The sequence below is a fragment of the Myotis daubentonii genome, chromosome 15 (genome assembly GCF_963259705.1).
Source record: "Myotis daubentonii chromosome 15, mMyoDau2.1, whole genome shotgun sequence".
NCBI lineage: Eukaryota > Metazoa > Chordata > Mammalia > Chiroptera > Vespertilionidae > Myotis > Myotis daubentonii.
The window spans coordinates 18,316,469-18,386,552 of NC_081854.1; the positions used below are offsets into that span (position 1 = coordinate 18,316,469).

General features: G+C 55.6%; 1 protein-coding gene across 12 annotated transcripts; it reads right to left on the minus strand.

Annotated features, from left to right (window-relative positions):
- Positions 1 to 546: 546 nt before the first annotated feature.
- POU2F2 (POU class 2 homeobox 2) lies at positions 547 to 39,498 on the minus strand. Of its 12 annotated transcripts, none has more exons than XM_059666390.1 (16): positions 39,387 to 39,498; positions 30,499 to 30,564; positions 30,378 to 30,412; positions 30,179 to 30,235; positions 26,644 to 26,760; positions 26,130 to 26,408; positions 10,927 to 11,032; positions 10,750 to 10,841; positions 8,639 to 8,800; positions 8,310 to 8,451; positions 8,079 to 8,227; positions 7,827 to 8,003; positions 6,450 to 6,516; positions 4,986 to 5,187; positions 4,790 to 4,863; positions 547 to 4,539 (listed from the first exon to the last, which is right to left on the minus strand). In XM_059666390.1, the coding sequence occupies exons 1-16, from the start codon at positions 39,397 to 39,399 to the stop codon at positions 4,190 to 4,192; spliced, it is 2,088 nt and encodes a 695-aa protein (XP_059522373.1). In that variant the 5' UTR covers positions 39,400 to 39,498; the 3' UTR covers positions 547 to 4,189. The 12 variants fall into 12 exon arrangements, 11 of the variants coding, with proteins under 11 accessions (XP_059522373.1, XP_059522372.1, XP_059522377.1 ...); XM_059666389.1 differs by having other exon boundaries at positions 8,639 to 8,752; positions 26,644 to 26,826; XM_059666394.1 differs by lacking the exon at positions 26,130 to 26,408 and having other exon boundaries at positions 8,639 to 8,752.
- Between the last annotated feature and the right edge of the window lie 30,586 nt (positions 39,499 to 70,084).

Sequence of the window (70,084 nt, forward strand, 5' to 3'; positions counted from 1 at the left end):
GAGGTCAAAGTTCAAACCGCACGAAGGAACTGCGGCTTGTTCTGTGTATTTTTTTAATTTTAATTTTTTTCACTTTTTTTCCAACGTATAAAAAGGTAGCGGAGTTGTCTGTGGTTTTTTTTGTGTGTGTTTTTTTTAATGGTTAAATCTTTGGTTTGTTTCTTTTTTCTCTTGGAGGCCTTTATTTCTCGCACTTGCCTTTCCCACTCAGAGGCCAGTGGGGGGCCCGCGTGTCTCAATCTTGCTCAGTCCGTCTCACTCTCTCTCTCACTCAGTTCCCCCTACCCTGGGCTAAATGGGAGAGAGGCACCTGGGATCTGGGTGGGTGAGGAAATCTAGTCATGTCAGGAGGTCACCCGCGCTACATGGCTTGGATGTGGGGCTTGGAGACCCTCTCTCTTGGTCCTCCCCAGAGAAGTAGATCCTTCCCCTTCCTCCTGATCTTAGTCCCAGCTCATACAGGAGCCAGAGTTCCCAATCTCCACTCATCCCCACTTACACCACCCCTCACTCCCAGGAGACAACAGAGACCGGTGTTTTAGTTACTGGCATTTTTTTTTTTTTTTTTGGCACAATTCAAAGGTCCACCATCAAGGTAGACCCAGTCTCTGTCCCTTCCTCAAGCAGGAGGTCATGGTTGGGGAGAAGAGGAATTCAGAGGGTGCCCCATGCCCCATTTCTCCAATCCATTCATCTTCCTCTCTTTCTAGCCCAGACCCCTGGCCCCTCACCTCAGACATCACACCTAGCCCAGAGCCTGGTCTGGGGTCTCCCTCCCCAACCCCCATACAATGTTCCCCAACCCCCCAAATCTCTCGCTCACACAGACACACGGACACAGGCTCTGTACAGACCACAAAATAAAAACGATGAGATAGTTTTGTTTCCCGGAGTTCAGCCGGGGGACTGGAGTGGAAAGGGCAAGAGGGGAGTGGGGGGCACAAATTCCCCCATCACCTTCCCAACCCTGGCTCCCTTCTGCCCCCCAGCCCCTTGCCCTGGCCGGCCCCCAGCCAACGATATTTGGTTTCCTTTTTTTAACATTAAAGTTCTATGAGGTATTTGGTGCCTTATCTCGAGTCCTCGGGGGAGGGGGCCCAGGGGGGAGACCTGGGGCACACTTGCCCCTCCCTCCCTCCCATCCCCTTCCCAATATTTGGTTTCACAGCTGTAGTTAAAGCTTGGGATTTGGTTATTTTTCCCCCTCCCAGGAATTTTCTTTTATTGTTTTTCTTTTCCCAGTTATAGGGGTTGTATGGGGAGGGTCCCCACCACCCCCCAGCTGCATGGGGGGGTCCCTCCACCAGTGTCAGGGCATCATTGGCCCTATCCCTGCTCCCTACTTCCTCCTCTGCTGTCTGCCCCACTCCCCCCACACTGGGGTTGGGGAGAGGTCCCAGGTGGCAGGACTTGATGGGGAGGAAGCAGGATGAAGTGGGTGGTGGTGAGTCCTGGATTTTTTTTCTCTTTTTTTCCCTATTTTATTCTTTTTTTCTTTCTTTTTTCTCTTTTTTTCTTTTTTTGGTCTGAAATCATAGTTTTTGTTTGAGTCATCTCCACCATGCCTTCCATGCTGCCTGTCTTCTCGGAGGGGTTTTTGGTTGTAATTCCTTTAACTTTGCTCTGCTCAAATGTCCTTATTGTCTGCCCAGGCCCTCTCAATAGTCTCTTCTCTTCAGGAAATAAAAATGGACAAACTCAGAGGTAGGGTGAGGGCAGGGAGTCGGTTCAGCAGAGATTCTTACATTCCTGCGAGGCTGGCTGATGGCATGCCAGGCCCCATCATGGGTGCCAGGGTCCGAGGGGCAGCCACTCCACTGGTACCAGACAGGGCACCCCAAACCCCCGAAACAGCCGAGTCTCTGCCGCCTCTGTGGCCCAGCCCAACAGTTTCATTTCCCGGGTGGGAGAAGGGAGACAAGAGAAAAAGAACATGGAGGCCTCAGGGCCCAGAGTGGCATCCGACGAGGCTCTGCCTCTCCTCAGTGTCCAGCAGCACTGTCTCGGGGGTTCCCCCTCCCTCTGCTCTGCTCGGACCAGCAAGGGGCAGGGCCACGCTGACTTCCATGGCTCTCGTCCTTCACAGCAACACTTTGGTTTGAGGAGAGACACAGAAAGAATGAGATTGAGAGAGATGAGAGAAGAAGGAAGAGAGAGGGTAGTAAATGAGAGAGAGGAGAGAGAGAGAGAGAGAGAGAGAGAGAGAGAGAGAGAGAGAGAGAGAGAGAGAGAGAGAGAGAGAGAGAAGCAGAGAGAAAAGTTACAGAGGAGAGGGGACAGATGGAATAGAAAAAGAAATCAAAGGAGGAATCAAACCACCCGAAAGTGTGTTAGTTTTCCTTCATCCATTCTTTTTGTCTTCTTATTCCTTTTTTCCTGTTGTTGTTTTTTTTAAAGCTTTTTCAGTTGATTGGGGTGGGGCAGGGAGTATGGGGCTCTTCACCCCAGTCCCTGGCACCCTTTCTCAGCCCTGCCCACCCACTTCCATCTGCCCTGGCTGAGGGACAGGCCTGCCCCAGCCGCCCCCCTCCGGCTTTCCCGAAGACAACGTCCATGAGGTATTTGTGAGGAGAAAGAAGCATCTGTCCTTCCATCCGCCTTGGGGACCAAGGGCCTGGACAGGGCTTGGCTCCGCCTCTCGGCTCCTTCTTATTCTTGAAGAGCTCTCTTCTTCTTTCCCTTAAATATATATATAAATTCTTTTTTCTAGTTTTAATTTATTGTTTGTTTGGTTTTTTGTTTTTGGTTCAAAACTTCGTTGGCCTCCACAATAGCAGGGGGCAAAGTGGCTCCCAGCGGTGTCTCCTCTGTCTGTCGACGTGGAGATGTGTCCGGGGCTGAGCAAACACAGGGTCCAGCCAAGACTAGAGGGAGGTCTCATAGGAGCAGTGGCTACCACAGTGCCCTCTCAGATGGGGACCACAGGTCATGGCACTGTCCCCGCCACACGGACCCTGATAGGGATGCCATCTCAAGGAACCCCACCACTGGGGTGAGTGCGTGTCTGCATGTGTCAGGGAGAGGAAGAGGCATCTGCCAGTATCAGAGGGGCACAGGGGAGTGGGAGGGAGTGAAGTGAGTTCTCTTTTTGGTTTCTGGTCAATGTCAAAGAACGTGAAGGATTCCACGGATAGGCACTGGAATATGAATTTTTTTTTCAGGGAAACTGACAGACAAGGATGGAAAGAAAGACAACTTGGATGCCCTCACCTCATTCCCTCTTGCCTGGAACTTCCACCTCCCCATAGGCCAGGGAGGGGGGAGGTCCCAGAGCACAGGAGGGTGACCTGGTGAGGGGGGACATGTGAGAGCTAGAACTTAGCAAAAATGGCCTAGCCCACCCTTCAAAGGGAAAAGGGGGAAGTACAGGGGTGAAAAGTCATCCCAGGCCTTCCCCTGCACTCTCCACTGGCGGGGGGAGGGAGGAGGTTAAAGCGAGACCCCCTGCCTGGGTGGGGAGAGCTGGGGGGAGGGGAAAGGACGCATGGTGGGGACACATTCTGTTGAACACAACGCTAAAAATTCTGTACATCCTTTGGATGAAGCTACTGAATATTTGGTGTAAGGTTGTTCAGGCCCTTTCTCTGTCACCTTTCGGAAAAGAACATTTGGTGGTGGTGCTGAGCCCCACCCCTCTGGCCCAGGCTGTGCCGTCTTCACTGGCCCAGGGCTGGGGGCTGGGGCTAGGAGGCTGGCACGTTCTCTTTTTCCTTCTTTGGCTCCCTGCTGGGGAGGCAAGGTTGCAGGTTGGCCCCACAGCCAGGGGCTCAGGGTGAGGTCCGCCCTCAGGCTTCTAGGCCCCTGGCTGGGGTTCTTATTTGGTGTCCTAGCTGTGAGGATGAGCACACTGAGGTCTGGCTTGCAACTGGTTTTTGGTTTGTTTGGTTGGGGGGGGTGGGGGGGGGTGTTGGTCTGTTTTTGGTTTTTGTTTGTTTTTCACTCTGGTTCCTTTGGGGCAGCTGGTTTCTGTTGTGATTATTTTTGGTTTTCTTTTTTGTTGGTTTCTCTTCTTTCTTTCTTTCTTTTTTTTTTTTTTTTTTTTTTTGGTGGTTAGATTTTTTTGGTCTTTTCTCCCTTATCACTCCTGCTCCAAGGCCCTCCTACGCTCCCATCGCTGGCCTCCTCGCTGTCTTCTAGACGGGGACCGAAGTGGGGGTCAGAGGAGTAGGAGGGGAGGCGTGGTGGGCCCTCACTCGGGCTTGGACCCTGCCTCCGGCCCCCCTGGGCCTCCAGGGGTCTGTGCTGTGGCCTCACTGCAAGTGGAGGAGGAGGACGAGGAGGAGGAGGAGGAAGAGGAGGAGGAGGAGGAGGAGGAGAGACCCGGAGACTTGCTGGAGATGGAGGCTGCCACAGCTGCAGCGGCTGCAGAGACCAGGCCCACGCCAGGCGGGGCGCTGAGCAGGGGCAGCCCAGCGTGGTTCAAGAAGAGCGGTGAGGTCACCAGGCCAGGGCTCCCCGGGGCCGCACCAGCTGCCCCCAGCACCAGGTTCCCGCTGCCGTCAAGGCTGGTAAGGGGCAGGGTTCCACCAGAGGCCAGGGCTGGCAGGGAGAGAGAGAGGCTGGGCTGGGGGCACCTTCCAGCATCCTGCCCACAGTGCCCCCTGTCTTCCCATCAGCCCCAAGACCCCCATGAGCAGCCCTCACACCTTCCCCAAAGGTGAGATGGGTATGAAGAGGTGAGCAATGCAGTGAGCAGGGGCAGATGGCATGGCTGGAGCAGCAATGGAGGGGCTCGAGGCCCGTGAGGGCAGGGCTGGTGACCATGGGAGTGACATGAGGCAGCACGCACCTTGGATAGTAGCCAAAGGGTTGTTGCTCATGAGGGCTGGACTCAGCCCGGAGCTCAACCCCACCATTGTGCTTCTGCAAGAGGCAAAGCAGAGGCATTAGCAGGGGCGGGTCCCGCAGAACTGGGGCTCGGCTCCCCACCCAGGAAGCAGCAGCAACCCTGCTTCTCCCCACAGTCTCCCCAACTGCCCACTTACCCCGCGCTGGGGTTCAGGCCCGACAAGCCGATAGCCGAGTGGCTGCCTTGAGGGCTGGGATTTGTGCTGTTGGTGGTGGCCGGGGGTGGGGGAGTGACAGAAGGAATGGAATTGAGGGGGGGCGCAGCCCCGCCCCCGCCCCCACCCCCTCCGGCTGTCCGGCTGGGGTGGAGCGTCCCCACAGCTGAGGATAAGGTAGTAACTGCCAGAGAGAGACAGAGAGAGGGAGACTTCAGCTTCTGCTGGTCCTCTACCCAGGAGGCTGGGTCGCCTCCTGCCTGCCTCCTCCAGCCTCAGTCTCCCAGCATCTCCTCAATCAGAGCTGACTCAGGCCTCCTGCCCTCTCTTCCCAAGGCCATTTCTTCGTGCCCCTGCCATGGTGACAGCAATCACAGTCATCGAAGTAAGAGTAGCTGTCACTCACTGAGCCCAAGCCCAGTACCCTGCCCTGAACCTCATCCCAAGGCTCCTTTTATACAGATAAGATCTGGGGGCTCCCAGAAGCCCTAAGGATCCCTCTAGGAGCCAGGCATGCATGAGGGGTGCAGCTGGGCACCAGCTTTCGGCTCAGGAATTGGCAGGTTGAGAGGGCTCCGAGCCCACTCAGGCCAGACAGCCAGGGCAGCAGCTCCTGGCTCTGTCGTGTCTCACCTGTGCCCTTGAGCAAGCACCTTCACCTCTCTGGCCTTCAGTTCTCTCATCAGGAAAATGGGATGACAAAGTGGGTGTGAGGATGAAATGAGTCAATATTCTCTATAAAGCATTTAGAACAGTTTCAGGCACACCCTTACTACTTTTATAAACCTCCACTTATTACTTTTTAACTTGGAAAGGGGCAATATGGTGGGTTTTTTAAAATGGTACTCTTATGTATATGATGCTGTGTCCCAGGAAAGGAAGGCTTTGTACAAAAGAGTGTGTGTGGCCCGGCTGGTGTGGCTCAGTGGTTGAGCGTCGACCCATGAATCAGAAGGTCATGGTTCAATTCCCAGTCTGGGTACATGCCCGGGTTGCAGGCTCGATCCCCAGTAGGGGGTGTGCAGGAGGCAGTCTATCAGTGATTCTCTCTCATCATTAATGTCTCTAGTTCTCTCTCCTTCCTCCTTCTTCTCTAAAGTAAAAAAAAAAAGTGTGTGTGACATTTGTATGTATATATGCATGTATTATACATTCGCAATAATTTTATAAAAACTGAGGCCCAGAGAGGTAAAGTCACTTCTGGAGCTCGCACAGTTTATAAATGCCAGGAACAGAACCCAAGTACATCACCTTTCAGCAACCCCATGCTTTTCTCTGGCCAGGAGGGGGGAGTCTGCCCTCTCCCATCCGTCCCCCCTGCGCCCTCATCCCCAGGCTCAGCCTTGAGGCCCATGGACACCCTGAGCCACTTGCAACCCTTGGACTCAGGCCTGCATTGTGTTCTTCCCCCCCACCCCACCCCTACCATCTTCTGCCCTCCCTGACCTGTTGTGCTCAGACTGCTGGAAGCTTGGGACATCGGCAAGGTCCCAGCACTCCCTTGGGGTGTGACCTGGGGAGAGAGAAGAGAAGGCATAGTCAGGCCACTGTCTTCCACCAATCCCTGTGGTGCTTCTGTGGGTGTGACCCCTCCTCCTCTGCCCCCAGGATGGTGGAGGGCTCTGGGTACAACGCTCTATTGGTATTGTGCCAGGTGTTTTCCACTTTCTCCACTGGTACCCGAGGTGATCCCGAGCCACCAGCAGGAGCAAGTAATTCCCAGCTGAGGGCTCTCCCCACCCTCTGACACTATGCAGTTGCAAGGCTGAAGTGGGGGATGATGGCGGGGTTGAGGGTGTGTGTCTCTGCATCAGAGTCAAATGGCTTGATTTTCTGGGAACATCCCCCAGTCACCTTGGCTTCCCTGCCTCGTCTCCTTCCATCAGCCCCAGGAGCCTCACTTTAAATGTGACCCTGTCTCTCCTTAGCACTGCCCTGCCCAAGTTCAAGTTCAAGCTCCTCAGCATGTAACTTGGGTGTCTGGCTCCTACCTCCTCCTACCCTCCCCTACTCATCCAATACATTCCAGCTCCACACGCTAAATGTACTAGAGTTCCTCCAATTGGGCTTGGCAGTCTGGCTTCCAGGCCTTTGTGTAGCCTAGTCCCTTTGCCTGTCCTTCACGTGGCTGGCTCTCTCTTGTCCTTTATGACTGGCTCCGATGGTCCGTCTTTCCTCCACTTCATGGGGGGAGGTGCTCCTCGGCCCCTTGCTCCTCTCTGTAGTGTCACAGCCCTTTCCACACTGGATGGAACAAAGGGATGTCCTAATGCAGTGATGGCGAACCTTTTGAGCTCGGCATGTCAGCATTTTGAAAAACCCCAACTTAACTCTGGTGCCGTGTCACATATAGAAATTTTTTGATATTTGCAACCATAGCAAAACAAAGACTTATATTTTTGGTATTTATTTTATATATTTAAATGCCATTTAACAAAGAAAAATCAACCAAAAAAAATGAGTTCATGTGTCACCTCTGACACGCGTGTCACAGGTTCGCCATCACTGCCCTAATGTGTCTGATCCTGAGCGGGCCTGTGTGCACACCCAGGGCTGTAATGTCCGGCCTGTGTCTGTGTGGTTGTGAACCTGTGTGGGGAGGTGCCTGCCTCTCCTACCTGGTCTCTATCCCTGTGTGACAACGTCCTGTGATAACTGTCTGGCAATGTTGGTATGTGTGGGTGCTTGTGCCCCCCACATAAGACCACAGTTCCCTGGAAACTCTGTCCCTGTGTGACAGTGCTCCCCCCGTGGGATGCTCCACACAGGTGCCTGCTGCGGGGCAAGGAGGTGGCAGACTCTGTGCCCCCAGGGCTCTGGTACCAGATGGGGGCTGTAGCTGGCCGGCTTCCCGGGGCTGGGCAGCATGGGGGCCGCGCTGCAGGGGTTGATGCGTTTCTCCTTCTGGCGCCGGTTGCAGAACCAGACGCGGATCACTTCCTTCTCCATGTGCAGCTGCTCCGCGATCAGCAGGATCTCCTCTGAGGTAGGCTTCTGGTTCTGCGGGCAGAGGGCTCATTAGCCCGGGCCCCTCTCCCACCCGCCGCCCTCGGCGCCGCCAGGACCGGGCCTCACCGCTAGAAAACTCTTCTCTAAGGCGAAGCGGACGTTTGTCTCGATGCTGGTCCTCTTCTTGCGTCTCCGGCCTGGGAGCCCATCGAAACCCAGGCTGGGGCTGCTCAGCTGGTTGGGGCTGGGCAGGCTGGAGTCCACGGACATCGTCTCTGTGCCGGGAGGAGACGGGGGCATGAGGGGGTGCCTCCCTCCGGCCCTGCGCCTGCCGCCCGCCTGGGAGCCCCGTCCCACCTGCGTCGTTGAGCCACTTCTCCAGGAGGGGCTTGAGTTTGCACATGTTCTTGAAGCTCAGGTTGAGGGCCTCGAAGCGGGAGATAGTCGTCTGGCTGAAGTCGTTGCCGTAGAGCTTGCCCATGGCCAGGCCCACGTCACCCTGGGCCGCCGGGATGCGGGATGCGGGAGGGGACGGTCAGAGCCGGCCCCTGGTAGTGGGCTCGCCCCGCCCACCGGCTGACCACGCCCTCGCCCCGCCCTGGAGGGCGCGTCCTCGCCGCGCACCGGGGGTCCGCCCGCCCCTCACCCCCACGCCCGCCGCCGTTTCGGTTCGGGTGGCCCCAGACCTGCGTGAAGCCCAGCTTGATGCGGCGTTGCTTGAAGGTGCGGGCGAACTGCTCCAGCTCCTCCAGGTCACTGGGCTCCTCGGGGTGGGAGGGTGGCTCCAAGCATTTGGGGGGCTGCGGGTGCGAGAGGTGCGGGTCGGGCAGCGTGGGGCGGGTCACGGCCTGGTGGGGTGGGCAGGTGGGCGGGATGCAGGACGGAGGACCAGGATGGGGCTCAGCAATGGCTGCGCAGTCCTCCCTCCCTCCCTCCCTCGCTGCCGCCCAGCTTCTGCCCGCAGGTCCCCTCCACCGGCCCCACTGGGCTGTCAGTTCCCTCAGGGTGACGCCCTGCTGCCCCGCGTGGGGCCTCCCGCTGCTGGAACTCTGCCGATTCCCTCCAGCTGCAAACTCCCGGAGGAGCAGGCGGGTTCTTGCGCCTAGGGCTCTTTCCCGGGAGCTGGGGGCCATGATTCAATCTCCTCTCCCACGGGGAGTCAGGGGCTCTGCTGCGGAATTGCTGGGGGACTCAGTTTCCCCCTCCGCAGGATGGGACAAGCACACCTGCTCTGCCCACCGCATGGGCTTGTTGGGAAAACTTGGTTAAAAAAATGGTATTTCCCTAAACACAAAAGATCTGAAGCAGGCGGTGGCTGCGGGGAAGTTGGTCACACAGGTCCCTGATCCATTATCCAAAACCCTGGGGCCAGATCTGTTTTGGAATTCAGGAATTTCTCATATTTTAGAAAGCCTACATGGAGCATATATCTTAGGTGATGTGACGCCACCCATCAGGGTCCGGGCATCAGCCCCGTAATCGGACACATTAACATTCTCAGCAAGGCCCGAATCACACAGGAGGGATAGAGCAAAGTCACTCATCGCCTTGGATCAGGTCAAGACAGGTTTTGCAGCCAAATTACAAGACATGGGTGCCCACATTACAAGACAACTTGACTTTCCGAGCATTTCTGGATTTCACAATTGCACCAGGCCCTCTATTAGTCCCTAAACTTTAAGGGTTTTCTAAATAGTTCATATAATTCTTTGAAAGGACTGTTACAAAAATGGGTAGAAGGGAATTTTGAAATCTGTAACGGATTGTGAACAATTCGTTATGCAAGTCTAGAACCCAGGCAGCAAACCAAGAAAGGCCATGGGGACCAGGCAGGGGGAGACCGAGACGGCCTGGAGAGCTCGCTCCCTGTTTGAGGGGACCCCTGCTCCGGCCAGTGACCAGCGGCCAACTGCCACCAAGCCACATGGACACAGATCAGTTCTGCCAGAACTTCTGGTTTGTCCAGAGAAGCTGGGAATCTGGCATTTACTGGGAATTTTCTTGTCAGCTAATTCAATTTTTACAATATGGTGTGGGCCAAAGAATACATATCTGTGAGTCCCCGGTTTTCAATGTCTGATCTGAAAGGTGGGTGTGAATTAGTACCCAGCAGACCCTTCTTCAGAGAACCTTCCATTTGGAGTCCTGGAAGAGACCCAAGGCATTTGAACCCAAAAGCTTTCAAACCTCCCAGGTTTCCCGTGTTTGTGCACATGTGCGTTCAGGGGTAGTGGGGTCGGATCGAATCTTCCATTGACTTCTCAAAGGAGTCCATGTGCCTGAAGGGCTAAGAGCCACTGATTTGGTTGACTCCCTTCATTCCACGATTTTTAACCTTTTTCATCTCATGGCACACATAAACTAATTACTAAAATTCTGCAGTACACCAAAAAATATATTTTTACCCATCTGACAAAAAATAGGTATAATTTTTATTCATTCACCCTAGACGGCTATTGTTGTGTTGGCTGTTGTCATTTTTTAATTTGACAATCTAAGGGGAAAGAGGCCAGTGCCCCTGACTAAATAGTCAGGTATGGCACGTTTTAAAAATTCTTGCAGCACACCGGTTGAAAGTCACTGCTACAGAGGGAGATCCCGACAGCGAGAGTGACTTGCTTAAGGCTCCACAGCAAATTAGTGGTAGAACACTGCTGGGTTCCCCATCTCCCAGCTCCTGTCCTGGCCCCTGTGGCTGGGGAGTAGGCTAAATGGGGAAGAGACCCTCACTCCCACCTTACCCTCCCTTCCGCCGGTCCACTGCTGGCCCAGCCTGGCACACTCGGTGGACACTCACCTGGGTGGGCAGCCCGGCCCGGGGCTGGGAGGTCAGAAGAGCTCCCTGGGTTTGCTGAGGTAGCTGGAATAGATTTGGCGTCGGTAGCAGGCCTGGGGAGACAAGCGCGGACACACAGGGTGAGGGGGAGGGGAGTCCTGTGCGGGCAGTGGGGAGGCCACCAGGCTGGGGCCTTACCTGGCTGACTCTGCTGGGCCTGCGGCAGCAGGAACTGAGCAGGGGGCTGGAGGTGATGACCCGGCACAAGCACCAGCTGCTGGAGCTGGAGAAGCTGCTGTATGTCCTGGTGGGAGGGGGTGGACAGAAAGACAGCCTGAGTCCCCCTGCCACACCTGAGCCCCGAGGGATGCTGCACAGGGTGGCCTGGCACCGGGCAGTGAGGATGGAGCACAGGCATCGCTGAGCTAAGAGCACCTGGGAGGTTTGTCCCAACCCCAGGCTTCCGGAGTGTCCTACCTGGGCCGTCCCAGGAGGGCCCACTCTTTATTTATCTTTTCTTTCTTGATTAAATATTTACCTTGTCTCACATGCCCATGGAACAAATAGAATTGTTTAAAAATGTAAATCACGCCAAGGCCTTTTAAAGCACCCCCGAGACAAATGGTATCAAGTCCGGAATAAACTCTAAAATATTCCAGCACACAGTGGGCGGGAGACTATGTGACCACTTTGGGAAACTCTTTGGCACTGTCATGGGAACTGTGTTTCCCCCAAAAAGGGTATGTTGGAATCCCCACCCCAGACCCCCAGAGTGCGACCTTACTTAGAGATAGGTCTTTGCAGATGACCAAGTTAAAATGAGGTCACCAGGGTGGGCCCTAATCCCCTGTGACTAGTTTCCATATGAAAAGGGGGAAATTGGATGCAGAGACAGATTGCACAGAAGGGAGCCAATGTGAAGTCACAGGGAGAAGATGGCCATGACAAGCCAGGGAGAGAGGCCTGGGACAGACCCAGCCCCAGCCCAGTCCCCAGAAGGCACCGGCCCTGCCAACACCTTGATTTCAGGCTTGTAGCCTCCAGCACGGTAAGAGAATACATTTCTGTTGTGTTAGGGCCTGAGTGACTGAGTGTAGGAACCAGAACTGCCTGGCAGAGGGGAAAGCACGTGTAAAGGCCCTGTGGTAGGAGTTGAGGTCAGGAAAACTAGACACCCAACCTGTGGTTCTTCGTTACGGACGCTCTAGCAAATGAATACAGGCGCTATTTCTAACGCCGACTGCATGCCTGGGTATAAGCCACCACAAGTGCCTACACGTGTTCACCAAAAGAGGAGCTAGAATGTTCATGGCAGAACCATTTGAAGCAGCCCAAACCGGAAGACAGCCCAGGTGCCCGGAAGACGCGTGGATGGGGTACATACACTGACTCGTGGAACGCTACAGCGGTGAGAATGAGCAGCCTGCCACCTACAGGGACACACAGCGGCATAAACTTCCCAAGTGTAGTGATACGTGCAAGAAGCTGGTCAGAGGAGAGAACATCCTGTTTGATTCCTTTTATGCTCCATTTGCCTGTTAGACGTTGGGAGGCAGAGACTAGAAGGAACCCCAGGGAGCTGCCATCATCCGTTTCTAGATCTGGGTGCTAGTTAGATGGACGTGCTCAGTGAGTGAGTGCCACTGATCTGTATGCTTATGGTCTGTGCACTTTTTGGTATTTGTTAAACTTCAGTGAAAAGAATGAGGCAAGGAAAGAGGGAAAGGAAAAAAAAAAATCTAACCTCTCCACCAAAAAGTAGGAGTAAAGGTGAAGGAAGATTGGCAAGATATTGGTAGCTATTGAGCTGGGTAAAGATGTGTATGGTTCCTTATCGCTTCTCGCTGCTTTTAGGTTTGGACATTTCCAAAAGGAAAAGCAAATCCCCTCACACACAAACGGTCCAGTGGATTCTTGCAGCCCACACCACCACCAGTGAGTTCCTCCCCTGGCCTCTCCTGAGGCCTGTGCTAGTTTTCCTGACCTCAGCTCCTACCACAGGGCCTTTACACGTGCTCTCCCCTCTGCCGGGCAGTTCTAGTTCCTACACTTAGTCACTCAGGTCCTAACATAAAGTCATCTCTTCAGGGAGGCCCTCCTTGGCCACTTAATCTAAACCAGCCCAGCACTACACCTTCCTTGGTCACCTCTACTTCACCTCTCTCATAAGACTTATCATTATCTCAAGACTGAGGTCCAGGTGCACAGATTCGTGCACATCGAAAGGAAATTAATTAGAAGAAATACTTTAATATCACTATTCGCCCTTTCTCTATAATAAAAGTGTCAACCAAATTCACGATCCACAATAACAGATCGAAACACGCGTGTGCGATTGGCGCCAGTGAGAGCTTTATATGTATCACACATGTGTGAGTCAACTTAGCCTTTTATAGATATAGAATAAACTTGCTTAATTAGACCTGCTTTCTGATGTAGCTAAACTTTTTCCAGACCAGTGAAGCACCCCAACTTCTCTTCCAGGTAATTGTCAGCAACACAGCAGTAAATATCAACATGAAGCAGATTATTATTGTAGATCACACAGGGAGAACAAAGAGTAAAATATTTAACTGCAGCAGAGTTTGACTATATTCTGCGCAGTGAGAAAACCTGGAGTCATTTTCTTACTTCAGGTCAAGTCTCTAAACTTTCTAAATCTTCGTTTTCTGGCTAATGAAAAGAAAATAGGATTCCACCGAGTCTCCTATCTACCTACTCCAGGACTTCTGTGAGGATCAAATGAGACGAGGCACGGGAAAACACTTCACAGACATTTGGTTAAACTGTAAAATGTTTGCACTTGGCTATAAAGGAAGTCGGGTTCCTGGGCTGAAGAAACTCCAAGGAGGCTAGTCGCTAGGGAGAGGAAGCCAGGTGTTGCTACGTGACATCATTACCCGGCGCCCACAGTGACCGTGTCTGGGCTGGGCTGGGCTGTGGGCCGCATATTGCGCCATGGGGTCTTGGCAGCACTGGCTGCGATTTGGTGAAGTATCGCTCTGGGGTGGTGGGGGGGCCTGTGTCCCACTTGGAGGAAGCCGAGTGTTGGTTTGTTGGCTCCAGGTCCGAGGTGCTGTTTTGTTTTTGTTTTTTTAATGGCCAGTGAGCGTCATGGCAGCTCCTGCGTGGAGCGTCTGACCCCTGGTGGTCAGTGCGCATCATAGCTACTGGTTGGATGTACAGACGCTTAACCTTTTACATATATAGATATTTCTCCTGTTTACTCCCTCATGGTGCATCTTCCTCACTGGTACACCATCCCCAGGAGAGCGTGACCTTGACTGTTTTGGTCACCGCTGTAATCTCAGTACCTCAAACAGCACCTGGCGCCCAGTAGGTGCTCCACATTTCTTTGTTAAATGAACCAAGACTGAAGTTTCATAATTTACTTAGCGACTTTTATGTATAGTTGCAAGTTACAGGGTGGGACAAAAGTAGGTTTACAGTTGTGAGTATGCCAGAGTTTACTCTTGTATTATTATTTACCAATCATTGTATTATTTTCCATACACACAACTGTAAACCTACTTTTCCCCACCCTGTATATTACTTACAGTTACAATATTTTTTCCCTCTGAGAAACTGGGGGGATGACACATGCCCTCGATTCCTCCCAACTTAATGTCTCAGGAAGTGAACCACTGGGGGACATAAAAGGAACTCGAAGCTAAGTGCTTATTTCTCTAATATATGAACAGCGATTCAAAATCAGCCAAGACCGGTTTGGCTCAGTGGATAGAGCGTTGGCCTGCGGACTGAGGGGTCCCAGGTTCGATTCTGGTCAAGGGCATGTACCTGGGTTGTGGGCACATCCCCAGTGGGAGATGTGCAGGGGGCAGCTGATCAGTGTTTCTCTCTCATCGATGTTTCTAGCTCTCTATCTCTCTCCCTTCCTCTCTGTAAAAAATCAATAAAATATATTAAAAAAAATCAATAAGAAAAAAACCTAATGACCCAGCAGTAATCCGGCCAACAGACAGGTCTGGTGACTGCCCAGCAAAGCAAATACAAACAGTTCTGAATGAAAAGACATTCCAATTCACTCCCAAGAAGATAAACACAGCCACAGCCACACTGGGGCACTCTTTTTACCTATCAGATCAGCAGAGATAACAATGCCTGACATGCTCTGCTAGGGTGTGAGGGCAACACTTGCACACCGCTGGAGAGAGGTAATTTGGCAATGTCTATCAAAATTACAAATGCCTTAAAAAATTTTTAATCCTCACCTGAGGATATGTTTTTATTGATTTTAGAGAGAAAGGAAGGGAGAGGGAGAAACATCAATGTGAGAGAGAAGCATAAATCAGCCGCCTCCTGCAACCTGGGTATGTGCCCTGACAGGGAACGGAGCCCAGGACCTTTTGGTATATGGGACAATGCTCCAACTAACTGAGCTACACTGGCCAGGAGACAATTGCACATACCCTATTTTTGGTTAATTCTTACCTGAGGAAATTTTTTCCACTAATGTTTAGAGAGAGTGGAAGGGATGGGGGGAGAGGGAAAGAGAAAGAAACATCAGTGTGAAAGAGACACATCGATTGGTTGCCTCCGGTAGGTGCCCTGACCAGGAACAGGGATCGAAACTATCTGCAACCCAGGTATGTGCCCTTGACTGGGAATTGAACCCATGACCCTTTAGTGCATGGGCCAATGCTCTAACCACTGAGCACACCGGCCAGGGCCACACTCAAACTTGGGCACAATGATGTCTCTAGAAGGATATTCCCAGTAACGGGTGGCGTTTTAGCAAAAGAGTGGGAACGAGCTGAGCGTGCAGCAGTAGGGGACAAGTGAGTCCATCAGGGCGGAGCTTTACAATGAAATATTATGCTGCCATGAAAAATAACGAGGATGCCCTTTGTGCCCTGAAATGAAACCATCGCCAAGCTGTCCAGTTGAGTAGGAAGCTCAAGAGGCAGAACAGTGGGTACTGTGGACTACTGTCTGTGTTTTTAAAAAAGCATATCTAGGTATCTGCTTGGGTATGCATGGATTAGATCTAGAAAACTATTCCAGAAACTGGCAACACCATAAACCCTCTGTACCTCCTGAACATTTCTTTAGTCCAAATAAAGACATAAATATTGAAGTCACTTCTGCCCAGCATCTCTGCTTCTCCAACCATTTGTCTTGTCACATTACAACGTTCCTGTCCACCTGCCACGGCCTCTATTTCCTCCGTGTGCTTTGGAAAGTGGACGGAGTTTCCGGATGCTCCGACCTTTCACCTTTCTCACTCCTGCTGCTAATCCTCCAAGACTACAGCTTAAGGGGTGTGGAGTTCTAATGCTCTATCCTTTGAAACCGTTTCTATTCTGACTTCCCGTTCTCAACCCCCGTCTATAAACCTGCACGGCTGTCTCCCGTCTGCGTGGGCTCACCCTACATGTAAATGAGGGAAGCTGGGTTTCAGCCGCCACCCCATTTACAATGGACACTTCCAAGACCCCATACCTAATTTTGGTCTCATAATTTTGTCTTCTTTTTCTCTAAAAGGTCCTGCAAATTATGTAAGTGTCACACCCCACAAAACTGTACCCACCCTGCTCCACTAGGCATTTCTCACAATGCATTGCATTTGCTTACATATACTCTTCCTCTGCCAGAATCAAAGTCCAGAACCTGACAGGGCCTGGTAGCCCCCATTAAATGCCCATTGAATTCAATCAAATAAGAATAGGGGAGAACCAAGATGGCGGCATAGGTTAACGCCGGAGTTTGCTGCTTTGAACAACTACTTCAAAAGTTAAACTAAAAGACGGAAGGGACATCACCCAGAACCACAGGAACGCTGGCTGAGTGGAAGTCCTACAACTAGGAGGAAAGAGAAACGCATACGGACACTCAGAGGAGGCGCAGTGCTGAAGTCAAATTCTGAGGTGCGGAGTGCGTGGGGCGGGCTGGCAGCGGAGGGCGTTTTCAATCCGGAGGGAGTCGCAGACTCTGAGCTCCAGATACAGGCGAGTCTTTAGGGACCCAGACTCAAACGGGAGAATCGGGACTGTCTGGCTTCGGTCAGAGCGAGTGCAGCTTTCTCTCCCAGCTTTGCAGCGGGTGCTGGGACTCAGAGAGGCAGAGCCCCTGGGGACAGGACTGAGAGCCGCCATAACTGCTCTCTCCGGCCCACCCTGTTGATCCTGTGTGACCCGCCCTACCCAAGCCCTGCACAGAGGCATTTGCTGGATAGCCTCAGGCAAAGGCTAAATTAGCACCTCCCTAGAGGACAGAAGTTCTCTCACTGCTGACACAGCTGATTCTCATAGCCACTTGGCCTGGAGGTCAAACCCTCCCTGGGATTAGCTACAACAATCAAGGTTTAACTATAAGACTGTGAACAAAGACCACTAGGGGGTGCACCAAGGAAGCATAACAAAATGCGGAGACAAAGAAACAGGACAAAATTGTCAAAGGAAGATATAGAGTTCAGAACCACACTTTTAAGGTCTCTCAAGAACTGTTTAGAAGCTGCCGATAAACTTAATGAGATCTACAAGAAAACTAATGAGACCCTCGATGTTATATTGGGGAACCAACTAGAAATTAAGCATACACGGACTGAAATAACGAATATTATACAGACTCCCGACAGCAGACCAGAGGAGCGCAAGAATCAAGTCAATGATTTGAAATGCGAGGAAGCAAAAAACACCCAACCGGAAAAGCAAAATGAAAAAAGAATCCAAAAATGCAAGGATAGTGTAAGGAGCCTCTGGGACAGCTTCAAGCGTACCAACATCAGAATTATAGGGGTGCCAGAAGATGAGAGAGACCAAGATATTGAAAACCTATTTGAAGAAATAATGACAGAAAACTTCCCCCACCTGGTGAAAGAAATGGACTTACAGGTCCAAGAAGCGCGGAGAACCCCAAACAAAAGGAATCCAAAGAGGACCACACCAAGACACATCATAATTAAAATGCCAAGAGCAAAAGACAAAGAGAGAATCTTAAAAGCAGCAAGAGAAAGAAACCCAGTTACCTACAAGGGAATACCCATACAACTGTCAGCTGATTTCTCAACAGAAACTTTGCAGGCCAGAAGGGAATGGCAAGAAATATTCAAAGTGATGAATACCAAGAACCTACAACCAAGATTACTTTATCCAGCAAAGCTATCATTCAGAATTGAAGGTCAGATAAAGAGCTTCACAGATAAGGAAAAGCTAAAGGAGTTCATCACCACCAAACCAGGATTATATGAAATGCTGAAAGGTATCCTTTAAGAAGAGGAAGAGGAAGAAAAAGGTAAAGATACAAATTATGAACAACAAATACACATCTATCAACAAGTGAATCTAAGAATCAAGTGAATAAATAATCTGGTGAACAGAATGAACTGGTGATTATAATAGAATCAGGGACATAGAAAGGGAATGGACTGACTATTCTTGGGGGGGAAAGGGGTGTGGGAGATTCGGGAAGAGACTGGACAAAAATCGTGCACCTATGGATGAGGACAGTGGGTGGGGAGCGAGGGCGGAGGGTGGGGCGGGAACTGGGAGGAGGGGAGTTATGGGGGGGGGGGGGGAAAAGAGGAACAAATGTAATAATCTGAACAATAAAGATTTAATTTAAAAAAAAGAATAGGAATAAAGTCTTATTACTAGTATTTTCCGATTCCCTATAACCCGTAGCGTATTGATTAAAATATTTAACTTCTGTCTTTCCCAAGCTTGACACTCAGTGAAAACCCCCCTTTCTCTCCAAAAGCCTGAAAGAGCGGTGTGTACAGATTTCTTTCTGAATCAGCAGGAAGTGGAAAAGGATGGAGAAGATGAATCAAAATTTGCAGTGGGGTCTCACAGTGGAGTCCAAAGGAAGAACTTAACCACCGTTACTCAGATTTAAAGTGAAATAAATTATATTGAAGTACAGTCATCAAAAGCATTTTGAATTGTGCTAATTGTAGTCTATGGGCTTCTTTAATTGGCACACTATTATTTAAGATCAAGCAAAGGTCTGATGACTACTGTCATCTCAAAGCCATAGTGAGTGAAAACAGTATTTTAAGAGATCTGCAACAACTGTACAGAATATGGGAATAGCTGTGCATTCCATTGATGACAAAGCCCAAGTATTGTTGTGCCACTGTGGTCTGTTGCCTACATTCAAGATAGGAGGAAATACTAGGTTTTTGGTCAGAGGATAGCAAAAATCGAGACATAATTCCAAGTTCATGGACGCCTCCCCCCGCCCCAAATTCTATCCACAGACCCCTTGGGGGTGGTGTGTGGAATCCAGGTTCCTGTTCTAAAATATTAATTGAGCCAGAAAACCTCCTTTGGGTTTCATCACATTTGTAATAGAATCTAACTCCTTGTCTTGGCCCTGCATGAGCCAGCCCCCTGCTTGCCTCTCCTTCCTCACCTCCCTGACTTCCTCTCTCCCTAACTCTAATCCAGCCACACCGGTCTCCTTCCTGTTACTGAACCCAGAAAGAAGTCTCTGCCTCAGGGCCTTTGCACATACTGCTGCTTTGTACCTTCCGTTCCTTTTTGGTCTGCACATGCCTGGCCCCTCCTCCTCACTCAAGTCTCTATCAGATGCCTCCTCCTCAGGGAGGTCTCCCCTGGCCACCAATCTGGTAAGGAGTCTTCCTTTCCCTCAGTCACTCTCCAGTCCATTGCGTTCTGTTCTTTCCTTCATAGCAACTGTCAGCCTCCTGTCTGTCTCCCCAGCTAGAGAGGGTGCCAGCTCCATGGGGGCACAGACTTGTCTGCCTTGTTCCTCATTGTATCCCCAGGTAGAAAGGTGCCTAGACATGGGGGATGTTCACTAAATGTTTGTTGACTAAAGGAATTAAAGAAGGAGAAAGAGAGATGATTCTGGGTGAACAGTGAGCTGATTCAGGGCTGGGGTTGGCCAGCAGGTGGCCCCATTTCTCCACAATCCAGAGAGAGCATGCGATCCGAAGCCACTTGGGGGCGCATTACCATCGAGTCAGGTGGTAGGAAAGTTAAAGCTCAGAGATGCCAGTGGCGGGAAGGGCCCAAGCCAGGGATGTTTTGTGTATCATCTGCTCAGTCCCTAACACGGGAGAAAGACTAGCACGGAGGGCTAGCACCCCCCATCAATGCCGAGAAGGGCAGAGGTCCTTCTTATCACCCTCAGCCCAGTGCAGGCACCTAATAGGGCATCAGTGAATTTTCAGCGAATAAATGAGGTAAAACTTAGGACTGGTGGTGTTTGGGGAAGACTGTGCTTTGCGGCAGCGGGGATCATGGCCACAGACTGGAGGCAAAAAGACCGAGACACATGGCTTGTATGACACATGGGTAACCTGGAGTGTAACTGCTCATTTTCCCATCTGGCTTGGTTCCACGTGGGAGGAAGGAACTAGAGGAGGCCTGGGCCCAGAGCGGCCGCTGTACCCGGCCTGGGTGCAGCGCTTCACCTCCATGCACCGGGAAGGCACCCTCACCCCGCACTGCCATCCCTCATCTGACAAATTGTGGCCAGTTCTAAGACGTGGACGGTGTTAAGTCCAGAGTAGGAAGGACAGGAAGGGGTGGGCTCAGGAGGCTTCCTAAATTATGTTGTGATGGATTGTGTTCTAAATGAGCAGGAGCGTGTGTCGTCTGCCCAGTGGTGGAAGGGGCTGCCTGGCAAGGCAGTGAGCACCGTCCTGGGGGCCACCTGGGTGAAACTGCACCCCACCTGCCAGAACAGTGCAGAGGGTAGACTAGAGGGGTGCCAGGGTCCCTTCCGCTGAGAACCTTGGGCCCTCTTGCCTGCTTCTTGCTGTGTGACTTAGGAGAAAGCCAACTCTCTCTGGGCCGCGGCCTCCTTAAGTGTACAGGGCTGTGGTTCTCAACCTGGGCTGCACATGAGGATCACTGGGAATCTTTTTAAAATCCTGATTTCTGGGCCTCATCCTCCGGAAATTCTTTTCTTTGTTACTAATGTTGTGGCCTCACCCCATAACAAAGAAACACAATTTCTGGAGGATGAGGCCCAGAAATCAGGATTTTAAAAAGATTCCCAGGTGATTCTAATGTGCAGCCAAGGTTGAGAACCACTGGTATAGGGCGACGATGCACGGTGTCCTGGGAAGACGGCTCTGGAGACACCCAGAAACCTGACTCTGTTCCTACACACCTGGGGCGGTGGGCACCTTCCCTCTTTAAGACCCAGTTTCCTCAGGTGACGCCTCAACAATTCTGACTTCAAGGGGCGGTGGAAGGAATTAAATGAGGCTCCATGTGTAGAATGTTTAGGCTGGTCCTTGTTCACTCACGTGGTCCTCCCTAAATGGCAGTCATCATCACTGAGTCATTTCTTTCTCGGGGACTCAGTGTTCTCATCTACAGAATGGGGGTAATAATGTCTAACTCTTCACCTGCGAGTTAGACCTGTGGCCTGAGGAGTATTATTATCCACGGAGCATTTTGGAAACCTCAACACAGTCCTCCAGCATGACCATTTGCTACCCCTGCACCCTCATGTCACCCCACAAGCTCTCGAGGGCGGAAGCCCCATCTGGCCATCGATTCCACATAAATTATGTTGTGACGACTCACAACTTCCAGTGCCCACACAGACTCTCCACTGAGCTCCAGCCTCACATATCCGCCTGCCTATTGGGTGCCTCTCCCTAGATGGCTAAGACTCTTCACAGCCTACCAGGTCCAAATCGAAACTCCTGGTTCCCTGCCCCAGCCCTCCAAAACACCCAGTTCCCCCCATCTTGCCCATCTCAGAAAACCCCCGATCATCACACAGATGCTGAAGCCAAAGTCCCAGGAGTCACCCTTGACCTATCCGAACCATACCCCCTGGCCACCCACCATCACCGCATCTCCCACCTGGATGCCTGCAAGGACTGGGCTCCTCGCTTCCACTCCCGTCCTCCACAGTCCATTCTCCCCGCAGCACTCGGAGAGAGCTTTTTCAAGGGTCAGTTGGGTCATGCCACTCACCTATTTAAAAAACCCCAATAGTTTCTCATCACACTGATCATTCATTTTGAATTTCTTGATCGGGCTGGGCCCTACAAGGCCCTGAGACACCTGGTCCTGCCTGCCTCTCCGTCACCTCTTATTTGTCTTCCACTCACTCTCTTTGCTCCAGCCATACCACCTTCCTTTGTGCCGGGAACAAGTCAGGCTGGTTTCTGCCTCAGGACCTTTGCACTTGCCATTGCCTTTCCCTAAGCTCTCCCCCTGGCTTCTTGGGGCTGACTCATTCCAGCCTCTGCTCTCACAGGCCACCTTCACAGTGAAACCTTTCCTGACTGCCCTATTAAAAGTGGCTTCCTTCCTCTACGGCACCACCCAGTTTCATTACACTTACTCTAAAACAGTCTCGTTTTGCTGGTTTGTTTACTTGTTTACTGTCTGTCTCCCCCTGGAACATAAGGTCCTCACGGGCAGCCCCCTCTGCCTTGTTCACAGCTGTCCCTCTGGGCCGTGAGTGGGCACCTGGCATGCACATGGTGCTCAGTGAGTGTGAGTTGAATGAATACCAGTAAATGACTGTGATTTTTTCCAGCCACTCCACTAGGAGAAGCCACTCCACTAGTAAAAGTGGGAGGTGGGGTGGCGTGAACAGAGGTGCCTGTCTCTAGCATGGGCTCTTCTGTGCACCAATGGCCCCTGGAGGCTGGCCCTGGCACATGGAGCCCGGGAGGTGCCAGCGATTGGGACAGAGCATCACAGCACAGAGAACCACTCAACAGGAAGGAAAGCCACATGGACTGTGTGTTACGCCCCTGCTGCCTCACGCTAAAGTGCCACAGCAGATCCCGCCCCGGGAGCTGTGGAGGGGCCGGCGCGCCTCGGCCCCGCTCCTGGGGCCCTGGGCCTCTGGGTGCACTGACAACACCCTCCAGGTGGGTGGTTTGGCTGGCCTGGCACCCGCTACCCATTCTTCAAGCAATTGGACCCACCTCTTCCCTTTGGGGGCTTGCTCTGCCCCACTCCCAGGTCACACGGTCCAGGTTCGGCTAAGCCCCCATCTCAGGAGTGGGGCCACAGACTCAAAGCTGGCCACTGGGTGTGCTATCTCCCTGGGCAGGTGGCTGCCAGTCTCAGTTCTGGCACCCATTTTGCCCGCCCCAGAACCAGCAGGGAGGTCTTCCTGGGGCGGGCCTGGCGTTGCAGGCTGGGCCTTTTCGGTGACATAAGCCAAATATTCCCTTTTCTTTTCAGCTGCCTGAGTGGCCCGGCTGACACCCCCTCCCAGCTCATCCTTCACTGTCTTCCAACTCTGGCTCCCACTCCCGGCCCCGAGCCCACCCTGCTCTCTTAGAACTCCCCATTCCCACGGCCCGGAATCCCTTTCTTCAGCTCATCCACCTGGTAAACTCTATTCACCCCACCTTGGTGCAGGGACCGCCGCCACTGGCAGCGTCCCCGACTCCCACACACAGAGGTGGCCACCTTTCTCTTCCCACCACACCCAGTAGTTTTCTCTGGGAAACCTTTATTCACTAGGCCCTGCCCGCCTAAAAGATTTTTGTCATGCTCTATTTGCCACGGTCATATTACGAAAATAGGGATTTTTTTTTCCACTCTTCAAGTACAAAATGATGTTTTAACAGTTCATGTAAATTTTCAATCAGCGCCTCTGCCTACCCCAGATGTTCTGAATGACTCCCCTGGGGAGCTGTCTGCTCCACTCGATTGAAAAGCTGCAGCAGAACATCCCTCATTGATCCAGCAAACACCGTGCGGCCCCCTCGGTGGCAGGCATCGTGCCGAGCGCTGGACACACAAGTTACAAAAGTGTGTGGTAATCGTCCCCGTGTCTGTGCAAGCTAGGAGAACGCAGGGAGGACCTGCCCAGTGGTCTCACCGACATTGGAAGCTGGCCTTAGAGGGGACCTTCCCTTCGTACTTGTTATCCTTTTAAAATGGTGGGGTCACGGGTGATTTTGACTTTCCTAGTATTTTCATAACATTTCCTAGTGGTTCAACGGTGTGTGTTTCCCTACAAGATGGGAGCCCTCGGGGGCCAGGCTGGGTGTGGGTCACCCCAGGTCCGGCACCCAGGAGGCCGGAGATGTCTGTGACGTGATCACAGGACAGAGTTAAATGGCATGGAACATGGAATTGTGGGCATGAGACACAGGCTGGAGAGGGGCCAGCCGCGCGCGTGGACAGCCAGGGCAGGAGGAGCCGGTCCTCGCCACAGCCCGGGCCCAGCGTGGTGCCAGCAGGACAGGGAACAGAATACCCGTTTGTCTGTTGTGGAAAGAGGTCACGGGCGACAGAACTCCCAGAAAACGAACTTGGCCCAGCTTTGCACTAGCAGAAGACGGACAGGGGAGGGTGAGAGCTGAGGGAAGCGGGCGTGGGAGGAGCGAGAGGAAAGCGCTTGGCAGCGTGGGGTTCAGGAGGCCTTGAGAAGCGGGCCTGGTGGGATGGCAGGTGACGGGTCAGCCCACTGCGGGGTCCGCTGGGAGCCTGGGGGACGCGGTTCTAGGGGTGCATCAACACAAGGGGTGTCTGCACGAGGCTGCCCTGCCTTCCTTCCTCCTGTCGTCTTTGTTCCTTCCGTCCTGGGACACAGCCTGGCGATCAGAGGGAGAGGCCTGGGCTGTGGACCCCCGAGGAGGAGGCAAGAGACAGGAAAGCAAACGCCACTGAAAACTTCCTGGAGGTGTGGGCCCCCGAGCTGGGGCTTGAAGGAGGACGAGGAGCTGTCCAGGGAAAGGGAGGAAGCTGACTTCCAGGTGGGAAGAAGGACAAGAGCAGGGACACCAAGAGTCAAGACCTAGTGCAGAGCCCTGAGCCTCCGTGTTGCTCTGTGAGGGGCCGTGTGTGCTCCGAGGAGACGGAACGCCTGCTGCTGGGGTGTCTGGAGGTCGAGGCGGGAGCGCAAGACACATGTCCCTTGAAGGACAGCCAAAAGCAGCTGTCCTAACCCAGATCCCTGGTTAGAACCCTGGACCCCGGGCCGCTCTGCCGCCCATGCTCACGGTGCGACCTAGGGCAGGCACCTGGCTTTGCCCCTCAGAGCCTCGGCCGTGGTGATTTGTGGATTCAAGGCGGTCACATTAGCACGGTGCCTGGCACCAAGGCAGCACCGAACAGGCTCTGGTTATGGTTACCATGGCGAGCCCAGCATTGGGAGGCTACGTCTGGAAGAGCCGTTATGGAGCCGTGGCCATGGATGGCTCTGTGGGTTCCTGGGGAACCAGGCCCAGAGGCAGGAGCTCTAAGGAGGCAGACACCAGCTCAGGGTGAAGGACAGTCTCAGATGGGCGTGCTGGTCAGTAGTGGAGAGGCCCACGGGAGGCACAACCCTGTCAAGGGAACGGCCTCATGGGCACTGGACAGTGCCCTGGCGCAGCAGCACCTGCCCGGGGTTCCGTGAAGGGGTGGGGAGAGAAAGCCGTCTGCAGAGCAGTCCTCGTGGGAAGCCCGGGGCTAAGGGATTCCCTGCCTTAGACTTCTCAGGACCTCCACCACCTGGGAACACGGGCCGGAGGCTCAGATGCTTCCAGACACCCGATGTGGTCAGACAGAGCAGGCCCAGCGGGAGGGGAGTCTGCCCAGCTCCCGCTCTGCTCCCGCTGATGATCCTTAGGCAACTCTGTTGGCCACAGTCATGGGTTGAATTGTGTCCCCGAAAAAGATATGTTGGACGTCCTAACCCGTGGCCTGTAAATATGACCTTCCTTGAAAACAGGGTCTGTGCAGATGTTGTCAAGTTAAAATGAGGTCACTGGGGTGGTCCCTCGTCTAATGATTGGTGTCCTTATAAGACGGGGGACTTTGGATACAGAGAGAGACACCCACAGAAAGAAGATGGTGGAGGGAGAGATTGGAGCAACCCACCTACAAGACACCAAGGATTTCCGCAACAACCTCACCCCCCCCCCCCCCCCCCCCCCGCCTTCTGGTCTGAGACAATACTTTATGTTGTTTGAAGCCACGGGTTTGGGAACTTTGTCATGTTGTCCTAGGAAAGCAACACAGCCCACAAATCCAAACAGGATTTGTCCGGAAGTCTCCAGAATGGGGAGAAAGGATGCAGGCCTGCCTAACTCCGAGATCACAAGCCCATTTTCTGAAAGGGCGATTCATTCACCGGCCGAGCTGGGGATCCAATGGGAGGCCCTAATTCTGATTCTCAGCCTTTGGATTTGCACCCACACAGGTACCATCCATGGGTGACTCCTGGCCTCCCTGCCAGCCTCCCAGATGGCTGGGGCCCCAGCCAGACGCATAGGAAGCACTTAGCCGGGCCTTCCATCCTGGGGAGGACGTGCCCTCTCTGAGCCTCGCTGCCCTCTGAGAGGGGGCTGCATCTGCCAAGGCTTCCTAGGGTTGCCGGGAACTGCCTGGCATGTGGCTGTTGGTAGGAACGAGGCCACAAGGCCCAGTCAGCCCCTGCACACCCCTGCGGGTCCTCCGCTGGGGGACTGGGCTCCCGGCTGCCCTTACCTGTGCTGTGAGCTGGATGGGCTGGGACAGGGTGAGCTGTGGGGTCCCAGGGGGCTGGCTGGCGGGCTGTGGTGGTGGCAGGTCGCCTCCCCCAGAGGAGGCTGGGGGCTGCGAGGTCGAGGAGGAGGCAGAGGAGGAGGAGGAAGAAGAGGAAGAGGAGGTGGAGGAGGCAGCGGCGGCGGCGGCAGCAGCATTGGACTGTTGCACGGCGGCGGCCAGGAGCTGGGCCTGCGCTTGCTGCAGGAGGAGCTGCTGCTGAGCTGGCATCAGCGCCGTGAGCTGCAGGGCAGGTGGGGCAGCGGGGACAGGAGGGCATGGGGAGGAGCAGAGAAGGCAGAGAGAGGTTAGTACCCGAGCCAGACAGGTGAGGGGGCAAGTCTTCTGGGAGGCAGAGGAGGGCAAGAGGCAGGCGGCAGAGAGTGGCCGTGGCCCTGGAGGGACACCCAGGCCACGGTCCCGTAACAGATGGAGGCAGCTGGCCTGTGCCCCTGGCCCGTCCTCCCCGAGTACTTACCCCGGCGAGCTGGCTGCCCGTCAGCATGAGCTGGGCCTGGGGCAGATGTGGCTGAGCCGGCTGGGGGGGCGGGGGTGCTGCTGGGGCTGAGTCACCACTGGGGTCTTCGGCCTTGATCTGGGGGGGAGAGAGGCAGGGTCCGGGACCCCAGAATGTTAAGTGGAGGCCAGAGAGAATGCCCACCTGCGAACCAAAGAGAGGGCACGAGTGTGGCAACAGCAGCCTCCAGCCGTCACAGGAGGAATGGACGGGGGTAAGGAGGCCAGACCCTGCCCTGACCAGCTGGGTGCTCAGGCCACCACCCTGTGGCCTGTTTCCTCATCAGTCAGATGGGCTGCCACACCCCCTGCACCCACACTCCCCACAGAGGAGGGCCACCTTTGAAGAGCACTTTTCCCCTCTTGGGAGCCAGTTTCCCTGTTTGTAAAATGAGAAATGATGCCAGGGGGCCCTGGGATCTCAAATGAGGGGGTCTGGGTCCCACAGCCCTCATCTGTTCAGACACAGGTGCATCTCTTATTTGCCCAGTGGAGTAAGATTTTATTGGAAGAGAGGGCCTAAGGGTAGTAAAAAATCAACCCCCCACAGCTTTAGAACATGGGTCACAAATTCAAATGTAGACAGCACAAACGGGTGATGTGGGCAGAGGATGATGGGCGGGCTGGAGGGACTGCCCGCCCAACCATCCACAGAGCAGGTCTGCCCACCTCCTACTCTGCTCCTGCCAGCGGCAGATTTTAAAATCTAAAGCACAGCCCTAGCCGGTGTGGCTCAGTGGATAGAGTGTCGGCCTGTGGACTGAAGGGTCCCGGGTTTGATTCCGGTAAAGGGCACATGCCCAGGTTGCAGGCTCGATACCTAGTAGGGGGCGTGCAGGAGGCAGCCAATCAATGATTGTCTCTCATCATTGATGCTTCTGTCTCCCTCTCCTTCTCCCTTCCTCTCTAAAATCAATAAAAACATATTTTTAAGAAATAATAAAATCTAAAGCAAGAACGCCACCGGACAAGGAAAACATACCTGCAGCCCGAGGTGGCCCAGGCGCCGCCAGCTGGCAGCCTGCACTCCCAGGGCCCCTCAGCTCCTCCTCATTTCTCCGTAGGATAGGATGTGGAGGCATCTCGCACCAAAAGCATAGGGCAGCCCTGGCCGGCTGCTCAGTGGTTAGAGCGTCGGCCTGCTCACCGAAGGGTCTCGGGTTTGATTCCCGGTCAAGGGCATGTACCTGAGTCGCAGGTTCGATACCCAGCCCCAGTTGGGGTGCCTGAGGGAGGCAACCAATTGATGTGTCTCTCTCACATTGATGTTTCTCTCTCTCTCTCCCGCCCCCCGCCCCTCCCTTCTACTCTTTCTAAAAATCAATGGAAAATGTGCCCTCGGGTGAGGATTAACAACAAAAAACCACCTAGGGCGACCAGCATACAGCGGCCCTGGCCTCCTTCCTCTCCTACACCAACACCCAGACGACGGTGGGCTCGCCTGGGGTGGGAGGTGGGGGAGGGTCTGCTGGTAAAGGACACATGGGGGTGGGAGGAGGCCCGGCTTGATGGATCACACACTGCTGCCCAGTGTCCCAGAAAAAAGGTCCGCAGGAAAGGGACACCGCAGCTTGGCAGAGGCATGGCATCTGGAATGCAGACTGTGACTGACAGACAGAGACCCTCCTCCGGGTGGGCGGGCCGCCAAATAATAGAGGGTGAGTGGTGTGCCCCCAAGTACAAATGTCAGAAAGTTTTAGGGGTACAGGGCACAGCATGAAACAACAGTGAGTATGAAAAGCCGGGCCGTGGCTGAATCCCTGGCGGGAAGGAGGGCGCTCCTGGAAGTCTGGTCGTGTTTGCGTCTTGCTTTGGTGAAAAGCCAGGTGTACGTACACTGAGGATCATGTGTGTGTCATTTTTCAGTTAAAAAGTTTTAAAAACCCACACAGCATTGGTAGCCATGGCGAGAACACTAGTCCTCCTTCAGAGCTTTCATTCTTCCAGGCTCTTAAGAAAGTCTCCGTCAGGGGCTAGGACGGCTCCAACGCCTCCCAAAGTTGGCCAAGTCCCCGGCTAACCGAGGGCAGGCCTCAGGCTGAGGCCCTCAGACGCAGGCAAGCGTCTCTGGGTACATTTTAACAATCACTGTATTTATTTCCATGGCAAGTGATTTTGGTTTTCCATTCATGAAATTTCCATTTTAAAAAATGTTTATTTCAGCGGTTGAAAGAGAAGCCGGCTCATGAGTCGGTGGCTGTCGAAGCTGCCGGATGGGTGCCTGGGAGGTTATTTTCATTATGTTCTTCTTTCTACTTTTGTATCAGCTTCACATTCCCCCAAATAAAATGTTTTTTAAAAAATCGAGCCAATTAACAAAGGTCTGATGTAAATAATTGTACCTGACGGGTGTGGATTTGTCTGAAATCGTGATGGGAGCGCGTGAAGCCTGCAGTTAGGACAAGACTGACGGGAGAGATGGAGCGGGAGGCAGAGGCCCAGGGCGGGGCAGCCTTGAGCTTTGCCTGGGACCAGGGCGGGCGCAGGCCTGGGAAGGGGAGCGAGAACCCCTCCTACCCCCGGGCCCACTGGTTCCACCACAGAGAAACCGGGCTGCAATGGGGCAGGACGGGCTGCAAAGATTCAGCTGAGGAAGAAGGGCGCGGAGGAGATGCACGCTCTGAAGGCTAAGGTCAGAGCCAAACCCGAGATTGGAGGGAGGGAGGTCCAGCTGGACACCTTCTCCCCTGGGCCCTGTCCAACTCGCTCGGGACAAGACACTGCCCACCGAGCGTCCTCGGGGCACGCTAGCTGTGGGGGGACCGCAGAGGCCACCTCATCTGACTGTCCACCCCCTCACCCCGTTAGAGAAGAGGAAACGGAGAAGCCCAGAGAGGGGAAGTGATTTTCCCACAGTCACAGAGCAGCCCCCAGCCCCTCACCATCCTTCTGCCACCTGCAGTCCAGCCCACGCCCCTGCCCACTGTGCTGCCTTCAGGCCTCTGGACCTGCCGACTGCCCCACCGGCTGGACGATAGAGACCTGGGCCCCAGACACCCCGGAAGGGCCCCATCTGGATTTGGGATTTGCTCTGTTTGGCCATTTCCCGCCTCCCCACCGTCCTCTCCTGCAGCATCTGATCGGTCCCCCCAGCCATCCTCACTGGGTCTGCCTCCCCCTGACTCCTCCACCCCACACCCCCTGAGTGTGTGTTGGGGGCAGAGGGTGGGGTGAGGCAGGCCTCGGTTCGGTCAGGGAAGTTGGGATGGGGGCGGGCCCTCGGTTTCCTGTTGTTCATCGCCCTGGGGCTCTGGGGGGGATTTCCCTGGCCACCCCCACCCCCCAGGGAAGGGGAAGGAGCCCGGGTGAGTCACAGGCCTGGGGCGGGAGCCCGAGGGTGAGAAGGGGTGGGAGGAGCTTTGTCACCAAGGTACCAGGCTAGGTGCCCCCTTCGGCCCTGGGCCCATGACAGGCCTGAGGGACACTTCCAAAAGCAACTGCCACCCATCACCGAGCACCGCCCTCCCCTTCCTCTGGCTGCTCTGACAGGTGCTTACCTTGGTGCCAGGGCCAGTTGGGGACACGGAGAACGGGGAGGTCTTATTCTGGGGGTTCTGTGAAGAGAAAGTTGGGGTGAGGATGGGACCAGTGAGATGAATCAGCTTCTAACACCTGTGCCCCCCCCTCCCCACCCCCGCACAGCCCCCTTTGCTCCCTTCTCCCCTCCCCACCCCCGGCTCATCCACGCCCCCTGACCTGGTGGTTAGTGTCGGGTCCATTTCTTTCAGTGTCTGCAATGAGAGGGGGAGGGGGAGGTGTCACCCACTGCCCCGAAGCTCCCACCACCCGCGCTGCCCACCCTCTGCTTCCCACACACCTGTGTGCTCTGACGGGGAGTCCAGACCTTGCTTCTCGGCCTCCAGGGGCTTAGACATTCTTATTTCTGGGGACAGAGGAGGATGGAAGTGGGTGAGGAAGGGCAAGCTCCCGGCCCTTCCTCCAGCACCACCGCAGCCTCTCCCCAAACCCCTCACCCCCTGCCACCTGGCAAGTGTCTCTTTCTGGGAGACATGCCCTTCGTTCGGGGCCTCTGCCCTTCGCTGGGAGGACAGGCGAGGGGCCTTCAGGCCTTGAGGCTCCTGCCTGATCCTTTCCACCCTCGGAAGGTGCACAGGGAGGGTGGCCCCGGCAGGCTGCGGGGCAGGGCAGGATGTAGACTGTGGTCAGGGGTCCTGAGAAACCTGGCTGCCCGGCTGCCCGGGAGGAGGTGGCTGAGGTTCCAAAGGAGAGGCCCAGCCGTGGCCTCTGCTCAGGCACCGCCCAGGCACCAGGGCCGTCCTGCCTCACCAGGTTTCAGCTGAGGCGTGTTTTCCACTCTGAGCGGGGCATGGGGGATGTGGCAGGACGGCAGCATCCCCAAAGGAGCGTCTTAAGATCCCCGGTGTGATTCAGCGCCGGGCTCCCCGGCCCACCACTTTCCCTCCGCACCTCACCGTCCCCCAGCCCCCCATTCCATTCAGCCCCGGGCTCCCCCCGGCCCACCACTTTCCCTCGGCACCTCATCCCCCCCCCCCGCCTCCCCTCTTGTATTCGTGCACAGGCGCACCAGAGGGGCAGCCCCACTCTGATCTCAGTAACTCCAGCTCCAGCTCCTTCCGGCTCTACCCCCAACCTTGTCCTCAAACCTAATCCTAGACCTCACCTGGGCTTTCAGTCTTGAATTCCAACTGCACCCCCAAATCCCAGCAAGATACCTGGCCCCTAAAATGCAATCCTTTTCTATAGTTCTGTAGACCCCGGAAATGAAGGGAAGTATCCAGGGGAGGTGGCACCAAGGGACACAATGCAATGGAGACCGTGCCCTGTCCTAGCTCTGATGCTGGCCATGGAAGGCCGAGTGCTTACCGGTGCCAAGCACAGGCTGAGTGCACCTCCAAACTCACGCTAGTAGTTGGTGCTAATATCACCCCATTCTCACAGGGAAGGGAAGGAGGCTCTGAGGGGGTGTCACCTCCCCAAAAGCAGTGAGACAGTAGAGACTGGACCCCAGCCTCCGTGGCTCCAGGGTTCCTGCTTTTAAAAAATATGTTTTCATTGATTTCAGAGAGGAAGGGAGAGGGAGAGGTGACAGAAACATCAATGATGAGAGAGAATTATTGATAGGCTGCCTCCTGCACACCCCTCACTGGGGATTGAGCCTTTGCCGGGGGGGGGGGCGGGGGGGGGCGGGAGGGCATGTGCCCCGACCAGAAATTGAACCATGACTTGGTTCATGGGTCGATGCTCAACCACTGAGTCACGCCAGCCGGGCAGGGTTCCTGCTTTTAATCAGGGCTGCTGCAGGCTAATGAACCCCAGCCCTGACTTCCACCCACCTCACCTCCAACAGTCACCCCACCCAATCTCACCCTGACACTGACTCCAGACCAATCCTTCCTGGTTCTAGACCCCCCCCTCACCCCTTCACCCCAAATCTGGGCTTCTGCCTGACCCGTTCTCAATCCCCTTACCCACCCTGGACCCCAACTCCCATCCAAAGAGGCCAAGACCTTCATTTGGACTCGATTCCCAAATTGGCCTCAGACCGTACTCATGACCCTGACTCAGACCCAAATGTGTCTCCCACAGTCACTCCAAAACCCACCGTGATCCCTCCCCATCGAAGGAGCTGTCCAACTCGTGTGCTCCGCTGAAGAGAGAGCAGGGACACCCTCAGCAACTGAGAAGTCCAGGAATTCTGCAACTGAAGATTACTCGACACTCGGGTGTAATATTCCTGATTGAAAAGCCAGGCCACACCCTGCTGGTGGGAGTGTAAACCGATACGAGCACAAGTCAGGGCAGCTAAGAGGTGGCCCCTCCTACAACTCCGCACGTCCACTCCCGGCCTCCCGGCCACCGATGGCCACAGGTGCACGTGTTCCCAGCAGCCCTTCAGGAAAGGCCCTGAACTGGAAAGAACTCCAGGGCAGTGGTCCTCCACCTTGGCTGCACATTAGAATCACCTGGGAATCTTTTTAAACTCCTGAGGCCCAGAAATCAGGATTTTTAAAAGATTCCCAGGTGATTCTAATGTGCAGCCAAGGTGGAGAACCACTGCTCCAGGGCCTGTCAAAGGGGAACGGGTCAACAAACTGCGGTCTGTCCACACAGGAAATACGCCGCAGCAGGGAAAGCACACGCTCCTGCATCTCAGACCGCCGGATCTCACAGACCTGGCGCCGAGGGGAGGACGCCGGACACAAAAGCGGACAGCAGGACTCCAGTTACCCGAAGCTCAGAAAGGGTGAGATGATATCCGATGATCAAGGTCAGGCGGGTGGGTACCTTTGGGGGTGCGGCCGGGAAAGGGCATGAGGAAGGCTGAAGGGGCTGGAAAGGGTCCGCGTCATGACCTGTGGGAGCTGACGTGAGTTTGTACACACGTGTAAGTTCTTCAGGCTGTACCCTTAAAACCTGGGCACTTTCCTATGAGTATGTCATGTTTTCACAAAAAAAGAAAACATTTCAAAAAAAAAAAAAAAGAATAAGCCAGCATATAGTCCTATTAAAGGTGTAGGCTGGTGAGGGTGGGGTGGGCAACGGGTGCCCAGGACGGTATGGGAGCTCGGGCCCTGGGCACTGGGGACAGGGCACCGAGTGGCCAACATCCTGAGACATAGGAGGGCACAAAGGGAGCTGTGGTGAAGTCCTGCTTCTCAGCCCTTGTCCCTGCTCCGAGCAACAGCTAACCCTCAGGCAGCCTTAAATTTCACCCCTCCTAGCATCCCTGGCACCTCTGCCCAGCCCAGTCCCCTCCCTCCAGCCAGTGTCCACAGCGCCCCAGGGAGATCCCACATCCAGCACTTCCTGGCGCTGAACCCTCCCCTGGCTTTGCATCTCCCCCAAGAGCCCAGGCTCCTTGGCCTGGCATTGGGGTGTGGCCCTGCCGCCCTCCACTGCCCTCTCTAACCACTCATGCATCGTGCTCTTCCACCGCACTAGGCACTCCTTCTGCTTGGGCTCCTACTTCCCGGGGTGTCCAGACCTGCAGGTTCTCTGCTACCCGCCTGGCCGGTGGATGCCTCTCCTGCCACAGCCCCGGGCAGCCTCTGACCTCACCTCCACCCCAGAGAGTCTGTGCTCATCCTTGGCCTCTGCTACGGGCTACGTTGTGTACCCCAACATTCATATGTCGAAGCCCTAACCCCCAGAACCACAGAATGTGACTGTATGTGGAGAGAGGCCTCAGAAGAAACCAGCCTTGCTGACATCTTGACCTTGGACTTCTAGCTTCCAGAATTTTTTAAAAAATATATGTTTTTATTGATTTCAGAGAGAGGAAGGGAGAGGGGGAGAGGGATAGGAACATCAATGATGAGAATCACTGATAGGCTGCCTCCTGCACACCCCACACTGGGGATCGAGCCCACAACCCCTGACAGAGAATCAAACCGTGACCTCCTGGTTCATGGGTCAATGCTCAACCACTGAGCCACACCGGCCTAGTAGCATCTAGAACAGCAGTTCTCAACCTGTGGGTCGCGACCCCTTTGGGGGTCAAACGACCCTTTCACAGGGGTCACCTAACACCATCGGAAAACACATATATAATTACATATTGTTTTTGTGATTCATCACTATGCTTTAATTATGTTCAATTTGTACCAATGAAATTGGGGGTCACCACAACATGAGGAACTGTATTAAAGGGTCGCGGCATTAGGAAGGTTGAGAACCACTGGTCTAGAATTTTGAGAAAATTAATTTCTGTTGTTTAAATCACCCAGTTGTGCTATGTGTTACAGCAGCCCCAGCAAACTAATACCGCCTCCCAGGCTGTGCCTTCCCATTGTCCGAGCCCCGAACTCACAGGGCTGTGGCCACCTGTGTCCCAGTCCTTTCCTGCCAGACCAGGATGCAGAGTTAGGTCTGACTCATCACTGGCATCATCCACCGAGAAAAACAGATTATAAATGCTTGCTGATGTCCCTCCCTGCAGCTCTGTCTCTTACTTGTCCCTGCCTCTGTCCTCCTGTCTCTGCCATTTAACCAAATTTCCTGAGACCTTGTCATGAGCTGGTCCCTCTGCCTGGAACACTGTCTACCTGGCGACCTCCTACTCATCCCTCAGGACCCAGCACAAGTTCCATCCTCTATGAAGTCACCACTCCCGATGCCCCCAGATAGCTCTCCCCTGCTCCCTCCGTCCTGACCCAGCATCTTTTTACCACTGTCCTAGAGGCTGTAGCTACTTGGGCCCCAGTATGTCTCCCCCATCAGACTAGGACCCCCTCAAGGACAGTTCTGTCTTTTTTTTTCCCCGGGCAGATGGCAACACCCAGGCATCCCACAGAGTAGGCTTGTCACCTTAGGGGTAACTTTTTTTTTTTTTAATATATTTTATTGATTTTTTACAGAGAGGAAGGGAGAGAGATAGAGAGTTAGAAACATCGATGAGAGAGAAACATCAATCAGCTGCCTCCTGCACACCCCCTATTGGGGATGTGCCCGCAACTCAGGTACATGCCCTTGACCGGAATCGAACCTGGGACCTTTCAGCCCTCAAGCCGACGTTCTATCCACTGAGCCAAACCGGTTTTGGCTAGCGGGTAACCTTTACCCGCTCAAAAATTCATCTCACATTAGCAGTGAGGATTCAGGCGTTACCCCAAATCGTTAATTTTTTGAGGGGGGGTCATGTCTGTCTTATCTTGGGGTGCCTGACACCGCCCAGCATAGGATACGTGGGTCCAATAAATAAGAGTGGCCCCAAACCCTGATCTCCCTCCTCCAGGCCTTTGCCTCTGCTTTTCTCCCACCGGGGCGACCCTTTCCTTCTCTAGCAGCAAACTCCTGCTCCCCTTTAAGGCCCCAGCTCACATGTCACCTCCTCTGTGAGGTCCTCCCTGAATCCCCAAGTGTTTAGTGTCCCTCTCATCTGGGATGCCCCTGCCCCTAACATACCCTGACCACCTGGGCAGTGACTCTTAGCCCCAGACTGTGGCCCCAGGCTGCAGCCATCGCTGCTCAGGCTGGGACCGTGTCTTTGGAATGAAGACATACATGAAGGATTCTCGGAGGGACCAGGACCCAATCCTGTCCAAACAAGCCCCTTGTGTCCCTGCTGCCACCTGACGCCTGGACCAAGCAGCTCTAACCTACACCTTTAGGGCACCCCCTCTGCAGGGATAGTGGCTGAAGGGGCAAAAGCGGTTTGAGGGGACATTTCCACCGCTCTGATTCCTTTGTTGTCCCTAACCCGCCCCCCTCCGGCCCCGCCACACACACACCATTGCACGTAGGCCTGGCCAATGGCAAAATGGCCAGTGCTGCCCTTCACCCAGGCCTCGCTGGCTCGTTTCCTCCAAGGACGAATAGGGGCTCCATTTCAACTAGGAACCCAAAGCCAAACGAGGACCTAATGGAGACCGGAGGGCACCGACAAGCCCATCAAGAGGCCACTGAGCTGCCCACCCCGCAGGCATTCGGCACCTGGGCCCAGGCAGGGCTGCCCCCGCCCCTCTCTTGGCAACAGAAATACTAATGCTATTCCCACACCAGACAAGATTTCACTGGGACAGGGTGCAACCTGAATATCAGGTTTTTTAAAATATATTTTTATTGATGTCAGAGAGGAAGGGAGAGGGAGAGAGAGATAGAAACATCAATGATGAGAGGGAATCGTTGGTGGGCTGCCTCCTGCATGTTCCCTACTGGGGATGGAGCCCACACCCCCAGGGATGTGCCCTGACCAGGAATCGAACTGTGACCTCCTGGTTCATAGGTCGATGCTGAGTCTCACCGGCTGGGCAGTATCAGATTTTTAAAAGGCCCCTTCCCTGTGATTCTCATGTGCTCCCACCCCTGGAAACTTCTGACGCCCCACTCAAAGCCGCATTTACACAGAAAGTTCGGCTGGTTACTTATGGCCGTCCTGCCCTTCTCCCCTCCCAGGCAGTGTGTAACTTTTTAGCCAAAAGGGAAACGCGGTACAGATCCTATGGGCCCCTTGTTTCCCACCATCCTGAGTCAGACACACCCAGGGTGCCCACACCCCCTGGCCTCGCCCGCCCCGAGCGAGCGATGGCCCCAGGCCTAGAACTCTGGCTGCCCTCCACTCCTCACCCTCCCTCGCCCCTCCCACCCGACTTTCACTTCTCCTCTGCATTTCCCCCAGCCAGTTTTAGCAGACTTGGGTCAGCTTCTCGTTAGCACTTACCGAAAATGGGGCTAAATATAGAGGGCCCTAGGGCTGCCCCTCACCCCTCCTGGCCCCGCTTGGCCTGTCCCCTGGGTCCCCTGCCTCCACAGCCTGCTTCAATCAAGGCTTGGCCTGGGAGCCCCTTTGGGCTGGGTCGGTGCTGCCGGGAACCTCTGCGGGCCCAGCTGGCCTCGTCCCAGCCTCTCAGGAACCACACCTCACACCCCCACAACCCCACAGCTGTCCCTGGGCAGCCTCAAGGGAGTGGATGCTTCTGAGCTGTCAGGAGGGAGGGATGGAGATACGGGCAGACACAACAAGAGATGTGGCCCCACAGCTGTGCTGACAACAGGCAAGAGCTGCCACAGCACACACACCAGGCAGGGTCCCAGCCACACACAGAGACCTGCAACACACACAGGGTGTGTACAGACCCCAGACAGGCATGTCTGCAGATGAAGACAAAGGCCCAGACACAATGACACGGGCAGATATGCAAAACACACCAGACATGAGTGTGCACACCTGCACTTGCTTATATGCACTCACACACCGAGACCCATTTGCACAGAAGGTTTGGTTGGTTGTTTAAGGCCATTCCACACTTACACATCCAGAGTCACTCACTGACAGACAGACACACACTCACATCCAGGTCACTCAGACACACAGACAGACATGCACACACATCCAATCACTCAAATAGGCACACAGACAGACATGTACACACTCACCATTCAGAGTCACTCAGACACACACACACACACACACACACACACACAGTGTTCATATAACTCACACCCCAGAGTCACTCACAGACAGATATACAGATAGATACAGATGTGCACACACTCACACATCCAGAGTCACTCACAGGCAGATGTGCATCCACAGATACACCCAGGTCACTAAGCTAGACACGCACACACAGACATGCACACACTTACACATCCAGAACCACCTCAGCCTGGGAGATGGCCGGGGTGGACCCCTGAACTTAGTCCACGGATGTGTAGCCCAAGACCAGGCAGCATGAGTGATCTGCCCCAGGTCACACAATGTATTGATTCCTGTCGAGGCGGGGGGACGCAGGGCAGGCCTCCCGGGCAGGCCAATTCAGTGAGAAATCCAAGTAAAGGGTCTAACCCAGTGCCTGGCATGTATGGGACCCCCATCCAACCCCATTCAGGGATTAGTCAGTAGGGAGCAAACGGTATGTGTGTGCAGATGCCCCGGAGGTCTGTGTCCACAATGTACGCGAACATACGTACATGATTGCACATATGATCACTTCAATAAATAATCACGTGATCCTAAATGGTGTCTTCCTTCCATCTTAATCCCCTCCCCACCTTTTTGCCGTGCTCACAGCCACTCGTCCTTCACATGTCAGCCCAGACATCCCCTCCTCCAGGGAGCCTTCCCTGACACGCCACAGACCGAACTGGACAAGTCTTCTGGGCTCCCACAGTCCCCTGTGCCTCGGCCTCCCAGCCCCCCCCTCACCCCCTGTGCCTGCTCCACTTCCCGGTGACAGATCTGTCTCTCCCACTGGACGGGGACTCCAGCCGTACAGAACTGAAGCTGCCTCTCAGTTGTATTTCCAACACCCCGCACAGAACTGCCGAATAAACACATGTTGATGAAGGATCACACACACCGATGCACACAGGATGGCAAGCACCAAAGCAAGGCTCATCCCCACAGACACCCAGGAATGAGACCCATACCCACAGTCGTGCCTACATGGTCACAAATAAAGCAGTCGCCCAGTGTTCCAGGCACTGTGTTAGGCACTGACGTGTATTACCTCCATCAGCACTCTCATGCAGAGATAACTATCATTATGCAGAGAAAGACACATTACACCAAACGAGGCAGCAAACCCACAACGCCTCGGGCAGTACCTGGTGCTCACTGTGCACTCAGTCAACTGACATGGGGGGGGGGGCAGTTACTAAGCACAGGAACATATAACATTTCAGGGGTGGTAAGTGCCACGAAGAAAAGACGAAGCGGGCAAGGGGGCTGAGACGGGCGGGATCAGTTGCCAGCTCAGATGGGAAGGTCAGGGAAGGCCTCCCTGAGGAGGTGACAGCTGAGGCCAGTGAAGTGAAGAAGTGAGCCCAGGGGTCACTGCTAAGGTGACCCCTCCCGTGGCACACACCACAGCCCGCACTCTCCCTCACACGCGGACACTCGACTATCACACCCTGGAGACTCGCCGCTACCTCTCCCAGGCCGCACACCCTCAAGCCCAGCAACTCGCTCCGCCTTCCCACCCATTTGCAAACCTGACTCCTGTCACCCACCCACTGGTCCACAGAAGAGCCCCCCACCAACCCGGCTTGTGTCCCTCCCCGGGAGCCTTGGGGACAGGGCGGCAGAGATGGGGCGAAGAGGTCGGGAGCCCCCAGGTGTCTGCTGTGGAAGGGGAGAAGAAAAAGGAGCTGGAGGGGGACCAGGGTGCGAAGGGGAAGCTGCTGAGGACCGGAGCGAAAGCACAGAGAGCGCAGGAGGAAGGGCAGGGCCGGCCCAACCCCGCGGAGCTGCCCTAACTCTGCGCAGCGGCGCGGGCTTACCTGGAGCCCCCATGCTGGAGTGAACCGTGCTGCCCGCCCCGCAGGGCTGGGGGAACAACTGTGTCACCTCCCGCCCTCTCTGGGGGCCAAGTCCTCTCTGCCGGAAGTCACCCCGGGAGGAAACCGCAGGGTCCGCCCCCTTCGGAAGGGAAAATACCCTGCTGAAAGGCCCACCCCTGCAGGCAGCGACCCCAAGTCAAGTCTGTAGGGGAAGTGGGGGTGTGGGGGGGGGGCCACGGGGCAGGCTGGAAGAGCTGGCTCCCACAGCGGTGCCCCCGGAGGTGCCTGCCACAGCGCCCCAGCCCCGTGCTGCCTCCAGGGCAGATCTGGAATAGGGCGTGTGGGCTGGGAGAGAGGTGGGCCCGTGACAACACCACTAAAAAAAGGGCTAGAAGCTTTATGGGGGGGGGGGCGGGGGGTGCAGGGGGAGAAGGCTTTCCCAAAGCCGGGCCATGCAGCTCACGCTTGACAAGGGTCATCTCTTGCGCGATCACTATTCGCCCCTTTCACAGAAGGAAAGACTGAGGACCCGGGAGCTGGGGTGGCGTCACAGGAGCGCAGAGCCGAAAAGGGCGGCAGGAGGAGGCGTTCGGGTGGGTTTCCAGCCCGGCGAGGGGCGGGGGGAGTGGGGGAGAGGAAGGGGGACCCTGCCGTACACCTGCCCGCAGGTGAGGCGTCCGGGCCTCCACCGAGAGGATGCGGCGCCCGTGGGCGGCGGCAGTGAAGGCGCAGGTCCGGGCCTTGCCCTGGAGCAGCCAGAAGCCGGCCGGGGCAAACACGGGCGCTGAGGCCGCTCGGGTGGAGGGCAGCGCGGTCCCGGGCTGCGGGCTGCCCCTTGGCGCCGCGATGCTCCGGGCCAGCTTCCCTCCGCGCCCGCCAGAGGGCGGCCGCGCCCAGCCGATGGGCGGGAGGGCGGGGCCGGCTGCGGGGAAGGGAGCCCCTCCCTCCGCTCCCCTCCCCTCCCTTCCCCGCCCGCCCCTCCTTCGCCCCTGCGCGCACACCTGCGAGGGTCACACAAAGGCGTCGGACTCCCGGGTGCACGGCGGCGCAGACAAAGGCGCAGCCGAGGCGCTGCACGCTTCTCCTCCCGCCCCCCTCGCCTCCCCTTACCCCTACCCCGGTGCCGGGTCCGAGCCCCGGGGCTGCCTGGCTCCTCCAAACAGCCCACCAGCCCTCCGGGCCCTGCCGTGCTCACTATGCTAGCCTACGCTGGGGAACCCCCAAAACACACGTGCGCACAATGACGCCTGGACTCACCCTTCCCCCCGCACACATACATTCAAGTATTTCTACACACGGACCCCAGCACCTCACACACACACACACACACACACACACACACGTGTGCACACGCAGACACAGGAACACTGGGCAGCGGCTCCAACACCAACCCTTCCTGCCCACTCGCCTCTTCAGACACCCCCTTTGCTCCTTCACATTGACACATGGCACAAGGGCACATCTACACGTGTGCCCAGGCATGCTCCTGGCCGCGTGTGCCCTCACTCACACCCATGCACACTCACACAGGCTATAACACACAGGCAGATCTTCACACGTGCCCTTCGTCTGCATGGGCCCTGAGCACCCAGACACGCCCAGGCAGGCAGGCGGGCCCACCTGATGGGAATGACCAGCAGTGCCTACATCTGCACACAGAGGGGCAGTTCCCAGCTGTCTACACTCCACACCATCCTGTCCTGTAAAGGCCGTTTCACTGAGGAAATCCAGACCACCCAGCATCAACTCAGCTCCAACTCATATCTGCTGCCTCCTGCTCTTGCTCTCTCTCTCTCTTTCCCCCCGCCCCCTCTCTTTCCATCTCTCTCTCATACAGAATTTCTATACATGAGGGTCTTCCGGACAGCAGTCCGGTGCCAGGCAGTGGGGTACTGGAACCTTGTCTTAAAGCCCATTTGCCCAGCACGCTCTGTTTCGATTTAGGATTTACATTTTGGGGGATTTGGAAATGAGGGTCATAAGGACACTATGGGGGACCCAAACCCCACAAGCCACCCCCATGCTCCACCCTGGACATAGTCACTATCGCCCGTGTGTGGAGCGTGGACGTGACCAGGTGCAGTCCTTTCTGGTGAGCAAGGAGAGAAGCTTCGCTCATTTCCGACCTGCCCTCCCAGGCCTGCAGCTGAGTACCGAGCAGGGGAAAGGGGAAAGCCGTGGATGGAGGCGCCCCACCCGCTGGCCTCCTGCGTTGGCTCCGCTCTCATGGCCTCAGGCAGACCAGAACTGAGTCCCTGAGGAGCCAGGGGACCTTGAAGGAGAATGGGCGTGAGAGGCCCCCCGCCTGAAGGAGGACAGAGGAGCAGAGCTTGGGGCACACTGGTGGGTAGGCCTGGCAGCCAGGAATGAGGGGGCCCGCGCAGGGGATGGTGGCCACCCAGCTGGAAGAGAGGCCTCTAGCTATGTTGAGCAAGACAGGTAGGGCACAGGAGCTGGGGAGCAGCAGAGGCCCCGGGGGGTGCAGGGAGCCTGGGCAGGAGGCTGCGCAGGGAGGCCAGGCTGGGCTCAGGGCTGAGCGGTAATTAAAGGAGACGCAGGGGGCTCCCCAGGGCCAGCGGGGCTGGTAACTGACACGCGGGCCCCATTGCTCCGCTCATATTTCTCACCGGATCGATACGTTTGACTCCCGACAAGACAATAATCGCTTGTACGCGGCCGGCGAGTCGATCAAATACATTATTAGAGCGAGGTCCCCCAGGGGCCTGGCGGGGAGTGTGGGGGGAGCAGTCAGCCCACCGGGGACAGCAGAGCAGGATTCTTCACCCCCGGGGCCCCCAGCACGGCCTCTTCCTCTCAGCTGCCCCTGGGGACCCTGTCTGCAGCTCCGTTCCCCAGCCTGTTTCTAGATGCTGCTGTGTCTGGCGGCATATCCACTGAGCTCCTGGCTGTGTCCCCGCACCGCGCTGCATGGGGACCCGAGAGGTCTTTGCGGGTAACTGCTGCCTAATCTGTAGGGCGATAGCATGTAGGACTATAGCATCTGTTCTCCGACCCCCAGCGTGGCAGCAGGTAGAGACTGGGTTTTAGGCCACACTGAGTGGATGGCTGAGCCAGAAGATGAACTGAGATTCATTCATTGACAACAACCTCCCTTTGCATCTCTGCACATTGGCCTTCAGCGAAGCCCAGACCAGGGCAGCCTTTGGGGTGGGGCGCGGGCGGGGCGGGGGGCAGGGGGGAGGAGAGGCAGGGAAAGCTGGCTTAGGGGCCTAAACACATGGGAAAATAGGATGAGGGTGGCAGACAGACACTCAGACAAAGGGATGTCTGGCTGGTCCTGCTACATGGCCATGCCATCCTCCAATAGGCTCCAATACTTTCACATCAAACCCTGCCTGACCCGCCCTGGGCACTGCTTGCCCACTTCTTCCCCACCTTGCTGGCTTCTGGGCTGGAGCCTTCATTTCCTGCCTACACACCTGCTTCGCCTGGGGCCTGCCCTCAGAGCTGCTTCTCCAGTGGTCCTAAGGCAAGGCAAGGTCAAGCTGTATCCACCCCGTGTTCTGCTTAGGAGCACCCAGCATCCAGGGACTTAAAATATTTCAGCAGCGGCATCACTGTCTAGTCCGTGCTAATCGAGCCAATACATTATTTCTAATCTTCATGACAATCTCAGGAGGCAAGGTCTGTGATCATCCCCTTTCTACCGACGAATTGGAGCTCAGAAAGGTGAAGTCACTTGCCTCATGTCACACAGCATGTGAGTGGGGGAGCAGGATTCAAGCCAGACCTGTCCTCGCAGCTTGCCCTTTCTCTACTCCACCATGGGCCTCCATAGAGCTCTGAAATGCTCTCCCTCCTCCGGTGGACAGCAGAAAGCCATTCCCTGCCCACTCAGGGACACTGGACTCTCCTCACAGCCCACAGCCCAATCCCCCACTGCCCTTAGAGTCTATTTTTTATACTCAGCAATGCATTGGACTCCTTCTGTTGAAGGAACCCATCAATTCCCCATTTCCTTCCGTTCAAACATTTCCTACGTGCCCCTTAGTGACAAACCCTGGGCTGGAGGCTGAGGACCCAGAGATGAGCTTGAACCTGCCTCAGGAGCTCATGGTCCGAGGGGAAGACTGGAGTTGATGAAATACCCTGATATTCCATCACTGAGTCAGTAAGTATCCAACAAACCCTATTATGTGCCAGGCCATTGCTAAGCTCAGAGAATGTAGTGGTTAAAAGCAAAACAGTTATACCCCAGTAAAGCTGAATTTTTTTTTTGAAAAAGCAAAACAAAGATGTTTTCTCTTCCCCACATGGCTTACAGTCTTTTGGGGGGGAGGGCAATTTAAAAATGTTATCAAATAAATATGCAATTTCAAGTTGGGAAAAGTGCTTTTAAGAATAGATGGAAGATGGAGGGAACACTTACTCAGCAGTTGGATCACTCATAAGACAAAGGGTGCAGGGAAGGGCATGCAGGCCATAGGAACAGAGGAGGTGACGGCTCTGAGGCAGCAAGCAACATAGCAATCCTATATAATAAAAGCCTAATGTGCAAATTGACCAAACTGCAGAATGACTGGTCACTATGAGGCACACTGACCACCAGGGGCCAGACGCTCAATGCAGGAGCTGCCCCCTGGTGGTCAGTATGCCCCCACAGGGGAAGCTCAGCTCAGCCAGAAGCCGGGCTCACTGGCAAGCGCAGTGGTGATGGCAGGAGCCTCTCCCACCTCTGTGGCAGTGCCAAGGACCCCGCTAAGGATTCCTCAGGGGATGTCCGCCTGCCAGCTGAGACCCGCTCCCCGTGCAATGGACATCCCCCAAGGGGTCCCAGACTGCGAGAGGGTGCAGGCCGGGCTGAGGGGGACCCCCCCTCCCCCCAGTGCACAAATGTCATGCACCGGGCCATTATTTCAATAGGAAAATGGAGACACAAATGGCTGGACCAGAGTGAACAAGGAGGATGTGGAGATGAAATGGAGAGGAAGGTGGGACAGCCCACAGTGCCTTGTGGGGTAGAGTAAGCATTTTGGACTTTACTGTAAGTACAGTGGGATACCACTGAGACCGTTTTAAGCCAGTGAGCAATGTAGTTCTGTGCACATTTCATGGACGATTCCGGCTACTTGGGAGGCTAGTCTGGAGGGGCCAGGGCATGAAGGAGGTCGGCCATGAAGAAATGAATGGGGTCCACATGAGAGCTGATGAGAGCTGGGAACGGGGGAGGGGGGGGTTAGAAAAGGAGCAGGTGTCTCCAGGAGCAATTTTGAGAGTGGACACAACAGGATTGGTGACTGGCTGAAGGCGGGGTGTGGGGGAGAAGTGAACAATGAGGGCCAGGATGCCGAAGTGCCTTTCCTGCCATAGAAAGATGGGGGAGGAGGATCAAGCTCAGATGAGAAAGTTCCCAGCAGGACACCCTGTGTGCCTTGAGGTTGGATGTGATGCTGTAGGTGAAAGGCTTTTAAGCAGGGAGAGCCTGTGTAAGGAAGATCCATGGGGGACTGGTGTGAGGACAGGCTGGTGGGGGAATCTGCAGGCAAAGATGACCAGAGGGGAGGCTGGAACAATGGCTCAGACATCAGGAGAGGAAGGGGCCATGAGGATGCAAATGAGGCTACAAATCCTAGTGAGAGTTGGCAGGACTCTAGTGAGTCTGCACGTGGGTGGCTGTGCAGGGGGCTGGATGGACCTGAGTCCATCACCAATGAACAGTGGGAAGGGGATGAGGTTGGGAAGAGACTTGTGTCCGTGCCAAGGGAGAGATCAGGAAGAGGAATCTCAGAATAGGCAAGATCTGTGCACCAGGAAGCCAGCAGGTGCTTAATAAACGCATTGACACAAACACTTCTTTTGCATCCCCAGCATCACCACCAATTTCCCAAACCCACCTCGAGTAAGAAGAAATTGAGAAGCATTGTGATATGGCTCAAAGAAGATAGAAGTCTGAAGACCAACCAGGTCCTCATTCTGAAACTGACCATCTGGTGACCTAGGGCCAGCTCCCGGTGCTCTCTGGGCCTCAGTTTTCCCACCCGTAAGTGGGAGGTGGAGCTGGAGGAGCACGCTAACACTTCTTCCAGCTCTGACCTTCTTCAGCTTGAAAGAAACAAGAACAGGCTAGATGGATTGATGAATCAACTAGCTGGAGAAGGAATACAGAATTGTGGGCTTAGTCTGAAGACAGCCTGGCTGAGTGTACTCAGGGTTCCACCATCTCTTCACCTTTCGTTAGGGACTTGTATTCCCCCCAGTTTAGAGATCAGGAACCTGAGGCCCACAGTCACATAGCTAGGCTGGCGTGGACCGAGAGACGCCAAAGCCTGCAGGCACAGGCTAACCGCCGTGCTGAGCTCCTGGCTCCTCATTTTGATTTGTATGTCTCAGCCTGTAGGTCCTCCAAAAACAGGGTCCTTGGCATCCCTCACCACATGCCCACTGAAACCCTGAGCCCTCCCCTGACGAGGCTCTGACCTCAGTTCAGAAGCCTCCACCTGCCCCTGTGCTGCACACTCCACTTCAGCCCCGACCTCTCACTCACCCAGCACTGACCTGGGGCTCAAGGCCACAGCTGTGGCCTCCGCACAGGGAGCTATCCAGAGGCTGAAATGCACAGGCCCTTGTCCTTGGTCCAGAAGCCCTCCAGCAACTTCCTGCTGCCTCTAGGACAAGCCCAACCCCCTCACCACGGCCTCCAGGCCCTGCAGGACCTTGGGAGAAGCACCACATGTCAGACACACAAGTGTGGCCCCCACCCTGGGGCCTTTGACCTTGCTGACCTCTCCCCTAGAATTCTGTTTCCCATCTCTTCCCACTCTTCTGATCCTACGGCCTCAAGAGGCCCTCCCTTCATCACTTCCTCACCCAGTTTCATTTTCCTCAAGACAATCTCTGGAACTCAGTGACTGTCAGCGTGGTTTATGGCCCGTTTCCCCCTCTAAAATGTAAGTGCTCTGAGAGCAGGTGTCCTCTTCCGTCTTGTTCACTGTGGTGTCCCCAACACCTAAAAACACTGCCGGGCACATGGCGGGTGCTCGAACCCTATTTATTGAGTGAGTGACTCTCCCTCGGCTCCTGTGGCTCACAGAGCGAAGTCCCAAGGCTGGCTCTCCAAGCTCAAGTGGATATGGGCCCTGCCACCCTCTTCACCATGCTGCCCTCAGAGCTCACTTCCTCCTCTGTTCAACGCGGGTTCCCTTACGTGCCTGTCCTTTGTGCTTCCTTTGTCACCCAAAGTCTGCCCACCTCTGCAGACTCTGCTCACATATCCCCTCTGGAAGCTTTCTCTGATTTTGCCCCAGGCCAATTAATAGTAATGACCCCGTCTTCCCTCAGCTCCAGGCAGCATCCTGGGCTTTAGGACTAATCCTACGGCATTGTAATTACTTCTCAATGAGTCTGTCCCCACGGGGCAAGGCCTGGGGGCAGGGCAGGGTCTGATGGCCTCCAGGAATGTTTGTTGAATGAGGACTTCTGTCCCACGGACTGTAATTACCTGTACAGGTGTATATAAGCACTGGCTTGGGAGCCAGACAGATGAGAATTTGGAAACTGGTGCCTCCATTCCCTTGCTGTGTAACCCTGGGCAAGTGACTTCACCTCTCTGAGCCTCAGGCACCTCATCTGTGAAATCTGGGTAGTAACATGGGCTGGACAGACACCTCATTAATATTAAATATAACACTTGCCACCATGCACAAGGAATTCAGAAAGCTCACAAAGTGTTCACCATATCAAGGTTTGAAGTAGAGAAAAATCAAATAATCTAGATGCCACAACGGAACAATGGCTAAGTAAATATAGTCATAGTATATGGTCATCAAAGAAAATGACATAGACCTATGGATATGGACATGGAAAATGTTGTTCGACCTACTGAGAGAAAAGGCAAGTTGTAGAATAATTTATACAACTGAATAGCATTTGTGTAAAACACACACAAAAACACCACATGTTTTCTTTGGGTGTTGAGGGGCCAGGACTGGGAAAGCAGAGGAGACTCAAAGGGGATTTTAACCTCTGTTGTCATTTTGGTTTTAACAATGAGATTATATTCATTTTTAATTAAAATTAGGATATATTAAATGATTCACAGGTGGCTAACACAAGGAAAGCCCAGAAATGATTACCCCCCCAAAGAGAGGGCAGTGGTGCTTCCAGCAGGGAGGGAGGCAGGGATGTGTTTGGGAAGGGACACACAGGGTGGGGGCTCCTGGGCACTGGCTGCCTCCTCTATCCCGACCTAAGTAGTGAGCACACAGATGCTCACTGGATAAAGATCGATTAAACTGCACATTTATGACTCACCCACATTACTGTGCTTCCTGTGGGCAGGGATCAGTTCATACTTGTCGCAATGTCATCTGCTCCCCACACACCCCCAATTCACTGCCAAGAAGCAGACCTTAATAGAAACCCGTATTGGGTAGGGTGCCACCGCTCATGGCTGCAAATGCTCCCGGGATCGAGACCGCTGTCCAAGGTACTCACGCTGGCTTCAAGACTCTTTATCCCAACCACCCCGAGACACTGCCATCGCAGCCATCCGAGACCCTGCCATGTGGCCTGGCCTCTGTCCGCCTCTAAGACATCACCACCTATCGCTTTCTCACTCACTTCCTCCAGGCTGGCTTTTGTTCCTGCAACCCAAGCCCAAGCTTCAATATGCCTCAGGACCTTTGCTTTTGTTCTCTCCTCCCTCCCATCTTTCCCCAGATGTCCCGTGTGTGTTCCCTCACTTAATCCAGGGTTACACTTACTCGTCCTCTCCACAGAGAAGTCTTTTTTAAAAAAATATTTTTTTTATCGATTTCAGAGAGGAAGGGAAAGGGAGAGAGAAAAACATCAAGGATGAGAGAGAATCATTGATCGGCTGCCTCCTGCACGCCCCCTATTGGGGATCGAGCCCACAACCCAAGCATGTGTCCTTAACCGGAATCGAACCTGGGACTCTTCAGTCTGCAGACTGATGCTCTATCCACTGAACCAAACCAGCGAGGGCCTGAGAAGTCTTTTTGATCACGCCACCTGCGTAGCCTCCCCTCTCCTCCTCGCTCTGTCCTTTCCCATGCTGCATTTCCTCCCAGCACTGCTCACGGTCTCCATTCAAGTTCCCACTTGAATGTTCATGCTGGGAGGACAAGGAGCATGTCTGCCCTGTTGGGTTTTAGCCTCCTCTTTCAAAGGGCCTCAGGTGCACAGAACCACACTAATCATAAGCCTTAGCTCACGGCACACTCCCATCATTGGGCTGGGCAGAGCCCTCTTCCATTCACTTATTTGCTTATTTATTTTATTTATTTTTAATAATGTGTTCACGTGAACCCAATCAGCATTCAGATTGGAACTGTGACAATAGTCATGATGGCTCCTGTCTGACTTGTTCACTGCTGTATCCCCAGCACCTGCACATGGGGGGCACTCAGGATGTATTTGCTAAAGAAAAAGCTAAGGGACAGTGACCTCCACACCATGCAAAGGTAGCTACCGGGAGCGCCCACCTGGCCTCACAGGAGGTGGATGGGATGGAGAAGAAATCAAAGGCCAGGCCCTCTGCTCAGCTCCCCTGTCCTCCCCGGGGCTGCCACCCCCACTCGGCCTGGCTAAAGCCTCCTCAGTAGGATTCAGTTCTACACCTTCACAGAAGGCCCACTATGCCTGTCCCTGTGGCAAGATCCAGGGACACAGGGTGTGTCAGCCTTGGCCATGCCCTTGAGGAGCTCTCAAGCCACTCTGGCCCCTGCCCATTGACCATTGATTATGCTGAGAGATGAGAGCAGCTCCCGGGCCTGCTCTGTGCAGGCACGTGCTCCGTGCTTCCCTTGCATTGTCTCTTGGCATCTTCCCAATTACCCCTCTTTTCAGAGGAGCACCCTGAGGTGGGTCAGAGCAGGCAGGTCAATGCCAGAGCTGGGCTTTCCTCACCACCAGGCCTGCTGCCTGAGTTACACTGAACCTACACATTTCTCCCCTCAAAGGCCCACAAGGTCCTGGTCCTTCTGCATTTCTACATAAGCGTCTGAGGACGGTGGAAAGGGTATCAACTTTAGAGTCACCTGATAAGTGGTTAGGTCCCAGCTGCAGGGCTGGAGGTGTGGGCAGGGTGTCACCTGGCCCAGGCATCACATTCATGAAGGGCTTCATTAAATGAGACGCGCATTTTGACTACAATTGGGTGCCACTCTCAGACCCCATCACCTGTAGCACACTACAAATTTTTTAAAAAATCCTGAAATGGTCTCGTAAATTTCAGTTAATGTGGCATTTTGTTGTCATGGCTAAGAGTGAAAGTCTGTAATTCCATTTGGTGTTCCTTCATTCTTAGCACACTGGGAGCCTCAAACATTAGAAGTGGCCTGGGCCTCTCACAGCCTCTATCGAGCCTGCCAAGTCCTTGCTGTGTGACCTTAAGCAAGCCACTCAACCTCTCTGTGCCTCTTCTTGAACTGTGTGGTCTCTGAGCAGTATCCGCAGAGGGCCCTGCATGCAGGAGACGCTCCACACGCATTTACTCAGAGGAGTTTATGAGGCATAGTTCCTGCCATCGTGAAAGCAATCTCTGAGCTCTGGGCACTTGAAGGAGAGTGAAGAGAAGGGGAAACGGGTATGTTTGGGGTGTGACGTGCATTTACTGAGATGGAGACAAGCTCCTGGAGAAGTTCACGGACAAAGGATCAAGGGTTCTGCTTTAGACAATTAAAGGGGGAACCCTGAACCTATTGGTTAGAAATACTTTCCACGCCTTTTCTCATTGAAGCTTCTCTACGCTGCATAAGAGGACCATTGCCAGCATGCCCATTTTACAGATGAAGAAACTGATGCTCAGCAAAGCTGAATCACTTGCCTGGCGTCACACCGTTGGAAACGGGATTAGCATCCAGGCAGATGGATTCCAAAATCCATGTTGTCATGTGTGTACTCTGCCTCTGCCCCAGATCCTTGCCACCTCTTCCCTTTGGCTCCGCAGGAAACACTGCACTTGGACCTGGGCTTGCTATCTGAGACATCCACATGTCCCCCATCCCTGTCCCAGTTATGGCCTCCTGCCAACATGAGCCATTCACTGAGAGTGTCACACTGGTCACCTGCCTTGAGTCACAGCAATGCTGGGATGCAACTGAGCAGTGTCCCGAGGACCCTGGGAAATACTCCAGACTTACAGAGCGAGGGCAGCTATGAGTGAACCCACTCGCCCCTGCCCCGTCCTGCTCAGAGCTCTCCTACAGGAGTCTCCTACGGAAAGGCGCCTCTGTCCCCTCCTGCAGGACCTCTGTCTGGCAATGAACTTCTCATCCAAAAGCACCTGTCACCTTGAAGTTTGGGTGAAGAACACCAAATAGGTACCACCCAGGTCTCTGCCTCCCAGGGGCGTCCCTGGCCTCCTAAAGAAAAAGCAGCCTTCACACCAAGCTCATCCCACCCCAGGCCCTTTGCATGTGCCTTTCCCTCCGCCTAGAACAGTGGTCAGCAAACCGCGGCTCGCGAGCCACATGTGGCTCTTTGGCCCCTTGAGTGTGGTTCTTCCACAAAATACCACGTGTGGGCGGGCACGTACAGTGCGATTGAAACTTCGTGGCCCATGGGCAGAAGTTGATTTTCGGCCTGGGCGAGTCTATTTTGAAGAATTGGCGTTAGAAGAACTGGAGGGTGTCGGTCGGTCGGTTGGGCCATGAGATACGTAGCGCGGGGGAGGCACGTGCGATTCATGCACGAGTTGAATGAGCCAGTCAGTCAGCAGTCTCATGTGCAGTGGTTAGTGCTCGTCGCGTCCGCAAATCGCACGCGGGTGACAAAAGTACCTACTCGAAGCATAAGGTTACCTGTATTTTTCCAACCAGCTGCAAATCCTACAGGTATTTTTGTCATCAACTTAAGAATTGTAATTCTTTTGTGTTGGTGGCTTTATTATTATAAAATGAAATATTTTTTTAGGTGCCCTGTTTGAGATGGCTACAAAGAAGAAGCAAAGAAAAACGGAAGACGAAAACCGTGAATTTAAAGTTGAATGTATCTACCTATATAGTTTAAGTTTAAAAAAATTGGCTCTCAAAAGAAATTTCAGTCATAGTACTGTTGATATTTGACTCTGTTGACTAATGAGTTTGCCGACCACTGGCCTAGAACACCCTTTACCTGGTTAAATCCTACTCATCTTTCAAAGTTCAGTTTAAATGTCTCACCCTCTCTCTATTGGTTCCCTATTCTTGTCTCAATTTTAGGAGAATTTATCACAATTTCTGATTTTGCATTTAATTGGTATTTACGCTTAAAGATCCGCATCCCCTTTAGTTTTTCGGCTCCATGAGAGCTGGCTGTGCCCATTTTGTTCACTGCTTATCTCCTGCGCCCAGCACAGGCCCGGCACATGGCAGGTGCTCAGCAGACATGCGTAGTGTGTCCGTTAAATGAATCCTTTATGGAGACAAGCACCGAGGCAGAGGACTTGAGTCTCCCGAGCCTCAGTTTCCACTTCTGTAAAATCAAGAAAATAATTCCTCCCTTACGGAGTAGTGGTGAGGATCCAAGCAGACAATGAATATTGACAGTGGTTTGGGAAAAATGGTCTTCAAATGTAAAAGCTCAAAAGAGCTGGAAGTTAGAGGTCGAGCAAGATTCAGAGAAAGACAAGAGAGAAGGGCAAGGCCATTGGTCACAGAATCTTATCTGTTGGACATTTTACATTTCCTCGTTCACAGACTCCTGCGAGATGGTGGCTACGGCCCGGAGAAGGAAACGGAGGCTCAACGAGGAAAACCACCTGCCCACAGTGCCAGCAAGTCGGTGGCAGAGATGGGATTGGACCCCCACCCAGGCAATCATGTTTCCCATGCACCTCCAAGAAGAATTTGACTCCTAGCAGTGAGCTCTTTTTTTAAAAAAAAATTAATCCTCACCTGAGGATGTTTTTCCATTGTGTTTGTTTGTTTGTTTGTTTGTTTGTTTGTTTGTTTGTTTTTAAATATATTTTATTGATTTTTTACAGAGAGGAGGGGAGAGGGATAGAGTCAGAAACATCGATCAGCTGCCTCTTGCATGCCCCCCACTGGGGATGTGCCCGAAACCAAGGTACATGCCCTTGACCAGAATCGAACCTGGGACCCTTGAGTCCGCAGACTGACGCTCTATCTGCTGAGCCAAACCGGTTAGGGCTGTTTGTTTGTTTTTTAGAGAGAGAATGAAAGGGAGGGGGAGAGACATAGAGAGAAAGATCGAAGTGAGAGAGAGACATCGATTAGTTGCCTTCCGCATGTGCCCCAACCTAGACGGGGATCGAGCCTGCAACCTAGGCACATGCCCTTGACTAGAATCAAACCCAGGACCCTTCACTCGGCAGGTCGACGCTCTATCCACTGAGCCAAACCAGGTAGGGCTAGCAGCGAGCTCTTGACAAACATTTATGGTTGGACCAATGAGAGGGCCAACCAGAGTCCCTTGGGCCTGAATGGCAACGTGGCCCTGCCGCTCACTGGCAGGTGACCGTGGGGAGGCCACTGCGCTTCCCTGAGCCTCAGCGTCCCCATCTGCAAGGGAGCAATGATCATGCCTGCCACCTAGGGTGTCGGGGATTTGGCAAGAGCCCGCAGGCCAAGTGCTTAGCAGGCCGTACAAAGTCCATGAGCAACTGGTAGGATGGTTACCCTTCCAGCAAGGGAACAGAATGAGCAAAGGGGCAGGTTTGGGGAATGATGGGAAACCAGAGAAGAGGGGTCAATCAGAGAGGACTCCTCATCTGAGAGCCAGATGGAAAGGGACCTAAGTCTGTGTTTGGTTGTCAAGCCAAGAAGTGGGAAGCTGACCTCCTGCCCCCTCTCTCCACCCTCCACTCTCCAACCCCTCACCTCCTTCCAACTTCCCTGGGCCTCAGCCAGAACCCCATACACTTCAATCACCTGCCAACCTCCTCTCCATCCCGGTGCCCCACCGGCCCCCTCAGGCGGGCCCTTTTGCTCAGGTCTTGCCCCAGCACATGGCCCAAAGGGATGTTTCTCTCTCCTGTTAGGAAGGCCCTTTACTAATTGCAAAACTATTATCTGAAGGTAGTTCTTAAAAATCCCTAATGGGGAAAGGCCAGAGCTGTGTGAGGCACACGCAAGCACGTGCCATGTGGGTAGGTATGCATGTGTGTACATCACCCTTGGTTGTTTTTACAACTTAAAAAAAAATTGATTTTAGAGAGAGGAAGAGAGAGAGAAACATCGATCGGTTGCCTCCCACACGTGCCCCCACCAGGGATCAAACCCACCACCTTTTATTATACAGGATGATGCTCCAACCAGCTGAGTCACACCAGCCAGGGCCACCTTTTTAACCCAAATGGCTTCCGCCCACATGCCAGAGGGATCAGACACAGTGCTCCTCACTCCCCTTCCAAACCCAGGTGGCTGTGAGGACTGGGGAGGGAATGTGAGTGCTGAGCCTCTGTAGGGATTTGTTCTCACCCCTGCCCCAAAGCACGGCCCTGGTCAGGTTACTCCCAGGCCCAGCTCCAGACACAATCTGGCATCTGAGGCTTCTCCCGGATCACCATTCCAAGCCGCTAGGAGAAGGTGAGAGGGCAGGCCTGCAGCCTTGAGATGCCACGGCAGTAGAGGTACCTGGATGGAGGAGTGACCATGCTCCCCAGAGGAGGACCCTGCCACCCACTCTGCCCTGGAGCCTGAAAGAACTGTGGTTCCTGCAAGGCACAGGTTTCCCACCGGAGAGGCCACAAAGGCCATCTGAGCAGCTCGTTTTCCAGGGGAAAACTGAGGTTCAGGGCAGGCAAGTGAGTTGAGCAAAGCCACACAGCACACCTGTGGCAGCAGATGGGCTCCAGCCTCCGGACGCTGGGAAGAGAGAAGAGGGGCTTTAGGCCTTGTCTCTGTACTTTCCACTGACATTCCCAGGACCTGGGCCTCTGTTTATTTTCACAGCTGCGGGAGGGGCTGGACCAAGAGAGCCGTGGAATGAGACCGAGGTGTGGGGGGCAGGCTGGTAGGAGAGTCGGAGGGGAAAGCAAGTAGCAGAGCAGAGAAAGGGGTGTAAGGAAAGAATAGCCGGGAACCGTCAGGGCGAGCAGAGAAGAGCGTGGGGTTCTTAAATCCCTGAAGCGGGAGGCAGCAATAAAGGAGAGAGTCCAGTCACCCAGAGAGACGGACAGAAAGAGACGGGAAAATGGGAGAGACAAAGAGAGAAGAGAAGAGGGGGAGGAAGAGCAATCCAGGTGGGGCACCAGGGTCTCTGTAAATTGCTTCCCAACATCCCCTCCTCCACCAGCAGTCCTGAAGTTTGCGTCTGTCTCTGGCCAGACTGAAATGGGTGGACAAGTGGAAAAGGTGTCCAACCCCAGCCTATCTCTTCCCCCGGCCCCAAGCCGCCTCCCCGAGACAGGGGCCCGAGTTCAGTGTGGAAGGGGGAAGGCAGGCTCCGGAGGACTGTAACTGACCACAGGGCAGGGACCGGAGGGGCCCATCTGCCTTCCCCTACCTGTTCTTGGCCCCAGCCCGCTGCCAATGCCGACACCTTCCCCAACCTGTGGCCATCATCTCCCTGCCCGCCCACCTAAGCACCCCCCTGTCCACCCCTATACACCCCAAGAACACTCCTCCAGGGCCCGCCTTCCTGCTCCCTGCAGATTCGGGGCTGGGGAGGGTACCCCGCGGCCTAGCTGGGGAGGGGGCTAGGTGGATTATTGAGGATGTGAGGGACTGCGGCTGACAGGATGAGGAGGAAGAGGAGGGGGTCTTGGTGATGGACGATGCTGATTCTGCGGTGGGGGTGGCGGGGAGGGGGTAGAGGAGGACTGGGGGAGGGGTGGTAGGAAGCGGTTTGAGGGGGGAGCAGGACCAGGCTCACATTTGGCATTCAGGGCAGCTGACAATAAAAATGCTTTATTGCCAAGAAACTGGATCGATCGGGGCTGGAGGGGGCCGGCAGGGGGGACGCGGAGGGCTCAGCGAAGAGGCCAGCAGCCGGGCCTCCGCAGCGACCAGGGCCCAGCCGCCCTCCCCCCTGCGCCCCCCTCCCCGCCTCCTGCCCTTTCTCTCTCCTGCAGCCACCGCTTAGTTCTTATTATATTTTTTCTTATATATTTTTCCCCCAGCTTCTCCTGCTCCTGTTATTTTTTTTCTTTTAATTTTTTTTTAAAACTCACTGCACTCCCAATGCCGCAGGCCGGGGGTGGGGGCGGGGGCAGGCATCTGCCAGGCCAGGCCCCTACCCACAGGGCTTCCAGGGCTGCTGGCTCTGAGCAGAGCCCCACTTTGCCTCCACATCCCCCAGTGCAATCAGCTTCCCCCAGGGTCTGCCCCCGTGGGTGCCTATCTCCCCCTGCTGCTCAAGAAACACCCGTGAAGCACCCCCCTCTGACGGGCTCAGGGCCCTAGCCAGGCCTGCCTCCCCTCCCCCCTACCTGGCCCAGCTCACTCCCAGAGCCATTTGGCTGATGGTCAGAACTGTCCGTCAAGGGGGCTCTGAGCCCCTGGGGACCCAGATGGGAGGAGGGAAGGGGAGAGGTCAAGGGTCAAGGCACGTCCCCTTTGCTCGGCTCTTTCCCCTCCCCCTTCTTAACAAAGGGAACAGCAGCCCCGACGCTGGGGGTGGGGGGCAGCGGGTACTCAAGGAAGCAGGGAGGAGAGGGGTTGTAGGGATGGCCAAGGGCAGGAGGTGGGGGTGGGGCCCGCCTGCCCCTCCTCTGCCCTCCCTCGGGTCAAGGCTAAGGTGATTCCTCAACCTCTGGGAGGCTGGGCTGGGAGGAGAGGAGGATCTGGACAGACAAAGAACCGGAGCCCCGGGGAGTTGGGGGTTGGGGGAACACCTGGGACCCCGGCAAGCCCAGCTGAGGGAGGGGCAGCAGGCACCCCTCTGGCGCTGGCCTCCCCCTCCGGATGGCCCTGCCTCCCATCTGCATCAGTCCCCGTGGATCCCAGAGCGGCACAAAACTTTTGAGCTTGGCCTGGGTGGGAAGGGGGTAGAAGGGAAACTGAGGCTCAGAGAAGGGAGACAGCCAGGGCCGGAATCAGCCCCAGGGTTCTCAGCCTGGTCCAGGGGCCTCTCCCTTTTCCTCCGTTCCTACCCTTCCCCACCCAGGTCTGGGGGAGCTCAGATGGGGCAGGGGGTAGACGGTTCTACAGAGAGGGAAGAGGAGGCCGAGGAGAGGGCAAGCTGGGTTTCCTGTCTCAGACACGGGGTCAGGGGAACAGGAGAAAGGAATTTAAGTGTGCTCTGTGTCTAGCACTGGCCTGGCACTGCTTCAAGCTGGAACTTCAAGCTGCAACGGGCAGGGAGTGGATGTGGGCCGTGCCTCCTGAGCACCAGGCCAGCGATGGCCCGGGAAGAGGGCAGGGCGTTCAGAGAGGTCCTCTCACTTGCCCGTGGTCACACGGCAAAGGAGGAGGATTCGTACTGAAGTCTGTCCCGGAGTGAACACAGCACTACCTCAAGGCTTCACAACTGCCCAGCCCGACTGTGGGGGGCAGAGGGGACCCGAGGCAGTGAACAGCTGTGAGCCCCACCCACGCCCACAATGGATGAAGAGCCGCCAGAAACAAAAAGAAATGGGCAAATCTGTGTTTAAAATCTTTCACGAAAGCGGCTCTCAGGGAGAGGGCCGCAGCCAAGAGGAAGAGGGGGAGGGTACAGTGATGGGCCTCTTTTTTGGGGGGTGGGCCTGCTGGTGTATGCCCCCACAGCCTGCCAAGGAGGCCCAGATGGGCCAAGGACTATAGGGGTCCCGCTGCCCTCCCCCAAACCTCCCCTCCCCTCACTCCTTCTCTTTCTCGGCTGGCTATCGACCGGGGCTGTGACATGGTGGATCAATACGGCAGGGATATAAAGCCGGCTGGCTGCCTGCCTGCCTCTGCGTCTCTCTCTCCGCTTGCCTTGCTTCCCTTTCCCGGAGCCGCGCCCAGGCCCCCCACCCCCAGGTACCCCTCACTCATGCCTCTGAGGGGCCAGGGTCCACCCTCATCACCACCCCCTACAGCTGGAGAGCGTAGGGAAGCTGAGAGCTTGGACAGCCAGGAAGGGGGTGAGTATGGGAGTGGGCAGGGAATAGGTGGGGATGGGGGTCACCGTGGCAGGGAAGGGGGCTGGGAGAAATTGAGGGACATCCCCCCGGGGGCCAAAGCAGGGAGCCCCTCAGTTGGGAGCAGCTCAGGGAGGCGGGGCCCTTTGAAGGTATGAGAGAGATAGATCTCTGGGGGTGGGCAGTGGGTACCTGGGGGCTGGGAGACCTTGTCCTGAGCCCCTGGGCAGGGGCAGGCCTGGGGGGTGTCGGCTTGAGCTCGGGTGAGTGAATGCCAGGAACAGTGGGGCCGCCCCCAGGCACCCCGTTGCCCACCCACAAGCCCCTGACTGCCCCATCCTGGGAGCTCCGTGGGCACAGCCGCGTGGCCTCCCCCCAGAGCCTGGCCTGCACGTGTGGGGGTGAGAGGACAGGAGGTTCCGGGGAAAGGGCTGGGCTGTGCCCCGTGTGCAGGGTGTGCGTGTGCAGGGTGTGCGTGTGCCCCGTGTGCTGGGTGGCGCGTGCCCTTGAGTCGTGGCTGTGGGACTCGCAGACTCTGTGTCCCCTCACGGCTCAGGGACTGTCATGTCTCTGCGACCACCAGCCTGCGGGTGTGTCCCGGGAGCTTGGCGGCTCTGTGTGCACCTCCAGGAGTGGAGCCCCCACTCTGGTTGCCCCCAAATGTCTGAATGTGCACCGAGCTCTGTCTGTCCCAGGAGCTTCTCAGCGACCCCTGTCCCAGGTAGCGAGGCGGCTGCGCGTTCCTGTGTTCCAGGAAACCGGCGTGTGGGTGTGCTCAGCCCCACCGGGTGTGTCTGTGAGTGTCTGGGGGGGACGTGGCGTGAGAGCCCGTGTGTCCGTGCGTGCGGATCCCGTGCCTGTGTCGGGGGGTGGCTGTAGGTGTGGCCGTCTCTGCACAATCAGAGACCTTTCCCTTTACGAGTGTCAGGTCTGTGTGCTTTCTGTGTGTCTACGTGACTCCCGTGTTTGTGTGACGATGGCCCTGTGTGTCCCCACGAGTGGACTGGAGGCCCTGGGTGTGTTTCCATGCGTGTCATGGGGACTCGGTGCACAGGATGGCGTTTTGGGGTGTCTCTCAGTGGGGGAGCCCATTTTATTGCTGTATCGCCTCCAAATCCCAATGCGAGGGCCTGCTTGCCTCTTCCGTTCTGGCCTGAGGCCCAGACCCCCACCAGGACGGGCCAGGGCCCCTCCCCCAGCCCCTCACGGCGGGACCTCTGCTCCTCGGCATCCCCTGCTTTGGCAGACGCCACCTCAACTCCACTCAGCGACCTCCGTCCCTCCCAACCCCCCCAGCGCCACCCGCTCCCCACCCTCCCCCCACCACAAGTCCAGTCCAACCCAGACAAAAGCAATTACTCCTGAGGTAGGATGTGAGTGTGGGTGTTAGAATCAGAAAAAAGGGGGGAAGGGAGGGGGAGCGAGAGAGACACACACAGAGGCAGGGATGGACGCCAGAGACGCGGAGAGACAAGGGATGAGGTAGAGACCCGCAGAGAGTATGAGAGAGAGACGGAGAGACAGAAGATGAAAGCCATGAGAAGAGACAGATACAGGAGGCAAAGGCAGAGAAAAAAGCAGAGGAAGGACAAATGAGAGGACCAGATGGAGAGACAGAGAAGCAGAGACTGAGAGACAGAAAGAGATACGGGGGGAGCGCGAACACAACAGAGCAAAAACCCAGTGATGGAGCCACGCAGAGAAGGCGAAGATAAAGAGAGAACGGGGGCCAGAGGCAGGGAGAACGGGATAAGAGAGGGGGAGGCCGCGGGGGAGAGAGGCAGGGAGAGGGCAGATAGGGAGAAGCAGGAGCGATACACAGAGAGGAACTGAAAGACGGAGTGAAGAATGAACGAGGTGGAGACGGAGAGATGAAAGGTAGAGAGACAGGGAGAGGAGACAGGAAAGTGAGAGACAGCTGGTGAGAGGGGCCTTGAAGGACATGCAGCCAGAGGAGGGAAGTCTCAGAGAGCAAAGCAAGAGAGGGCTGGAGGGAGACCGAGTCCACAGCGATCTCTCTCTCTCTATCTCTCTCTCTCTCTCTCTCTCACACACACACACACACACACACACACACACACAAACACGCACACACACACAAACATGCACACGCACGCACACACACACGCACACGCACACGCACAGCTTTCTTCCCACCCACCCCAGGCCAGAAGCCAAGGGTGCCCAAGCCCTTTCCACATCCTCTGGGTCCCTGGGAGATGCGACCGGGGGTGGGGGTTGGGGAGGGGACCAGATGGACTGACGGGCGTCTTGGGCAGCAGCAGACTGGGCCCAGGATCACAAGGGCGGGTGGAGCAGCGCATCCCTCCTGCCACACTCCTGACCCTCTCCCTCCTCACACAGGCGCGTGCTAGGGGCCTTGGTCAGGGTCCTTACAGTCTGCCCGGCACAGTGCCCCGCTGAGGGTGGGGCCCAGACACCAGGCCCAGCATGTCCTCCCTGGCCACAGGCCCACCTCCCTTGTCCTGCTCTTTCTCGGTGCCGGGTCCCCCTAAGCCTCGGGGCTTTCATCTGCCCACCGCTCGCCCCTCGCTGCACACGCCCACGGCGCTCTGCTTCCTTCTCACCGTCTCCGAGCCTCCGGCTCTGCTTGCCCAGCTGACTTTTTGCGGCCCCCATGTCTCTTTGTCTGCACGGCTCAGTTGCCCCTTCTCTCCGGGAATTTCTCTGTGTCTCCCTGAGTCTTTCGCTCCCGCTCTCTTCTCTGCTGTATTTCTAGGCTCCCCTTTCTCAGGTGCCCCACGAGGAGGGCAGATGGCCATGCACGAACCTCAGGAGCCATCCTGGAAGGGGGGGCAACTTCTTTCTTGCTTTTCCCTCAAGAGCCATGTTTTCCTTCTCTCTTACTCGCCCCCTCCACCCCCACCAGGTCCACATCTCTGTGCGGCTCTCTCTGGAGGCAGAACGCTAGACTGGACCCATACACACCCTACATGCAAGACTGGAAGCAGATCCAAGCTCAGAGGAAAAGGAGGCAGCTAAGCTGGAAGGGAGAGGCCAAGACACGGATGAAGACCAAGCAAAGGAGAAGAGAAGAGAACGGCGTGGAGCCCCAGGGGGAGGGAACGCAGAGGAAGGAAGGCAGAGGCGGAGACTTGGCGGCCAGCAGGGCAGGGAGCCTGACAGCGCGCCGGGCTGAGGCCGAGGCCCAGAGTGTGGGTGCATTATGCCTGGGGTCATAGGTCAGAGTCAGTGGCCTGCCCTCTGCCTACCAGTGCCCTCGACGTGCCAGGAGGGTGGACACTTCAGCCCGCAGTTGCTCTGGGACTGTCGCAGCTCTCAGGGACCCATCGGGCCCCGAAGCGCCAAGAGACACAAGCCACTGTTCCCTCCTCCACGGCTGCGACACCCCACCCCGTGGCTGACAGCCGCTCTCAGTGGTGGGTGGGTGTCAGCTGTCTGCACCCACCCAGAGACGGCAAAGGCAGCCGAAGGGATCGGCGATCCCTTGTCACCTCCCAGCACTCTCAACGGCAACAGCCTTTGCATCCGACCCCGGTGAGCAGCACGCTGCCTGCAGCCTGGCCAACGTGCCTGTGGCCACACGGCCCTGCCCGCAGCCCAGCAGCCTCACCCTGTGGACCGCCCACAGCCACAGCTCACTAGCCACATCCAGGAGCCGCCCCCACACTGAAGCTCTTGCCTGGCCCACCCCACCCCACAAGCCACCTCTGTAACAGCACTCACCCCATTCTTGTAGCCAAAGCCAAGCCCCAAGCACCCTGAGGGTGGCTAAGGGCCTGGGGGATCCCGGCAAGGCCCTGACCCCACCTGCTGGCTCCTCGCTTCTTGACTGCAGAACACCTGTACGGCCTCGCAGGCCCCCAGATGTCCCTCCTCCCTGCGCAGTCACCTCACCGGACCCAGCAATGGAAGCCTGTCACCCACAGCTAAGGTCCCGCTGCCGGGGCATTCCAGAGCCCCCTTGGCTGTGTGTGGGCACCCTGGGCACGCCCTGGGGCTTGTGTCTGAGTCACCTGTGACCCCAAGAAGGATGGAAGGACAGAAGGAAGGGCGATTCAAGGTGGGGGCAGAGCCCGGCTCCTGCCCAGCACTGGCCGGGCCTTGGGTGCCGGCCATGGGAACTCCACGCCACACCAGCATCTGCGGTCCCGCTTCTCCTAACCCTTCAGGAGCTCCCTTACTACCTCCTCCTCCCAAAGAATTCGAGGCCGCAGGGCCGGCGGGTCACAGCCCAGGCCCCCTGCCCAGGGCCTGCAGACCTGCCAGTTGGGAGCCGAGCCGGAGCCGGAGCCGGAGCACTGTGCCTGTCTCCCCGCCAGCCCGGGGGACCCTCAGAAGTCACACAGGTTGCCTCTCCTCTGCGTCGCCAGGCTGAGGCAACCTCAGGACACCTCAGGAGATGCTGGCTGAAGGAATAAATGAGTGGATATGGTTTGTGTGTCTGTGTGTTCACTTATTCACTCAACGAATACCATGAGGCTGTGGGAGACACTACACGTGACGTGTGATCAGATATGGAAACAGGGCTTGGAAGCAGGAGCAGGCAGGGCGGGCCAGCGGGGTGGGGGTGGGGAACCCTGAGGTGGGGGTCTGAGGGAGGTGGAGGAAGGAACCCAACCAAGAGGGAGAGAGGGCCTGGCGGGCTAGGATGAAAGCAGAGGGAGTGAAGGGGGGCACGTGGCTCCAAGGCCGGCCGGCACCTCCGGGGCTGGAGGGGTCTCGCGCATTCTGGGGTTCCAGGCTCCAGCTCCCACCGGGGCTGGAGGAGGCCTCCATCCCCACCCTCCGAGTGTGGTTATAAAGGAAAGGTGATGGGGTGGGGCCTGCTTGTTTGTAACAAAATTATAGACCTAAAAGGGTGTGGCCTCCTTCAAACATCTGCCTACGAGGATGAACTTCCCCTTGAACCACTCAGGTATTTTGGCAACAGCCTTCAAGGTGAGCTTACAGACTCTGTCAGCCAAACATCTCTCTGGTGTAGATCTGACTCTAGTTTCTATCAAAAAAGCAACAAGTCGCCCCAGTATTATCCAATCCCTTCATTGCTAAATTTATCAGGTTGACATCAAGTAAGACTCCAAGTGTTTCTCCAAATCAAATTTGCTCTCAGCCCTGGCCGGTGTGGCTCAGTAGTTGAACGTCATCCTATGCATGTTCGATTCCTAGCCAGGGCACATACCCAGGTAGCAAATTCAATCCACTGATGTCTCTCTCTCTCTCTCTCTTCTCGCTCTCTCTCTGCCTCCCTCCCTCTTTCTTCCTCTCCCTCTAAAGTCAACAAAAATATATCTTTGAGTGAGGATTTTTTAAAGAACTGCTCCCAGAGCACGAAGATTGGCATCTAGAAAGGATCCCCACACCTGGGGTGGGTTTTGCTGAGGTGGAAGGAACAGAGGTTGAAGTTCAGGCAGACCCTAGTTCCAACTCTGCCTCTGCCACTCACTTGCTGTAAACTTAGGCCGGCTGCCTCCCGCTCTGTGCCTCAGTTTCCCTTTCTTGTAACAGGTGACTACCATCCACTTCAAGGGCTGCAGTGAAGGCTAATGCAGGGCCCAGAACAGGCCCTGGCACTTAGGTGGCCCTAACAACCATCCGTTTCCTCAGTAGGACTTAGCTCTCAGGCACGTTCCCAAGTCTGTCACCCGTATGTCTATGAAAACTGGGAGACTTAACGAACATCGGTTTGAACCCAAAGAATGAAAATCATGGATCTGATTGTTACCTCCACCAGCTCTGAAGCATAGTCACTTTTAAACTCCTCTGTCACTTTACCAGTGGTCGGCAAACTCATTAGTCAACAGAGCCAAATATCAACAGTACAACGATTGAAATTTCTTTTGAGAGCCGAATTTTTTAAACTTAAACTATATAGGTAGGTACATTGTTATTAACTTAATTAGGGTACTCCTAAGGCTTAGGAAGAGCCACACTCAAGGGGCCAAAGAGCCTCATGTGGCTCGCGAGCCGCAGTTTGCCGACCACGGCTTTAGGCCAACGTTCGGGCATTCTGCAAACCTCTCGCCCTCAAACAAACGCTGCTACCTGGGAGCTCCTTGACCCTCTTTCAAGGTCAAGAGCATCGGAGCACGTGAGTTCCTGGGAAAGCTACAGTCTGGCTCCCTGGAGAAAGCAGGCAACCTGTACCCAGACCCCTACTTTCCTTACCAGTTAGAAGGGGGTTCACAGGTGAGTTTCAGGGCCTGTGAGCCTCCTGAGGTTGGAGCACACAGTCGTGTGGAGGTAGAGATGTGTTTTCCTGGGAGAAAGTCTGTACTAAAACTAGAAACCTATGGGCCAAAGGCTGCCTGAAACATGTGGTTTGGACCACACGTGGATTTTTGAAATTTTGTGTTAGTTGCCAACATTTAAAAATTGGGAGATTTCACATAAATGTCTGGATTTCTGGCATCTTTGGGAAAATTGGAAAACCAGGCAAGTGGGGCACCTAGCCCGCTTGCCTCTCCGCAGGGACATCAGTACACGTGACAAGCAGCCGGCCTCATGCACTTTCCAGTCTACAGCTCCCACCACGTCAGGGTGCAAAGCCAGGGCTACAGTTTTATCTCCTTCTTAGAGGGAGTCTGTGACCCCTTGTGCAGCAAGGGCGCCTGGGTAGGAGGCCTGTGAGGGCAACCGGGGACTCCCCAGGGGTCCTGAGGCCGGTGCTAAGCTGCTCCGGTTGGAACAGGGCTGGCAGCATGGCAGTCCCACCCCAGAGGCCCGGGCCCCGCTCCTGAAGCTCCTTGCCGGCCTCCCAAGCTGAGTGGGACAAACCCCAGCACAGGTGTCCCGAGCCCCGGCTTCCCGCGGGGCTGAGGGGCTGGAGAGCACCTGCCTCTGCCTGGGGGGCCTCGGCGGGCTCTAGGGGGGGTCTCAGCACCCTCACCTGTTCGGGGAGCTTCCAGCTCCATCTCGAGCTTCCGCTTCGGAGCTACCTGCTTTCAGGAAGTAGCTTCTCACCCCCACATCCCGGGGGTGGCTGTTGATACTACCCTCCTTTGGCAGATGGGGAAACTGAGGCTCGCACCGCTGGCCTGGGGCACAGCTGGTGCCATTCGACTCTAGGCTGGAACTGGAACGGCCTCACTAGCCTTCTGTCCTCGGGGCAGCGGAGAAGGTGGCTTCTGTCATTATTCCCTTTAATAGACGAGGAAATGGAAGCTCTGACGGTCCCCAGTCACTTGCAGTTAGGAAGGGACAAAAGGGGGACTTAGACACAGGTGTGCCTTACCCCCACGCTGTGATCTGAGCCACCATATCACCCCCTCTCTACCCTACTGAGCCCCAACACTCAGCAGAAACCCCCACGGCCACCAACACCCACAACCACTGGTTCGACCAGGAAGTTGCAAGACACACAGAGGATGAAAGTACAAATTAGTCAGACAAACCTCGTGGAGGGCAGGGCAGAGACAGGCAGCACCCCCTGGGCGGGGCAGGGCGGGGACAACAATGAGAAAGCAGGGGGTTCGGAGAGGAAAGGGACCCAGAGCAGACCTCTGGGGCCACCGCCCTTACCTCTTGGGTAGACGCAGCGAAACTAATACATTCAGGCCACCAACCCGGTCCAGGTGAGAACCTGGGGAGAAAGGAGAAGGTGGTCAGCATCCTGGGGGACCCGTGAGGCGTCTCCACCTCGAGCAGATGAGGCGCTCAGTGGAGGGACCCCCCTCCTGTCGCATCATCAGAGTCACAAGTTGGTGAATGTGGAGTCGGGTCCTCACAGCCCCTGCTGCCGCCATGTCGTGTCCAGGCTCTGACCTCCGTGTTCCCATTTCACCAGTGGGCACACGGCCTCCTGCCCTGGCGAACCATGTTTTCCCACCCGACGGGTCTGTCTCGCAGCTTTAGCCAAGGCAGAGGGCCCAGCGAGGGAGGATATTCAGTATGTACATGACGGATGACTGAGCAGGTGGATGGACAGATAGAGGAGTTGATTCATTAACAAGCTATGTAGCTCAGAGGAAGGCTGGGAGGAACAAAAGAGAAGGAAATCTAAAGGGTTACTCATTCTTAGTTGCTTAAATGCTGAAAATAAAAGCCAAGCTGATGCTTCTGACGTGTGTGTCGCTCATTCATTTACTCATCTGGTTAATGTGCAAACGCTGAGGCTTGTCTGAGCCGGGCTCTGGACCAAGTGTGGGGGGTCCAGTGATGGATCAGACAAGACTTCTGCCCTGTCTCCCAGGGGCCCGTGGGCAGGGGGATGGCATCGGGAGGCTATGCCAACACTCGGGTAGGCAGAGGGCTCGGCGGGAATCGCAGGGGAGGGCAGGGAAGACCTAGGGACGACGCAGGCCCGAGCCAGGCCTGGCAGACAAGTCCACTCCAGTCAGGCAGGGGGCGGGTGGGAAGGATGAGGCCGGAGAGACATGAGGGGCTGCACCGGCAGAGCCTGGCCCAACAGCTGGGGTAGGAGCACGGCCTGGTTTGTCTTTAGAAAGGTCTCGCCGTGCTCTGCGTAGAAGATAAAGAAGATGGAGGGGTGGACAGGATGTGGGGAGAGCTGTCCCCACAAAGTGTGGGTGGCCCGCTCCGCAGCCCACAGGAAGGCAGTGACAGCCGTATCCTCCCCACTTTGCAGAGGCAGCAGGTGAAGCTGCGAGGAGACCTGACTTCTCTCTCTAGGACAAAGACGCTGCACCCCTGGGTGTGGGGCGGAGCTGGCTGGAGAGGCCGGCTGAGTGCCTCCCCTGACGCCTGTGTCCTGCCTCGTGGGAACACCGTCTTCTTGGGAAAGCCCTGGAGCCTGCACAGAGACCACCCACCCTGCTTGCCCTGGGCGTTCAGAGAAGGGGCAGGGACCATGGCACAGGGACAGACTGCCCATAGGACACATTCCCACCAGGCGAGTGCTAAGGAGGGGACAGGGAGCACGGCCGGAAGCCGTGACTCAGAGGGAGAGCCCTGCTGGCAAGGTCCCCAGCCAGGACTCTGGCATCTCTGTGTCCCTGCGGTGCACTCCCCGGAGGGAAGTCAGGGGGACAGCGCATCAGCCATGGCGCTTGACGGCGGGCAGACCACTTTTCCACCTCGTGGCACATGTGGCAGCACAGATGAGGCTTGGGACCAACCAATGACACAAAGAAGGAGTGGAGACAGGACTGGAGCTCAGGAGGAGAAAGAGCAAAAGACGGACGGACTGAGACAGTGAAGAGACAGACAGACAGGCGAACCAATGGATGGACAGAAAGATAGACAAGAAAGAGAAGAGATGGGAGACACAGACGGACAAAGAGGAGGCGTGGGGGGATCCACAGGCAGGAGGCCAGAGAGAAGCCCAAATGGGAAAGAACCCGGCGAGGTAACAGGGACGGGGTGTCCGCCCAGCTCCCCCCCATGCCCCTCTCTCTACCTGGGCCTCCATCTGCAGGGGTGGGAGGGGCCTGGGACCGCTGGTTCCTGGGGGAGGGAGGAGCTGGGGTTCTCCCCCGTGAGGGGCTGCCCCCCACCCCTCCCCGGAGCTAATCAGCGGCTGTCATCTCCACGGTGAGGTCTTGGTTAAGGAGATTTAGGGCCGGGATCAATAGGAAATTTAAAAATCGATGCAGCGCGCAGGGCAAAATCGATGGCGTTTAATCGCCTTGCCGATTCCCAGTCAAAACAATTAGCCGCGCCGAGTGTTGAACACGGTGGCGACACGGCATTAACCGTCAATATTGGTGTAAGTGATGGCGGGCGGCAGGGAATCCCAGGGCCTCGGAGGGCAGGAGTCAGACACGCCTTAGGGATGGGGTCTTTCCCGGGGCAGCGCCCATGCTGGGGCTCCCCCTCCAGCAGGGACCCCCGCTGTCTCTTCAGGCAGCACCCCCCACACACCATCTGCCTCGGGTTCACCTCGCCTCCTCTAGCCCCGTCTCCTGGCCTGGCCCGTATGCCTCTGACAGACCCTGCTCCCAAGCAGAGAACGTCTCCAGGGGAGAGACAGCCCTGCGAGAGCTGGCCCGATGCCTGAGAGGAGAGGAGGTGGGAGTGGGGGCTGTTTAGAAGATGCCGTCTCCCATTTCACAGATGGGGATTCTGAGGGACAGACCGGGGCAGCAGCTGGCCCACAGTGGCCCACACAGGAAGGGGAGGGGCCTGGACTTGAGTCCCGATTTCTCTAACTCCGAATCTGCGTTCCCTGCAGCTGTACCACAGAGAAGGGGAAGATTCTCCCAGTATTCACTGGAGAAAGAAAGCTCAGCCTTTGGACCTGGCCCCTCAGCTCTCCTCGCAGCTGCTACAATGGTTTGCTGTGTCCTGGGGTCTGTCTGCTACTTGCCTGCCAGACTGTGGGCTCGTGGAGAGTGGGCTGGGGGTTCCCAGCATCCATCAGCACAGGGTATGGCCCCACGCTGGGGCCTGGGACAGGCCTGAGGGTGACAGTGCCCCTGGCCCCACAGACACAGGCTGCCCACAGACACCTCCACGCAGGGACAAACGGACAGAGTGGCTGCCCCCACAACCAGTCCAGCAGAGTAGCCCTTAGTGAGAATGGCCAACGCATCCTGAGCAATGGGTGTGGGTAGTGGCTCTGCAGGTGCGATCTCACAGAATCCTCACAGCCGGCTGGTGAATATCATCCCCAAGATACAGATGAGGAAATGGAGGCTCAGAGAGGTGAAGTCACTTGCCCAAGGTCACACAGCCAAGAGAGGCAGAGCCATCTGACTGGATTCTGAGGGGCATGGCATGCAGAACAAGGAAGACCTAATGACGTCAAGGAAGAGAGAGGGATGCATAGGGGGGTGCGGGAACATGGCACCTAGACAGAGGACCGAAAGGAGCCCCCACAGAGCTGGGGGTGCGGGCAGGGTGAGCAAGGCAGGGGCAAAACTGGAGGTGGCACCCTGGGCTCCTGACCTGGCAGGACCAGGCTGGGAGGTGATGAGGACAAGGCTGGCTCTCCCCTTCTCTGAACTTGCTGAAGGCTCCGGGTTCTGGGGTGCTGAGGGGGGCAGGCGGAGGCGTCCAAGGCCACCTGCTCCCCGCGCGGAAGAGCAAGGCTGGGTGTGTGCAGGGGAGGAGGCCCATGAGATGCGCCAGAGATTGATCTGACAAGGTCCTAATCAAATGGTCAATATCCCTGACCTGACCACTTAACCTATTGATAAGCTGGCAAGGAAGGAGCAGGCGGTGAGTGGGCTCAGGGAGGGAGGCCGTGACGGGGCTGGGGGAGCCTGACGGGCGGTGCTCAGGCCGCAGCCTGCCTGGGGCTGGGGGCCTGGAAGAGGGTGGTCTCCTCCTCAAGCGCTAGCCCCCCCACCCCCCGTGACTGATCAGGGGTCTTCTGTCTGGGGGCTGCTACCTAAGCCCCTCCCTGCACCCGGGGCCCCTCCCTGAGTGAGGCTGGGAGCCATCGCCAGCACCCTCTCCACCCCTAGGTCCCCTTGGATGGTGCCTTAGCTTTTCACACAGATGAGGGACTTCTGGGGGCCTCAGTGTCCTCACCTGCTAACTGGGGATACTTGTAACAGGGAGCAGCCTCGGGGTCCCATGACAGGGGTCTGGTACGATAAGTGATGGTGCAGCAGCCGCATAAAGGAGCGCTGCGGAGGAGGTGCAGAAAATATGCTCGAAACACATTCATTGACAAGGGAGTGATGTTCCTAATCCATTGTTAGGAAGGGAAAGAAGTCAGGACATAAACTGGCAGATGGCATATGATCCCATTTTTATGACACACACACACACACACACTTTTTTCCCCAAAGGAAAAACATTTAAAGCAGAAGTCAGGATTCTGAGTTTGGCCCCGGACACCTGAATTTTAATTTGCTTCTTTGGGTAAATTCGCAGGCACACTGCCGCGTGAGAAAAAGCTATCTATAAGGCCAACCATCAAGAAGTTAATTTTTGTTGCATTTAACTGGTTTGCCATGGTAGGTTTTATCCTCATCTCCTCCGAATATCTGCATATTTTTTTCGCAATGAGAAAATACCACACTGGTTAACCTTTGTTTGTAATTACAAAAAGTCGGGCTAAGTAACCCCACGGCGGCAGGACTGTGGCGAGGCGCCCGGTGGGTGCACAGTGCGTGGTGTTTCTCTGTCCCCCGTCCCGTTCCCAGCCGGGCCTGTCCTGTGTCCCGTGTCCAAGCCCGGAGGCCTGGGATGTGCGTGGATCTGAAGTGCTGTGCAGAGAAAGGCTGTTCCTCTGGCGTCTCCTCCATTGGAACAGGCAGGGTAGGACCAGGCCAAATTCTCTGCCCTGTCCCCTCTTCAGGAAACTCGCTGAGGGTCCCAGACAGGAGCAACAGCTGGAGGGAAAGCCATGCCCCAGAGGGAGGGAAAGGACTTTCTCAAAGTCACATTGGTTGGGACCGAGCTGGGCCCCCCTGGCTCCTGTTTCATGCCATCCCACTGCCAGGAAGGGGAGAAACTGCGAGAGCAAGGGTTCGTGCAGGCCAGAGGACGCATGAGAGAACTCCCTTCTGTGGCCGTCAAAAAGCCATGCTGCGCCCACCTCGCTGTGTGACCCTGGGCAAGTCACTTCTCCTCTCTGAGCCTCAGTTTGCTCAAACGTAACATGGAGATAATAGCGCCTGCCTCAGTGCTGGTGTGAGGAGTCAATGGGACCATGGTGATAACGAACTAAGCAGGAGGCCTGACACAGAAAGGGCAAGTGAGTGACGGAAAGGATATCAAGTTTATCAGCCACAAATGCTGTATGTGAGTAGGATGTGAGCGGGGCAGGAAGGAGCCCAGTGGGAGGGGAAAGGAGAAGGTACATCCTGGTAATCTGTCTTGAGGTGAGCAAATG

Excerpts from the sequence above, each read along its gene's own strand:
- POU2F2 (XM_059666389.1), bottom strand. Across the intron at positions 26,409-26,643 it reads CGGGCAGCCAGCTCGCCGGG|CTCACGGCGCTGATGCCAGC; the intron begins GTAAGTACTCGG and ends CCTGCCCTGCAG. Across the intron at positions 6,517-7,826 it reads CCAGCTACAGCCCCCATCTG|GTCACACCCCAAGGGAGTGC; the intron begins GTACCAGAGCCC and ends CTCTCTCCCCAG.